The sequence below is a fragment of the Notechis scutatus genome, chromosome Z, assembly GCF_049901735.1.
Source record: "Notechis scutatus isolate UNSWTSFEM ecotype Mainland chromosome Z, rNotScu1.2, whole genome shotgun sequence".
Lineage (NCBI taxonomy): Eukaryota > Metazoa > Chordata > Lepidosauria > Squamata > Elapidae > Notechis > Notechis scutatus.
The window spans coordinates 43,539,363-43,611,451 of NC_142025.1; the positions used below are offsets into that span (position 1 = coordinate 43,539,363).

A 72,089-nucleotide genomic window follows, 5' to 3' on the forward strand; every position below is an offset into this window, starting at 1 on the left:
GCCATCCTTTTATGGCATTCTAGCTCATGGTGAATGAAGATACTGTAGTAGCCACTTACTGTTTTTCCCCGCCTGTTTAAATGGCAAGGGCAGCACTTCGCGGGAGAAATGCGGCGCTGGCTTGACGCACAAGGAGGCGGTCAGGGAGCAGCTACTTATTAACCCCACTAGGTATCCAGGAAAAAAGCGCACCCTTGAGTACTCCCCTTATCTTTATATGAGGTTAGTTCAACAGTATCTTGCAAATGTGAAAGTATCCCTTCTAACTTTTACTCCCCCGAAAACTAGGAAGGGTCCGTTCTGAGACCCTTTCTGTATCTGCCCTGCCTCGGATTCAAATTTACTCTCTCTCTCTCTCTCCCCCTGAGAACAGAGCTGGAGACGATATTCCGCGATCTCAAATAAAGAATGAATGATCAGTAGGAAAACGGAGTGGGGAATTTTCCTGCAGACATTTTTGGAGGTTTTCCCAGGGTCTCTCGTCCACGGGATTTAAAATTATGAATTTGGTGGTCCCTGAAGTCCAAAAGATTGGCGACCCTTGAGTATTCCAGGCATTCCTGCAATCGAATTTGGTGCGGTTCACCTTGAGTTTGTATCTATTACGTGCTCGTGTATTGTTGTGGTTGAAGTAGGCATTGACGGGTAGGACATAGCAATGGATAATTTTGTGTACTGCAACAGAGAAGTCATTACTGTTTTTATTGTTTTATGGTACTCTGAAATATAAAATGGTATAGTGATATAATGGTACAATGGAAAGGGAGAAAAACAAAAATTCAGCATAAAGTCAGAATTGCAAAATTTTTCTAGATGGAGGTCGACATTTCTGAACCATGTACAAGAAACATTCCAAAACAATAAGTGAAGGCAGGAGAAAAACTAAACTATATCTACTTTATCTAAATTTACTATAATTAATAAAGTTAGCCTGCATTCATCAATTAAATGTTTTTCTCCTAAAGTTACTTCAAAAATTACAGGAAGTATTAATTTTATAGAAAGCCACTTTGGTAGCGGTTAAGGCATCAGGCTAGAAACTGGTAGATTGTAAACTCTAATCCCACAGTAGGCACAAACCAACTGAGTAATCTTGAGCCACTCACTTTCTCTTATTCCTAGGAAGGAAGAAACTGCTAACCACTTTATTTATTTGTTTGTTTGTTTGTTTATTTATTTATTTGTCAATCGCTTACAAGATAATAGGTATAAGTATAAACATAGTTATGAATACATGAAATGGATACATATAAGAAAAATAAAAAGAAACAATAGGATAGGGATGGTAAGCACATTGGTGCGCTTATGCAGGCCCCCTACAGACCTCTTAGGAAAGGGGTGAGGTCAATAGTAGACAGTCTAAGGTTAAAGTTTTTGGGGTTTGGGGAAGAAACTACAGAGCGAGGTAGAGTATTCCAGACATTGACCACTCTGTTGCTGAAGTCATATTTTCTGCAATCAAGTTTGGTGCAGTTAACTTTGAGTTTGTATCTATTGTGTGCTTTTGTATTGTTATAGTTGAAGTATTCATTGATAGGTAGGACATTGCAATGTATGGTTTTATATACTATATTTATATCAGACCGAAGGCGGCGTAGTTCTAGATTTTCTAGGTCTAGAATTTCGAGTCTGGTGGCATAAGGTATTCTGCAATGAGTAGAAGAGTGGAGAACTCTTCTTGTGAAATATTTCTGGACTTTCTCAACTGTGTTAATATCAGATATGTAATGTGGGTTCCAGACTAATGAGCTGTATTCAAGTATTGATCTAGCAAATGTTTTATATGCTCTAGTTAGTAGTGTGATATTACCAGAGAAAAGGCTACATAGGATTAGGTTAACAACTCTGCCTTTTTGGCTATGTAGTTGCAGTGGGCTCTAACACTTAGATCATTAGAGATGAATACTCTAAGGTCCTTGACAGAGTTTGGATCCTCAACAAGGTCTTGACTATTTAGCTTGTATTTTATTTTCTGATTTTTTTCTGCCAATATGTAAGGCAGAGCATTTATTTGTTGAGATTTGAAGTTGCCATTTGTTTGACCATTCTGATACATAGTCAAGATGTTTTTGAAGGGTAGCAGAATTATCTGTGGTATTGAATAGCTTTACATCATCAGCGAAGAGAACGCAGTTGCTCTTAATATGATCACAGAGGTCATTTATGTAGAGTATGAAAAGAATTGGTGCTAGAACACTGCCTTGGGGGACACCACTGTTGACAGGTACAGAACTTGATAGGATGCTCCCAATTTTGACCATTTGTTGTCTGTTTGCCAGGAATGCTTCTACCCAGTTATGCAGTTGTCCAGAGATACCATAAGATTTTAGTTTTAGTAGTAGTTTGTCGTGTACCACTGAATCAAAGCCTTTACAGAAGTCTATATAGATTGTGTCTATTACTTTACCCTGATCGAGTTGTGTAGTCCATGGCTTGTGACCATAGTTTTGGCAAGGAGCTGGTCCTGAAAGATTTTTCAAAGATTCAAAGATTTTTCAAAGACTTAGAGGTTCTGCTATGGCAGTGGATAGCTTTTTTAAGAAGTAGGCACATATTCTGTCTGGTCCAATAGATAGAGATCGTTTTAGATTATGTAGTGCTTTTTCAACATTGTCTTCTGTAAAATCGATATGTATTAGATCATTGTAGTTTTCTGTGGTTTGGTTAGGAAATACTGGGCATGATCCATTGCTGTTTACAAATACTGAGCCAAAGAATGTATTAAAGAGGTTGGCTTTAATAATGTCGTCATTGCAGTCTTTACCATTAGGTCCTTTCAGGGGTGGGATGGACCTTGATTCTTTTAGTTTGTTGTTTACAAAATTGTGGAAAGCGCGGGTGGAATTGATGCATAGAAGGTTTTCCTCTTTTTTAATGTGATAATTAGTGTAGTCAGTCTTTATCTGGTGGCACTTCTGAAAAATCTTCCCAATAGAATTACAGGGTATTGTCTAGGCCAGGGGTCTCCAATCTTTTGGACCTTAGGGACCACCAAACTCACAATTTTAAATCCTGCGGACCATTAATATGAATCTGGCATGCAGCTAGCTGAAGGGCCTGGACACCCACTGACAGGATGGAGTCCTTCAGGCATTTAGCTTGGCTGCCTGTTTCTGCAACCTTAAATACTCAAAGAGTCATTTAGACCCATTTCCCACAGAAAACAAAACAACGGGATCTCTCATTTCTCTTTCTCTCTCTTTCCCTCCCCCCTCTTTTTCCCTTTCTCCCTCTTTCTCTTTCTCTTTCCATCCATCCATCCATCCCTCTCTCTCTCCCTCTCCCTTTCTCCCTCTTTCTCTCTCTCTTTCCCTCCCACCCATCTCTCTTTCTCCCTTTCTCTCTCTTTCTCTGTCTCACTTTCCCTCCCTCCCCCTCTATCTCATCTCTCTCTCCCCCTCTTTCTCCCTCTTTCTCTCTCTTTCCCTCCCTCCACCCTCTCTCTCACTTTTTCCCTTTCTCTTTCTCTCTCTCTCTCTTCCACCCCCTCTTTTTCTCTTTCTCTCTCCCTCTCCCTGGTGCTGCGTGGTGAGAATCTGATGTCTGTAGGCCGATGAGCCATGTGCTGAAGACCAGATGGTTGGCAGGGAGGTGGAACAACAGAGATGATATGGGTGGCGGATGGACTCATAAGCTTGGGAGATAGCGGCATCGGAGCCCTTCCCGGGTATACACTGGCCTGTGAGGGGGTGGAGGTGGGGGGAAAGGAACCTCGAAACTGGTGTTACCTCCTGCCTCCACATATCGAGGAGGTCGAGTGGCTGCCAGCCGTGCCCTCAGGTGAAGATGTTGTGAGGGGGAGGCTCAACCCCTTCCTCTCCAGAGCTGCTCTTCCTCCTCACAAGGGGGAGGCTCAACCCCTCCCCTCCAGAGCTTCTCTTCCTCCTCACCAGAAGTGCTCACACACACAGTGCTCACTGCCCCTCTGGCACCTGACAAGGCTTCTCCTTCCTGCTGGGCGTGTGAGCGGGAGTCGAGCCTCCCCCTCGCAACATCTTCACCCTAGGGCAGGGGTGGGCAAACTACGGCCCGCGGGCCACATCCGGCCCGTTGGTCTGTCCAATGCGGCCCGCTCCTGAAAAAAATCGCTGCCATTGGTCTGTCCAATCCAGCCCGCCCCTGAAAAAAAATCGCTGGGCGTGGCGTAATTGCCCTGTGCCGCGTGGCCCCCAAAGCTGCAAAACAGTGCGGAGCGATCTAGGGATAGAAAAGAAAAGAAATTTGCAAAGGCCTCGGCTGGGAATTGAAATCACCTTCGAGTGCGACCTCTCCGAAGGTGAGTCCCGCCGATCCCCCTTTTTTTCCGGGGCTTCCAGGCTTAAACTTTGCAAAGGCAAAGCTTGCAGGCTGGAACGTCTTCCCGCCGAGGAGCGGGAAGGGTTCCACCCGGCGGGCGGGGTGGGCTGCTTGGAGCCACCTAAAGCTAAGCCGCTGCTGGTGGAGCTTTGCCCTGCCTTGGTGCCCCATTTCCCGGCTTGGCGGTCCTGCTCGGGCGGCACTTTAAAAGCCTGCTCCCAGCACCCGAGCAACTTCCCAGCAACTTTCGGCCGTTTTAACTCGCGGGCGCTCGTGCCTGGCCCCGAGCCGTGCGGCAGAGGGGAAGCCGGTGGACAGGCAGGCTGCTTGGAGGAGCGACCGGCGGTGCTCCAGCAGCAGCAAGAGGCAGTTTCGCCCGGGCTCCACTCAGGTGTCCGGCTGGGGCTGTCAGGAGTTACTACCGCCGGCGCAGCTCCGTGAGGCTCAGTCCCACGTTGCCTTGGGAAGGAAAAGGCAAAACCAGGAGCCGCTGAGCCTGAGCCTCGGTGCTGCTGCTCCCGTTGCAAAGCACCGCCGCGGCTCTTCCTTTTTGCCTTTCCCTTCCCAAGGCAACGCGGGACTGGAGCAGCGAGCCGTGCACGGCGGTAGCAACTCCTGACTCAGAGGGCCTCCGGGGGGGGGAGCCTCCGAGGGAGGGGAAGGAGGAGAAGAGGGGGGGAAGGGGGGGCATTCCCAAAAAATCTTGTGCTGACCCGGCCCGTCTGTCAAATTTTAAAAGTCAATGCGGCCCCCGAGCCAAAAAGTTTGCCCACCCCTGCCCTAGGGCATCACAGGCAGCCGTGTCCTGAAGCTCAGGAGGTCTGCGCTCTTCCCGCTGCTGCTCAGCCTCCTCGATGGGCTGAGGCAGGAGGCAGCAGCCATGACACGGGTTTGCTAGGGAGGCTGCAGGATTGCCCCACCTCCCCGCCAGCCATCTGGTTTTCAGCACGCTGCAGCCCACCAAAATTTTCTCACGCCCACCAGTGGGCTGCGGCCCACCAGCTGGCGACCATTGATCTAGGCAGTCTCTGAGAATTGGAACAATTGAATTTAAAAAACAACAACAACCTTCTGGATCTTATTCGAAGGCTTTTATGAACTGCATTTAACATTGGATTGTAATATATCCAATTGTAAAAATCAGAAATCCCAAGCAGAACTCCAATCCTTTCTTATTTTATGTTACTTGTATTTATTTTTAGACATTTATAACTAAAACCTATCTTTAGTATAAAATGTGGAGCATACAAATCACTCAATACTTTAGTTCCTGGTTCGGATTACCACCAGGAAATCTTACGTAAAATTATTAACAAATAATAATGTGTTTAGCTCCAAAAGTGATATAAGACGATTAGCACTCACACAATTTAGTCAGTTGTGTGAGCACAGCCAGCATGACTTGTAAGCCATAATTAATAGGTTAGTGCAGCATCTCTGTGCGGTAAAGCAACTAACAGGTGTTTTGCCTGCATTTGACACAGACCTGCAATTTTTTGGTCTCTCTTTTCTCTCTTTTGGATTGCGAGCATTAAAACACAGACTACTCCCATTCTCATCATTATCTCTGATCCACTGAATGATTTAAAATCAGTTGATACACCATGATAAAGTGGTGCAATTTCAATGACACAATTTTGTTGCAAGGGTAGGCGAATTCACTCTTATTCTAACCTAATATATCCAACCTCTCTCAAACAGTTAAAAACAACCAGGCAAAAAAAACAACCCATCCAATACTGCCTCTTCTGCTAATGCCATCTCACCATTGGACAACTGTCTTCTGCAGTCCTCTAGTTATTTGGAATACAGAAGTTACAGCCTGTGATCTGTAGAAGTGGTGTTCCTTGGATTGGGGGTTTGCATATGTAGAACAACTTTGTATAGGAAACCTTTTTCTTCTATTTTATTTGTCATTCCCTTGGAATCCTGATTTATACATGAGAGAACATTGTGTATGAATTACTGAATTACTGAAAATAAAGTTATTGCTCATGTAGTGACTTGATACCCAGATAATTTTTTAGAATTTTTTAACCAATGAAGTCCAAAATGAGTGTACAAACATTTAGAGTTATATGTATAGTACTGTATATAAAGGTATAATCCCGAAATTTCTATAGTTCTGCAATTTCTTTCTGAGACAACAGGTGGCACTCTGGATCCATGCATTAGGTCTAAGGATGTTTAGTTTCTCCCTCCCCCTTCCCTCTTTTAATAGTTTGTTTGATTCATGCCATTTCCCTAACATTGGAACTGTGCAGAGGAATTAAACACATACCATGCTATAGTCATGTAGTTTACTTAGTTGAACTGCAAAGGAGTATTTATAAATATTCTTGCAAGGTTAAAAGATAGTTATCTTCAGGCTGAGCAAACAGCTTGTCCTAAATCAAACTTGACAGCTTTAAGACTTGTGGACTTCAACTCCCAGAATTCCTCTTCCAGTCATGTTAGCTCAGGAATTCTGGGAATTGAAGTCCACAAATCTTAAACTTTCCAGGTTTGAAGACTCTTGTTCTAAATGTAACATGGAAATGGATTTCCATTATTTTTGTTATATTATTCCCCCACCCCTCTAGTTTATAGCCCTGGAATTTCCTGACAATCTCTTTTATCCGACTACTAATTGAGCCTAGGTTTTGAACCTAGCAAGATCAGCCAGATGCTGCAGGCAGGCAGGCAGGCAGGCAGAAGATAAGATAGATAGACAGACAGATAGGTGAGAGACAGACTCTTCAGTTACCAATTTCCCAATTTTTTTTAAAAAAAATGTTATTAGAATCATAGTATTGATGGGTTAATGTCCCTGGAGGGAGGTGGCTTTATAATTTTTCTCCTTTTTTTCAATTTCTAAGAATATTTTTGAAGGATAAAAAAGAAGCACTTAGCTTATTGAAGGCTCAATAGATTTTTTTTATCTTTTATCTTTTACACGTAAAAAAAATCATGTTGTTCCATGGCATGCATTTAGGAAGAACTCTGGGATTGCAAAAAGGAGATCGCAATTACATGCCATTTGTGTGTTGTCGTCAGGCCCTCAATGATTTCTAAAACTGCACTGTTGAAAATTGAGAATAGAGTTAATTTTTTTGTGGAGACTATTTCTAGAACTCCATGCAGATCTATTCCATTCATCTTCCCTTTTTCTCCCCACCCCCAACCCAGTTGCTATTATACTCAATGCCTTCCTGGGCAGTCTTTTAGGGATTCAATTTCTTTTTTCTCTCCCTGCCTTCTCTTTTTGTATGCCTGCAAGTTTGGGAATTTTGTTAACCTGATCTTTATCGGGTAATTCTATTTTATTCTCCCTTTGTTTCTGGATTAAGTGTTTGGCTAAATAAATAATGTTTTGGTCTGAAAACCAGAAATGGAAAGATATATCCTATCTGTTCATAAGTATCTTATTTAAAGTCAATATCTAATTATCAAAATAATGTATTTGTTTTTTTTTCAGATGTCAGTATCTTTAACATTGTATTATAATAGTTAAAGGATCTAAAGCAGGGGTGTCAAACTCAATGCCTGGGGGCCAGATCTGATTTGCAGGATGCTTAGATCTGGCCCACAGGGTTGCCTTGGAAACAGCGAAGGATTGGCCTGCAGTGCCTCTGTCAGCAAAAATGGAGCTCTGGAGGGCCGCAGGTGGCTCTCCTGACTTCCGTTTTTACTGGCAGAGGGTTGCAAGAGGCCATCACAGCTGAAAACAGAACATGCAAGTGCCTGAGTTCCATTTTCACTGGCAGATCGCTCAGGCCGCCACAGGTTATTATTATTACCTTTATTGTCAGAGTACAACATGTGTACAATGAGATTGGCTGAGCATCCCTTCATGCACCCCCCCCCAACACAACTCACAGTGAGGACAGAAGTCCCTAACCCAGTCCCAATCTTATTACACTATGTGACCTTGTTGCACAACGCACCGGCTCCACAAGTCTATCATACTATGTTGACATGAAGTTATTTTCCATTCAGAAGTCTGACAGCCCATGGGTGGAAACTCTTCTTCAGCCTGTTGGTGCAGCTGGCTATGCTTCTATATCTCCTACCCGATGGAAGGAGAGTGAAGAAGTGCTGACCAGGATGTGAGTCGTCCCTGAGAATTTTCCTCATTCTTCTAAGGCTGCGAGCCCTAGCGATGTCATCTAGTGGTATCAGGGAACAGCCCACGATGTTTTGTGCTGTGCTCACTACCTTCTGTAATGTCTTTCTATCCATGGCTATCAAGCCAGCATACCACACCGTATGTGAGGACGCTTTCTATTGTGGACTGGTAAAAGGAGGTCATCAGTCATTGTTCCACTTTATTCTTTCACAAGACCCTAAGGAAATGGAGTCTCTGTTGGGCCTTTCTGGCCACCTGGGTTGTGTTGATTTTCCAGGTAAGATCTTCACTGAGGTAGACTCCCAGGAATTTAAAGTAGGAAAAACTCTACACACAGCCCCGCTCGATGTAAAGTGGGATGGGTTCCTCTCTCTTCTGGAAGTCTAACACCATCTGCTTTGTCTTGCTGATGATCAGGTGCAGGTTGTTTTCTAGGCACCATGCAGCTAATTTTTGAACCTCCCCCCTGTACGCTGTTTCATCTCCACTTGCAATGAGACCCAATATGGTAGTATCATCTGCAAACTTTAATGAACACAGTGGATGGGTCAGACGATACACAATCATGTGTGTACAATGAGTACAGTGAGATGTCCCTGACATGAGTGATGTTGAGTTGGCCATGCCCCCCCGACCATGCCTCCCCCAGGTCAAACACAACCCTGATGCTGCCTTCAATGAAATAGTGTTTGACACACCTGATCTAAAGTCTTGATGAAAAAGTAAACTGCTCTTTATTTTTTTCTAAATGTATTATTTCTCTGCTACTTTTCCAACCAGAAAACAATGGTTTGGGAGAGATTTGTTCTCCATCCATTGATTGCATGCTGTGTTTTCCATAGAGATTGTGCATTTTCCACAATGTAATATGCAGTCAAGCCATTATGATAATGTACTTAATGACATCTCTTCTAGGCACATGGATTACTTCAAGATGGTTGTTTTTAAAAAGTGTATGTATTTTAATGTTTTAAAAAAAGTGTATGTATTTTAATTGAATCTGCTCAAGAGCTGATAGTATGTTGCATGCCAAACTATTTTTCTTCAATTTCATTTATTTTGTTTCAGTTTCATTTATTTGTAGGTATATGAGAATTAAGAAACATGGTGAACCCAGTGGTTACAATGCAGCAGTGCAAGTTAACTCTGTCCACTGCCAGGAATTTGATCCTGACTGGTTCAAGGTTAACTCAACCTTCAATCCTTCTGAGGTTGGTAAAATGAGGACCAGATTGTTGGAGGCAATATGCTGACATTGTAAACCACTCAGAGAATGCTGTAAAGAACTATGGAGTGATATATAATCTAAGTGCTATTGCTAATCTATATGAAATTAGATAAAATTGACAGCTTGCTGATGTGCATGAACTTTTGAATGCAACATAAACTTATTTAATATCAGTATGCTGACCCTGCATTCCAAACATTGAGTTTGACTCCTGGGGACTATAAGGATATTATTTTCTTCTGGGACTATGGAAATGGATGTACATTACAGTCTACTTTCAGAATAGTCCCTTGGTCTCCTATCCAGTCTGTCTTTGCTTAGCTTTGTTAGGATTAGTAAAGGTGTGATTGTGTTATAATGTTCCAAGATTGATTCATTTGCCAGATGAATGAGTTTAACTCCTGGGGACTAGAAGAATACTGTTTTCTTCTGGGACTATGGAAATGGATGCCCATTATGCCAGCAAAGATTTTGCTTTTATTTTTCAGTCTAATATATAGTCTAGTTTCGGAATAGTCTCTTGGTCTCCTACCCAGTCTATCCTTGCTTAGCTTTGTCAGGATTAGTAAAGGTATGATTGTGTTATAATGTTCCAAGATTGATTCATTTGCAAGATAGTTCTCTGGTTAAACCTAATAATGAAATAATGCATCTGAGAATTAATCTACTCTTATTTTGAAATTAGGTTGAGACCAACTGAGAATTAATACATGCATTGATACATGAAAAATGATATGGTATAAATGTCCTTAGACTATGTCACTTCAGTGTTATGGGTGCTTTTAACAGTTCTTTTTACCTAGGAAGTTAACATATTAAGGTTATAATATTACAAACATATTACTATGTTAGCTTTCCATGGGCAGGAAACTTTTAATGCAAGGAACTTTATGGTTTTTACATTGGATTTTAATATGGTAAGCTAGCTAGAATAACCCAACTTAGTTGGGTGGTCATATAAATCAGTTTAATAAGTAAATAAATAAATAAATAATGTTTACAGCATGTGTGTTCTAAAATGTATTCCAATGTTGTGGATCTCTGATAAAAAAAATTTAAAATCCTTTGTTAAAGTAAAAATATTTTGTTTCATTCATCTATGTTTGGATGGATTTAAATAGGAAAGATTTATTTTCCTGTAGTTTTTGCTACACAGGAAGCTGAAAATATAGTGGGAAATACACTCATACACACTGGGAACATAGGCAAATCTTACTACCTTTTAAAGTTTTAATAGGCAACAAGAAGAGTTAAAAAGTAAATATTAAGTGCAGAATATCAATAGATATACTAAAGCAAGGAACTTTACTCATCAGTGATTTCTTTTGGAACACTGGACATGCTTTATTTCAATTTTTTCACAATTTATTTAAACATCTCACATATACAAAATAGGTACATTTATTTTTGTTGTTGAGAAATGATGATTCCTTTTTGGCCCATTGTAGAGAAAGAAATGAGAGTTAAAAACATGGACATTTGATGTTGAAGAAGAAGAAGATGAAGATGGGGTGTGGGAAGATATGATCCACATGCTTAATCTGATGGTGAGATGGGGCATTCTGAATTTATTCTCAGACAGATTGCAAATAAACAATACAACTTAATACAGAAAGGCAGGGATTGGTTGTTTTGTTTTGTTTTATTTTCCCCAAATGACTAGCACCATTAAATTTCAAGTATTGTAATATACTCTGTAATATTGAATCAGCACCTTTCTACTATGAATGGGTTCAAAAGCACCTCAGAACATATGTATAAGGATGTGGATCACACTTGGCTTAAAAGTGTATGAGGTAGTTCAAACCTTTGGAAGTTGTGGTTTTAAACTTCCTCTGTGGAAGATATTCAAAGGCCACAAATGGTGCAAACTTTCAGGAATTTTTTTATTTGGTTTTTTTTTATATTTTTGGTTTTTTTTTTTTTTACACAAAGGCTGACATTTTCCACAAAAATCTTGGTGACAAAAATCTTGTAAAACTTCTGATTCCTTTTGGGGCTGTATTAAATTGCATTGTATAACGTTCCCAAAAAAATCCTTTTCCTTCGTTTTCGCCAAAAGTTTAAGCAAGTAGATGAACAGAAGAATGGAAGGAGTCAGCTTTCAGTATAAAAAAGAAATGGCAAAGAGAGAATTTTTTTGTTTTGTTTTTAAGTTAGTTTTAGTTCATTCATTTGAAACAGACGGGGCCAACGTCCAAACGGAATTCTTGGTCAGCACCACCAATGTCCAAAGGTGCAATGTCAAGGAAGGGCAAACGAGAAGGCTTGTTTGTTCTGTATTCAATCACTGTTTTGCCCCATTCATTGGTCTTTCTCTGCAAGATAATGATAGTGAATCATTAAAAACATTATTAAGGCACCCATCAATCTGCTGTTATTAGAAATCAGTAAAGGCTTCTATGACATAATCCCTTGCACTGAATTGTGTTTCTATAAACTCACTCTTCTGGAGACCTCAACCTCTAGCCCAATCATGTCCCTTCTCACTGTTCCCCTCATAGTCCTGGGCTTTTGTCACTCCTTGATGACCTTCCCATTTCCAGTGGTTTGAGGGCCAAACCAGTCATTCTTGACGTTCTGGAGCTGCGTTCTCAAAAGGAGTGGCAGAACCAAAGTGGTCTGCAGTGATTAAAAGTTGAATTTAAGGCCTACTTTTCTATCAAGTCCCTGAATAAAATTATAATCAAAGACATTTACAAGCAGGAAGTAACATAGAACTTACAGAGCAGCCATCTTCGATAACAGTGAAAGTAAACCGGCCATTGCCTTCAGCTCGGAATTCAACATCATTGGAGCCCTGTAGCACCACAGCCTTCTTAAGATTGCCTGTTTCCTCATCCATATAAGCAATGCTGTTCTTGCAATGGTAAGTAATGTTCTGGGAAGCATGGTTAGCCAGTAGCCTCAGGAAAGCAAGTTGGGTAGCCATGTCCTTGGTAGACATACCTTCTGCATTATATTCAAACTGGAAAAAAATAAAATCAAATAAACTTATCACATACTCTGTGCTTAAATGGAATGCATGGTCATGTGAAGGTTAATTGCGGGAGAGGGGAAAGAATTAATTTTCATTGTAGAACCAGAAATAATCACAACTGATAGTTAGTCCAGGAAGTAATTAACTGCTTCCTAGAGAGAAACTGCATTCCAATTAACTCAATTTTTTCATATCCAGAAATAGGTTATTTGTTATAACTTTACTAGTCATTCCAAAGAGATAATCCATGCATTTATGAGTAATATGAATGGCACATGAAGAGAAACTATCTCCTTCCAGAATTTAGTGATCTTTCCTGAATCTATTTTTTTATTGATGTAAAAGCAATACCTCATCACAAAACATGTAACTGAGTTTAATGGATTCAATCGGGACATACAGTTCTGATAACTAGTTTGGACAACTTTAAACAAGATTTGAGAGGCAGATGTGTTTTCCTTAATCTGGCACTTTATACTTGTTAGATTATGACTCAAAATTCCCCAACAGCATGCTATTGGCATAAAGTCTGGCACAGGGAAGATACGGGTCTGCTTAAGGTAATTATAATAATTTATTTTGGGTAATTTATTTTCTGTATGTACATGTGTGTGTATTTGATTATGAAAGTTTTGTTGCTTATGTAGCCAGTATGACAGTAACCTTCATGAGAAAGCAATATCAACAGAAACATGCTGTTTGTAAACTACAGGTTTTTAATGGGGGGAAATTGAGCTGCAAGACAACAAACTAGAGTAGATGAGTTACATAGTATATGTAGATTAAGCTATTATAAAGACTATAAAGTATAGGTTAAAAATTTCCTCCAATATATGATTTCATATATATTAGAAGACATACAGAATGAACCCTACCTGAGTACCACCATTGATAGTTTCTCCAAACCAAACAAGTTTCCTCTCATCAGGTTGCTTGCCAATGTACCAGTTCTTGGCTGGGAAGTTTCCAGGATTAGCAGAGATACAACTCTCACCAGTGGAGAAATCGCAATATGCATTAATAGCATCCATTGTGCAGCCTTGATTAGGATCAATCCAGTAGAAACCTATTACAAAAACAGAAAAGGATTTAGGCACCTATCAGAGATCCATATATGCTTCAACTATTGGAATACCATGGATACAAATAAAGCAAAAAAAAAATCCTACTGTAAGGTAATATTCACTTAGTTATCTGTCTCTGATTACAACTTTACATTTAATTAATACCAATGTCTAAAAATAAGGAGGGAACTTGAAAATATAGATCTGTTGATTAGCATTTTCTTGAATATAATGTGTTGTTCAATTTTGTAATACGGTATTTTGATCTTTTTTTCTAATATAATAATCTGAAAGGTTTATAAAGTGCCATTTGAGATACTATGGAGATCCAGGTTAACTACATAGATAGACTATGGAGAAACAACTACTTTATAAATTTTAGTAGAAAGCCATTATTTTAAAAATAACAAATATGAAAACACTGCATTAAAAAACCTTATTCTGGGTGAATTAAATAAATGTGTTTACCGATGAAATCCCTGGAAGCCAGACACAAGTTGACATTGGAAAGCACCATGTTCATGAGAGACATTTGAATATACAGATGGAAAAACTCAATTGTCCAAATGTCTACTTTTTATGCACATTCAGTGAGTGAATTGATGGTTGTTTTGTTCTTGTTATGAAATGGGAAACTGCCATCCATAACATAACATGCTATTCATACCAGAGATGGTATGGTTAAATGGCACAAACAGATTTCCATTGAAAATATTATATGCAGAGGTTTATTGCTTTGAATGAATGTCCAGTTGCATTATTGATTCCAGTGGTATCTATACTAAGCTATGATCATGTGACCCAGTGGTGGGATTCAAATTATTTTATCACCGATTCAGTGGGCATGGCTTGGTGGGTGTGGCTTGGTGGGTGTGCTTTGCCTAAAGCTGGCCCGCAGCTTTCTCCACACCAGCTGAGACTTGCAGTGCCAATCAGCTTGAGAGGCTAAAGAAGAGAAAAGCGCAGGGGCGGCTGGGAGGGGCAATACTGCGCTTTTCTCTTAGTTTTCCTCTCAGTTGATTGTCAGGATTTTTTCCTCCTCTCAGCTAATCTTTGACTTTTTTTACTATCGGTTCAGCTGAACCGGGCCAAACCGGTAGCATACCACCAGTGATAATGTCTGAATAACATGCATCATTACATCATGATTCAAATAGTGTGATAACTAAAGACTATCATGATGTCTTTTGTGAGTATGCAAGTTACATCATTTGTGTGATGACTGTAAACATTAAGAATGCAACCAGTTATTTTTATATTGATTATTTGGCACTGACATACCATTGTTCCAATCAGGATGACTGAGTTTTAAGTCACGGCAAGTGCGAGCTGGATTCTTCTTAGAGCCTTCTGGAGTCAAGAGGGTCTCAATCTGATTGTTCAGGGTTTTCAGAGTGGCATCAACTTCGTAGTCCTTGGGTCTCAGAGATGGCTGATCTGCACGATAATATTCCATGTCGTAGCCAATTTCATAACCACCACCATTGGGGCCAGGTGGGCCAGGAAGACCAGGTGGTCCTGGTGGACCCTAAAACATAACAGTTGGAAGAAATAAAATCAGCTTGTTTAAACTTAATTCATCATGGTCATGCATAAGGTCCTATCCCAAGACTATCTAACCAGCTTAAATATAATCAGAACTGTAAGCTTTGGATAGAAAGATATATACATTGAATGAGTAATAATTATAATAATACATTTATACATGCCTAGGTTCAGAAATGGTCAGTGTTAACTAAACTGGAGAATAGTCCGATGAATGTACAAAATTCTTTATTTGGCAACTTGAAGAAACTGGAAGAATGTCTACAGTGGAAGCTGCATTATGTGACTTAATTTAAAATTCTGATTTAAATACTTGGAATGCCAGCTATCTATCTATCTATTTATATCATTGCATTGTTGTCATGCTTCAATTAAGCATATTTAGAAATCAACCTTTATGACAATGGAATAAAGCAATCTTCCCTTTCTTGGTATTCTCCATATGTTTTGGGGTCACAGTTCTTAAAATTCTCTCTTAATTCTCTCTCTTCTGGGAGCTGAAGCATACTAAGATGCTAGTCACCTATATATTAAGGAATCCAGCACAGCCAAAGGAACCTAGTCCCAGTGACATATATAGAGGAATGAGATTGCAAATTTATATACATTTATCTGGGAGTCAAGTTTAATTAATGAAGTAAACTTTAGAGTAACCATGCAGGTTATTCCAAAGTTATTCTGCTGTTCATTTTTTAAAAAATATTTTTTGTTACACTAACAATCCTTCAGACTTAGACTTACAGATGGTCCTTGGCTACCATGAGATCCTCGCACACCAGCAGGGCCAACAGCTCCAGGCAGACCATTGCGACCATCTTTCCCAGCAGGGCCAGAAGGACCGGAAGGACCCTAAAACAGGAACAAAGAACAAACCCAGCACTCAGTATGCTTCTGATGCAAGTAAACAACAAAACTGTGAGATAACATACCTGGTCATCTAAATGGACATTTCAACGCCCCACACAAAGAACATTTCATATGAACTTACCCTTGGGCCAGCGGGACCAGTAACACCAGAGGAACCTTGTTCTCCGTGATGACCCTGTTAATAGGAGACAAGATGCAAAATTATTGAAATTATAATTTCCTGCTATCTTCTTGTCCCTTCCATAACTGATAGATTCCAGAAATTGGGGGAAAATTACAATGGAGGAATCATTTTGACCAAGAATTGCTTTGACTGGGAAATTTGGCAGTGAGATACGAATACCACTGAACATATACAGCTTCTCCCTTCCTCATCATGAAAAGATGGCAGGAGCAGGATTTCTAATAGACTGGTTTGTTTCTTAGTTGGCTTGACTGAATTGAAAGCACCTATGACTCTATACATCACTAAAATCCTAGGAAATCAAAGAATCTTAGATAAATCTGTTGATCTTTATGGATCCAATGATCTGGAGCTTAAGATGCTTATTTTAAGTCACTATACTGAGCCATGAGTCACCTTGACATTCCTGATATATCCTGATATACAATATTCTTGTATGTGGTTGTAAATACGTGAACACAAACCTGTGTTTCATTCTCATAATGAAATGGCAAGCTCGAACAGGAAAGTTTATGTTGGCTTAGGAAGAGGAAAAAATGTGCAGAAATGAACTAAAGCTCTCACACAGAGCAAAAAAGAAGAAACAACAAAATTACTAAGCATTTCAGTGGACATTTAAAATGGTGACCATTTGCCTGAAGGATCCAGGATGGGAAAATGGAAGCTGAGAAGGAGAATGCATATTCTCCTTATCAGAGCACCTATACCTCCTTTAAAGAGTGGATCTGTTTCTGTTTAGGCCATAGTTCACATAGGTGTACTTACAGAGATACCAGGCAGTCCCTGAAGTCCATTATGTCCTTTGAAACCTGGCAAGCCTCTGGCACCCTTGTCACCAGCAACACCTTTCTCACCACGTGCACCTTGTGGGCCCTAATAAATAGAGTAATAAAGAGAGAAAAGTTACAAATGGAATTTTTCTGCTCTGGAAAGCTTGGAAGAAGTTTCAGAAATACCACCTTTATTCAAGTACAATCCCATTAACCAAGAACTAAAATGCATGTAGGTTCTTTCAATTTGCAAATTTCTGCAGACATTAGTTTGCACCAGTTTTGATTTTCCTTTTTTCTTGTTTTATTTATATCTTGGTTCAAACTACTATTAATAATTCCATTACTCTTCCTCAATTTGGTGTGATCTACAAGTATTGGACTACATTTCCAGATGGAGGATACAAATTGGGACCCAACCTACCCTGGAAATAGGAGCTTGGTGAAAGATGTTCTACGCCAACAAAGAAATCAAGTTCTTGGCTTGGGAATTATTTTTCTATACATTTATTTTGCATAGATGCTGTTCTATTTTGAGTTGCATCCCTGGTTATCTGCATTTGGACTTGCATTTAAAAAAAATTAAGCTTGATCTTTGCTTCTGTCTTTATCTTAGCATCCGCCTAAGCATCAGCAAAGTCTCATTGCTGCATGAATCTGCAGTATGATAAAGGAGTATTATGTTAAGTCTCCAAGGATACTCTTATGCCTTTATAATCCTAACTCTTTTCACCTATAGGGAGTAACCACTATTCTTCCCTCTTCTGGGTTTTCTCTACACCTTAATCCAAGTGAGGTAACCACAGTAAGAGATTCTAAAAAGGAGCTGTGGCAGCCTACCAGCTATTCTTCTTGCTGTCACATCTCTTTTTTTGTTGGAAAGATGTGATGTATAATCTCTAAACTACCTGAGGACACTGTCATATTGCAACTACCAGCCCAAATGACTTCTGCCATTACAATTGAGTTTCCTGACCTAGACAGTGAAATGGCTTGGACTATCCCTGCCTAGATATATCCACATTTCCTAGTCACTCAGTCATTTCTCGATCAGTCAGGCATCCCTCTGAATTATTTTTAAAACCTATGCCTTCATTCCTAGTCCAAAACAGAGTGTCTTCTTAAAAATACTTGACATGCATACAGTTTTTTTTAAAAAAAGACAACAACTATCCAATAATTATACTCACAGCAGGACCTCTTGAACCAGCAGGACCGCTAGGGCCAGTAACTCCAGCAGGACCCTGAAATTATAACACAGTGGAGATGTTGCTTATGGGCCATAGCAAATATCATATAACTACCTTAAAAGTGAATGTAATAATTTTGTATATTTCAGTTAAGTAAGGCAACAAATGATAACATGCCTTTCATTGGAAGTATGATGAGAAGATATGACTATAGGATAGAAAATGGATGAAATCCAAGTATCGTCATCATCATTTTTACCAATTTATCTCTTTTATCTCTCTTTTTACAGGACATAATAAGCCAAAGATGAATGTTAGGAATGATAGTCACCTAACAGTTGGGTTGGCAATATATAAACCAGGATAGTCATTTAATACTGTTGTATCTTTAAGAGAATGCTGTAATTGTGATTGGCTGAGGTTCCTCCAACGGCCATAAGATGGAGCCAGAAACCTGGTTTGCTCTCTTCTTGCATTTCCCTTTTGCCTTTTGCCTGAACGTAGTTCTGCTTGGATTACTGTGAGTCTTGCAAACTGTTAGCAAACTCCATTTACTGAACTTTGTTTATGATACTGGACTTCATTTTTGGATGATCCCTGGACTGATTGTATTGAATAGTACCTGCTTTAACCATGTATGCTTTGGACTGTTTGCTGGACTTTGTTTACCCGTTTACTGGAAGTAAAACCTACATTTTACTATTCAGTGTATCTGTGTGTTGGTTGTGTGTTATTCAATACCACTCTCACTATGTTTCCCTGATGGGGAATACCTCAACAATGAATAGGATAAGAAAATCCAGCTGATGATGTTACTTAGTCTGGTAACAAAATGTTCAGAAACTAAATTGCTTGGAGAACAAACCACTGCCAAAATTTATCTCTTTCCCTATAAATTGATGGAACTTCAGGAGTTCCTCATGAATTGGGGCATCAAGATTCAAAAAGAGTATTAATCCTTCTAGTAACAAACCCAACTCGAGAAAGTTCTAACAGGGTTGTAGCCAAGCAAGAGACAGGGACCACTATGTTCAGGGGAACTATATACTAAAGTGCAAAGAAACTTCAAGGCAGGATTCTCTAACGTGGCAACTTTAAGACTTGTGAACTTCAACTCATAGAATTCTGGGAGTTGGAAGTCCACAAGTCTTTAAATTGCCAAGGTTGGAACCTCCTGCTTTAGAACAATTGTTCCTTATTTACTGAGCAGGAGAATAGCTTCAACAGGTGTTTGAGATTTTGTTACACTATCTTTCTACCAATAAAACATATTTTTGGGGAATCCAAGTGGCTCTTGTTCCTTGAGTTTGCTAGTTTTTCTGGCTTGGCAAAATCTTAAAAGGTGTGCCGTCTTCTAGGGTTTAGCACAGGGTCATGATATATCTGACACAATTAAAAGCATTTTGATGTTTTAATAGTGGTTTAAAGTTACATACACGTTCACCACGATTTCCAGATTTGCCAACAGGACCAACAGAGCCATGAGGACCAGGAGCACCAAGACTACCAGCAGGACCGGTGTTGCCAGGAGCACCACGTTCACCCTAACAAGAACAAACAAGAAAATGGCTGGATTTAGATGTACAAGCTAAAGTTGGCTTGCAAGAAGCATCTTTTGCTTACAGAGGAAAGTCACAATTACCTTGTAACCAGGGGAACCATCACGGCCAGGAGGACCATCGTTACCTGGATTTCCCTAGGAAAGAAAAATGTCTTCTTAGTGACACATTTTAAAAATTATATTAATGATTGTACTGATAGTCTCTGCTTCCAGTAAAACAGTTTTCCCTTTTTGTTCCAAATTCCTAAGTAGAATGTTGGCCATAAAGGATTGAAATCGTACAAGAATCTTCTGAATCCTGTAACTATGTTTCAGCAGTATGATATTTTAGAAAAAGAAACTTGCATAGTCTTCAACCATTATACAGGTAGTTCTTGGCTTACAACCACAATTGAGCCCCAGATTTCTGTTGCTAAGTGAGACATTAATTGTGAATTTTATCCCATTTTATGACCGTTCCTGCCACATTTGTTAAGTGAATCACTACAACTGTTAAGTTAGTAATATGGCTGTTAAGTGAATCTGGTTTTCCCATTGGCTTTGCTTGTCAGAAGGTCACAAATTCTTTGTGTGTCTAATCACACTTGGCTAATAAAGCATTCATTCATTCATTCATTCATTCATTCATTCAAAAGGGGATCACATGATCCCAAGGACACTGCAACGATCATAAATATAAGTCAACTGCCAAGTGTATGAGTTTTAATTGTATGACCATGGAGATACCACAATGGTCATAAGTGTAGGAAACAATCATAAGTCACTTTCTCCAGTGAGGTTGTAACTTTGAATGGTTACTAAATGAATTGTTGTAAATCGAGGACTACCTGTATTAAGGGATTATAAATTTTGGTTCAACCAACATGAAGGGTACCATGTTAGAAAACCTTTATATAACAGAAGGTATGTGCTTCAATCCTTCATGTGTTTTCTTAATAGTCACTTCTTTTAAGGGTTGCAGAAGTGTTAAGAAGGATCATAGTTAAGGTAATTAGAATTTTTGAATCTTAATGGTTTCATTTGAAAAGCACTGGTATGTGTCTGGAATTTTCTGCTGCTTTGATTTAAAATACATTATTTTGTTAAAGCAATTCCATGTCTGTCAATCATTTTTTTAATACAAAATCTAAAAATGCTTTACAACCTCAATCTCATTTGTTTACCCCAATTCATATAACTGAACTGAAAATAAATCTTTTAAAAACTGACAATATGGGAGAACGAGCTGTATCACACAAAAACTGGCTGCTACATTACATGCTGCCTGCATATTTAGATATTTTACTTTAATTTTCCTCCAAAGTTATGATCAAAAAGAATTTCTTACATCACGTCCAGCTTCACCAGGAGCACCATTTACACCAGAGGAACCAATGGGACCAGATGGGCCACGGGCACCTGAGGGACCAGAAATGCCAACAGGTCCATGTTCACCCTAGGAAAACAATTATATTTGGAATATATTTTAATTTTAGTTATTATACATGAACTTTCAAAATGTTATGTACATTTTATATCTGTTGGTTATTGGATTAATTGGTATTAAATATTTAGTTAATGGTACTAATCCTTGTGAGATACTTCACTGTACTCAATATATCACAATAGTACAAAAAGTAACATGAAGAACAAAATCTACAAGAGCAGCTCTTTATTGATTCTAACTATAGCAGCATAAACAAGAACTTGCACCATCAACATCAAAGCATAATGGCCTTCAGACAAGACAGAATCTTTTAATTTGCTGAGCATTTCCCAAATCTTATTTCCCCTTCACAATCAACGAGAAGCTATTACTAGAACCTTATCCTGGCACTGAAATCTTATATCACAAAACATGTGCTTCCGATACATATCAGTCCTCCCAGTGGACAGACAGGAAACATAACAAGATGGTTTCTACTCGGGAAAAAATACCAGAAGGCAAATATAGAACCAGGGACAATTTAAAATCCTCCATAACAGTAACTGTTTAAAAAGTTACATAACATTTGCTCTTTCAACTCCAGCACTGTTTTTATAATTCTGCTCCATTACCTCATAGTTATGCTTTATCCATCTATTTAATTGCCTCATTGGTTCATTAGATTAATGATATGCTGTGTCCAATCAAATGCACTGCTTTCATTTATACCCAAATACCTTGCTGCTCTTCCCAATCACTTGTATATGCTAATTTGTATAAATCTATAACAACTCCTTCTCTTGCCTAGGTCTGTCTTTGCCACTAATGCTGTCCATAAACCAATTCGTGCTTCAGTGGACTTGCTAGGGTTGCCATGTCAGCTGTCAATATGACACGCAGTTGATTTTAGCCATTGCTCTTTAATCCAATCAAATTTGCAGAGTGTTGGATAAGAAGACCTCTAAGGTCCCTTCCAACACTGTTACTATCAACTTTGGGAGCCATATTAGCACCAGAAGCTTCCACGCTGCCACATTCATGAGCTTGGGAAGTTGGGAGGGGGGGATTTCATGGAGTGTATGTGGTTAGACATAATAGTATTCTTCTTTAGAGTCAAGGTCATGTTATTCCTGCACCTGGTTGAGGAGTGGTTGAAGGGATGTCTCCAGTTAGAACGGATAGTGATTGGGACATGTGATGGAATGATGGGTGCAGGGGGTGGATTTGTAATTTTTACTTATTGGAGGAAAACCTGGAACTTTCAGATTTGGGTTTTCCCAGATGTGCCAGTATACCTACTCTAATAAAAGGAAACTTTGAGAAAATGCCTGTCTTGGAGTTTTTAATGGGATTTGGGATTTTCTGGAATCCGGACAGTTATTTTTTTATGTCTCCTATTTGCAAATTTGGTAAAGATGGTACTCACAAGTGCTCCAGACAAGCCTGGAAGACCACGTTCTCCTCTTGAGCCAGGAAGACCAAGGATACCAGGTGCTCCAAGGATACCTTGGGGACCTGAGGAGCCAGGAGCACCCTGAAGAAAAGAAGAACAGGAAAGAAAGAAAAAAAGCATTTTCAGAATGTATAACAGATTATCACATTTTGTTTGGGCAAAAAAAATATTTTTTCTCTTTGGTCTCAATACTAGAGTCCGTTTTAGCATCCAGCCATCATGAAAAACAAACAAACTTTCTGTATTGCCTTAAAAACCATTTTCTATGTGAACTTATGGAAGTATGTGCATGAAGAAATAGGACAGATTGATTTATTAATATGTGCATTCATAATTGTTCTTCTTTTACAAGACAAATACAATATTGTGCCCAGTTTTATGAAAAATAAAACTATTTGGCTGACAGACCACCTTCAGCAGAATAAGGCACAAATTACGATTAGCAGCCCTTATTTTGTGCTATGGTTAGTATGTCAATCCAGATCATGACTATCGTATATTAGAAGGAAAATTATGCATTGAGGCAGAACCTGCTATTTTAAACATCCTCACTTCCTTTTAAATGTATTTTGCAAGCTTCACTGGGAGAAATATTATAAAATGATATGGTCCGCATTTCCTAAATCAATTATTTTCTGCAATTCCAGTGGAATAAGGTGGCACTGCAAGAAACATTACTTGCTGAGTGGCGAAGCCTGCCTGTGGATGATGCAATTGGCAACCATTGTGGATTAAGGAAAAATTCTTATATTCTCACTCTTGAGATCATTGACCTTATTTACAGTGTTCAGAAAAGAAATTGCTACCATTATTAAAACTAAGTTCATAATTTGGAACTCTGGAAACAGGTTGTTTGAAGAAGCGTGGAAAACACTAGCAGCATTCCTAAATGATAATGGCCAACTAGTTTTTTTAAATCCATGCTCCATGGATTTAAATAAACATATTTAAATAAACATATAGACATATTCAAATAAATGATGGAATGACAAAATATCATGGTTTAGTGGCTTCCTCCCTTGAGGGAGATCCCTTGGTTTAGAAATATTAAATATAGATAAATAAAAATATTACATACAAAGAGAAATATTTACGCAGGTAAAGCAGTAGAAAACAGAACCACAGAAACTTTTGCATTATTTTACTAATAACATAACATCTGAGAGCTTAACAGAAAAGGTGGACTGTATGTCTGACACCTTTTACATATGCCTTCTTTCAGCAGCTGAGTGATAATCTGAATTATTCCTAAGGCTAATGTTCTGGCTAGTTAAAGCCAGTTGAATTACCTCAGGCCTGTCACTCTCTCTCAGCCCAGCCCACCTTATAGGATTATTGTTGTGGAAAAAAATAGGAGGAGGAAGTATATTGTATATGTTTGCTGCCTTGAGTTATTTTAAAAATAATAAAGGCAGCTTACAAATAAATATATATTGCTATACTATATAAGAATGGGGGAGGGGAGTCTTATCTTAGGCATGAAAGCTAGGTAACTTTGAGAAAATAGAAGGCAAAAGGAGAATTTGGTATGTTCACTACTTTGTTTGTGAATATGTTAGTTATTTTTTAAGATAATAAAGGGTTTTTAAAAAAATATAAAAGTAAAATAGATTAAAAAAAAAAATATGGCCATTTAAACTGGGACAGTCTGGGAGTTCAATTTCCAGAACAGCATTTGAATACTATATAATGACTTCTGGTTCCCACATCTGATAAGTCCCAATAGGATGACATTGGTTAGTATGATGCCTTCCAGTGGTCAAATTCATTACATGGGATGCCAAGTCAGAAGACACTCAGGTGTTTATATTTGCTCATAGGGAGAAAAAGGTTCTATAATGCAAACATGTCTATTTGTTTAGAATGAGCAGTTGTATGTTCTCATGAAACACAAGAATATAACTGAAGAACAAATTATCAGGAAAGAGGAAAAAGGCTCAAAGCAGAAGGATATAAATCTAACAAATATTGAAAAGTGTTCTGGAGAACTTACAGCAGCACCAGCTTCTCCTGATGGGCCTTTCTCTCCACTGAAACCAGGGGGTCCAGCAATGCCAGTTTCACCAGTACGACCTAATGGGCCAGTATCACCACGTGGGCCTCGAATTCCCTCTTTGCCAGCAGGACCAGGGGGACCAGATGGACCAGTGATACCCTAGGAATAAAATCATAATGTTAATTACATAGCTGCATCTCAGCTTTACCAGTCAAAAAATAGTAAATTATTAATCCATATAAAGAATGAACGAAGACACCAATGGGGTCTCAACAAACATACTGCTTTAAGAAACTGCACAGAATCAAACGAGTATATAAAGCAAGGGTGTCAAACTCGCGGTGTCACATTGTTGTCATGTGATGTATTGTGACTTTTTTTCCTTTGCTAAACCAGGGTGGGCGTGGTCAGCCTGCGATGCATCTGGTGGGCTGCAAATTTGACACCACTGATCAAAAGGAAACTTGACATCACTGTAAAATAGGATTTGCTGTTTTCCAGGGTAGAATTTTAGTCATCTAGATTGACAGTTATGTGACCTGTTATATTTCATAGATATCCTATCCATCTGTCTGTCTAAACTACAACTCCAAGCATTCCTCATTATGGACCACTCCTGCTGGACTTAATGGGAAATGGGAAATAAGAGAAAAAATATTATATGTAAGGTTGTCAAGTCTCAAGCAAATCAACATAAATGCCAGGTGTTCATGATTATTTGAGGGAATCTGCCTTGTGTTATAACACTACATCATAGCGACATTTCAAAGGACTTTAGTGTTTGAGCCTGGACAGTAGTGCACACAGGCTATATGAACACTTTGCTCATTACAATTATTTGAATGATTAGGGTTGTGATTTGTCCAACTTTAGGTATTTCTGATTTTGAAAAAATAGGGCAAAACATACTTTACATCAGGCATAGGCAATCTACATCCCTAGGGTTATAAGCAATTCACGCCCTCCCCTTTTTTTTTTTTTTTGACTCTTTAATAGTTTTATCAATTGTGATGGGTGAAAACTGATAGCAGTTTCCTGTGATTTTGGGACTGAAACTATTAAATCAGCATAACAGTAAAATGGCAAATAAATCCTCCAGATTTAGATCTTTTTTTCATTCTGCTTTTGTGGTTTCCTCACAAGCAATACTGAGACTTTAATTTCAGTATGGTTCTGCTCTGCCTGTTGATATATATAAATGGCCCCAACCTATTTAGGTACAATAACTGCTAGTAATGGATCAAAAATAATGGATAATCTCCTCATATTATAAAGGCTTGATAAAAGTTCTAAGGAACCTCAATGAAATAAAGTGACATCTGGACAGTGTTGGCTGGGGATTTCTGGGTGTTTAAGCTCACTCAAAGATTTTAAGGCTGAGAAACACTGGTCAGGACAGAGCAAGCAAAAGCTTACTTTGTATGAAATTACAAAGGGATTTTTGTAGGAATTACTTACAGCAGGGCCAGGAGGTCCAGGTCTGCCAGCATTCCCAGGAAAACCATTGGGTCCCTATGTAAAAAAGCAAGAGAAAAATTAGGTTTCATAGTAATCAATAACTACATGAATAAAATGGATACATAAGATACATTTCCAGACTTACAGGTGGACCACCATCACCACGGGCTCCAGCTTGACCAGCTTGACCAACAGGGCCCTGTATGTAGGAAGAAAGCAATGTACTATAAGACTCATGAAGTACTCCAAATTAGGAGTCTCCAACCGTGGCAACTTTAAGACTTGTGGACTTCAACTCCCAGAATTCCTCAGCCAGCAAATTCTGGGAGTTGAAGTTCATATGTCTTAAAGTTGCCAAGGTTGGAGACCCCTGCTCCAGATGACCCTGTTTTCTTTTGAAATCAATGGTAGCTATGTGACTGACTTATTTGGACCTATTTCACAAAGGTCTTCAGGCTTAAGAAAATACAACAATTTTGTTGAGAAAGACAATAGGAACAATGAGAGAGATAGAGGAAGAGAGAGAGAGGGAAGAGGGGGGGAGGGAGGGAAGGACAGAGAGAGAGGGAGAGAGAGGGAATTCTAATCAGATTGTTAATACTATCACAAGATTCAAATATATACACACAAACACACACATATATACACACACAAACAGAAAGAGAGGGAGAGGGAGGGAGAGGGAAAGAGGGAGAGAGGGGGAGGGAGGGAGAGAGAGAGAATATGAATATGAATGTCCTCCATGGTAGGAAATCTCTATTTTTAGTCACTAATATATAGATATTCTTTGGGAGAAATTCTTGATATCCCACAAATAAATTAATTTCGATTTGTGGATTGGAGACTACTTAACAACTGTGCTATTTGGCATCTTAGCAGTGGATTTAAGAACATGAACATGAAATATCAAGATTACGTCATATAGCCAAAAAGTAAATATTTCATTTACTTACAGCAGGACCAGCGCTACCGACAGCACCAATAGCACCTTGGGGACCTGAATCACCCTTAGGACCTCTCTGTCCTCTTTCTCCTTTAACACCTGTCTGACCAGCTGCACCCTGACGGAAACAAACAAACAAATATTAAAATTCAAAGTTGAGATATTTAAAGTTCATATTTTTAATCAAACAGTTGAAGGTAGAAAACTGGAGAAAAGCAAACTTTATACTTACAGAAGGACCAGCAAATCCAGGAGGACCAGCAGGCCCGGCTTCACCACGCTCACCCTACAATAAGGAGCAAAATAAAGGAAGTTAAGGACACCTTTCTTTAGCTGCTCTTCTACTTCAAAGATTCCAAAAAATGTTAACATCATTTTAAATATATAATTTTACTACTTACAGGGGATCCACGAGCTCCAGCAGGTCCGGCGGGTCCAGCAGAACCACCTTCGCCCTAGTAGAAACAGAAGATCATCTGTCGCTAGGCTGCAGAATAATGTCTGTCAGCTTCGACCCCTTTAAGGTGGATGGGCTTCAACTCCCAGAATCCTGGGAGAATGCTAAAAGAAGGCTGGCTGGGGCATTCTGGGAGTTGATGCCCAGAGACCTTTAAAGTTGTTGAGGTTGGGAAGTGCGGCTTTGAAGAAAGGATTGTTTCAATACGCTGCACACATAGAAATATATCAGGGGTCCCTGGTGCCAGCACTGGTGTTACCAGTTTGGGTAATGAAATGTCTTCAAGAAAACAACCAGGAACACCAAGGAACCTCTTGCTTCAACCCTCAGCTACAAATATTGTACTTTAGTTTATTAGTTAGAAATACACCTTCCAAAATATCAGGTTAAATGTTTTTTTTTTCACTTGTGGAATTTCTACTTATCTTTTCTTTTTATTTGGATATGTAATTTTTTTGTGGACTGACCTGAAATTAAATATTAAAATCTGCTAAGTAAAATGAATGAAATCTCCAGGAAATTTCAATGAGGCTTAGCCATGATTAATTCCACCCCCCAACCCTTATCTTGAATGGGCAATTACTTTATTTTTTGTTCCAATTCACCGTTTTAATATGTTAAAACAGTGAGCAGAGACTGAACGGTAGACTGTTTCTGAATGGTAATTAAGGATGACTTCTTTAGCTGTATGTTCCACATTTCTATTCTGCCTATTTTCTGGGAACATGCCTAGGAAATATCAAAAAAGTATCTGGACTAGATGGGTGGCACATAAATTTAATAATAAATAAATAAAGACTTACTCTTTCGCCAGTAGCACCAGCAGGTCCTGGGGCACCAATAGCGCCAGGGGCTCCCTGAAAACCAAACAGAATAATTTGATCTCAGTGTACTTTGTGTCGAGTTTAGTGTACGAGTAGTCCTTGAATTATGACCATAATTCAGACCAGATTTCCAACACTAAGCAAGGCGGTTGTTAAGTGAATCATGTCCAATCATTTTTGCCATAGTATTAAGTGAATCGCTGCAGTTGCTAAGTTAATCATGTAGTTGTTAAATGAATCCGATTCCCCCCACTGATTTTGCTTGTCAGCTGGGAAGATCAGAAATGGCAATTACATGATCCCAGGAAGTTGCAACAGTTGTATACACAGCATGCTGGTGGCCAAGCACCTGAATTTTGATCCTGTGACTGTGGGGATGCTATAATGGTCATAAATATGAGGGCTGGTCATAAGTCACTTTTTTAGTGTCGTTGTAACTTTGAACAGTCACTAAACTGATAAGTCCTCAATAAGGACTTAAAGAGTAGTTTAATATAAAACACTACAAAAAAAAAAGAATTTAATTTTTTTCAATTCTACTAACACCCCCCCAAAATATTCCTAACTTTCCAGGTAATTTTAAATAAGTTTAATTTCATAGTTTCTGTAAATAAAATATAATCATACTGTATTAAAGTAAGTGCAATCTAATGTAAATTCTAAACAATTTTTATGTTTTTTGCTACTGATTTTAGGGTAAGATCCCTTAAGGATAAGGCCAATCTTATGCAATTTTAAAATGCTAGCTGGCTTTCATGTTGTAGTTGCTAGAAGAATTGCACAGTTCCTCAGAAATAAATTAAAGACGCACGCTTACCCGTCCACCATCTCTTCCTGATGCTCCAGGATCTCCTCTGAAGCCAGATGGACCCTGAAATAAAGCACAGATTGTGATTATGCCTAGGTAATGTCAGATGCTTTATAATATGATAATGATTTCCAAAGAAATGCTGAGGAACAGTTTCACCCCAAATCCTACATAATGACAATGATAAATGTAGATACTGATTGAAATTGTCACTATATCTTTTGTCTTTCAATTATGATGATTTCTACTTTTTAAATTTTGTCTTGATTAGCTATTTCAGCCAATTCATTGAATTACTGATGGAACAATTGCTCTCATTTGGGTGTCAGAAATGTAGTTTCAAAATAACTGTAAACCTTTTAAAGACACTATTTCAAATATTCTCAAAAACACAATGGACAGGGGGTTTTTAAAGGTTTTTTTTATCATTTTGAAATTCCCAATTATTAAGATATTAAGGGGTTTAACCCTACCAATGATGCGTTCTCTGACAAGCATATGGAAACAAAGAGTTGGAAATAATAATTTAAATTAATGTTTCTCAACCTCGCAACTTTAGTTTGTGTGGATTTCAACTTTCAAAATGCTCTGGCCAAGTTGCTGGGAGTTTAAGACACATCTTAAAAATTGCTAAAGTTCAGAAACACTGGTTTAAACCATGTACTCTATCCCCTGTTTAATGTAAAAGTTAAATTAAAACATTTCTGATAAATGGTTACCTAGCCTTAATTTGAATATATGCACTAAAAGATGGACTTAGTTTCATTGCTGAACTGCTATTATTGTTAGGTATTGTTTTGCATCAGTCATTCGGAATCTGCTTTCCTCAGGGGTGGGATACGACAGGGTTAACTACCGCTTCTGGATTTACGAGCTTCCCTGCATGCTGGGAGCCATGCCTGTAAATTGTCATCAGCAGGCTGCATGCAGAGAAGCAGCCTTTGAAACAGTCCTCTTTTCCTGCTTTTTAAACTGCAGCTGTGCCTCGTTTGACAGCTGAAGTTGAAAAATCAGGAAATAAAGATCAGGTAAGAGCCCGGGTGGGCAGTTGGGCAAAAACATCAGCAGACATAGAACTGGTTCTATGTCTGCTGCTCTTCAGAGCTACCGGTTCTACAAAGGTGGACAGAACCGGTAGAAACCCACCCCTAGCTTTCCCTTAACTTCAATCTTGACTAATAGGCTTTTTTCTGTGTGAGATCCTTCCTGATATTTTAAGATCGTATAATATTTTCTCTACCTCATTTGCCTCCTCTCAATGCTAACTATGCCCCAAATCCTCTTCCTAGGTCCTAGAAGGTATTTTTAATGTTCTTCCTCTCAACTTTTTCTCAACATTTGTCTGAAACCTTTCTTAATTTAATTAACCAATTAATCTTTCTTAATATAACATATTGACTGCATAGTTTCACATGTGAGCCAACCCTCAGAACTATAAAAAAAACAAACCAGGTATTTTCTAAACACATTGCTCACGCTGGTAGAGCATTATAGAAGTTGAAAGTTTCTTCAGAAATTGAGCAAAAATGTCTTTGGAGCCCAGATTCTGGAGACACCCCCAATTCAGCTTCCCCCACTTCTCATTCTCCTGGCATTACAAAGTGCTTTGGAGCAAGATTATTAGTGCTTTTTGATCAAGTCTCTCCCCCCACCCCTCCAATATAACAATAGACTAGAACGCAGTACTGCAGGCTAATTCTGCTGACTGCCAACTGATGGCAGTTTGATCCTCATCGACTCAAAGTTGATTCAACCTTCCATCCTTCTGAGCTCAGTAAAATGAGGAGGCAGATTGTTTGGGGCAATATTCTGACTCTGTAAACCACTTAGAGAGGGCTGTAAAGCACTGTCAAGCAGTATATAAGTCTAAGTGCCATTGCCATTTCTGGTCATGTTGGGGATATTCTGATAGCAAGTATGTGCACTACTGTTGCCTTTTCCCTGTGGAAAACTGATGGTAAATTATGTATTCTTAATCATGGGATAGCTTTCTTTTACCTTTTCACCTTTGCCACCTGGGCTACCAGCAGCACCTCTCTCACCATGAACTCCACTGGGACCAGATGGGCCTGCACTACCAAGTGCACCGACAGATCCAGGTTCACCCTAGCGAAACAAGAAAGGAAAAGGTTTAAGGATTCAAAAGAAAACCAGGCAAGGTTTCTCCTGCTACTCTCATTTGTTACTTTTGCAAGAAAATCAGTGTTAAGGCATTTAAAGAGAGATGCAATGGTTAAGATGCTAGACCAGGAGCCAGAAGCTAGCTGAAGACTCTAGTCCAATCAATGTCTCATCCTAGACTGGAAAGTTTAAAAAAAAACCAATATGTTTTACAAACTTATATTGGACTGACATAATAGATTATGGTCCATAACCTGTAATGAATTTATTGGGCATCATCATCATCTTGAAGGACATTTTTATCCAGCATTCTTCAAGCAATTAGAATTGGATGAAAATATCTTAACTATGTATTTATGCTAAACATATATAAGTAGATCTCTGATAAATTGGATTTGTTTCAGATTGTTACACATTCCGGAGGGGTTTAATCCAGAATAGATGAAAAAAATAGATTACAGAAAAATGCAATATTATTTCCTTTCATAGTAGGGGCAAGTAGGGTCTTGTTTTCCCTGCTCAAATTCAGCAAAGCAGCAATGTTTAGAACAAAGTGTAGTAGACTGTCAGTTAAAATGTCCTCTTCCTGCAAAGCTAGTGATATGTTTTGTTTCCCTTTTCTTCCTCAATACCCCACAGAGGAAACTGTCATTCCACCTTTTTGTATAGATAAGCTGGTGCAAATGACTTCCAAGTGCCTTTTTATCAAAGGACAGCTATCACCGTTACATAACAAGATGTTATTTAAACAAAAATGAAGTGAATTTTTGAAAGCATGTGCCCAAAGTTTTTATCACGAAAGGAAGTTTCAATGTTACACATATAACATTTTAAAGTTCTGTTTTTAAGTGAAAGTAATAAAGCCCATGCTAAAAAAGAGTTGAAAGCCATATTGTTTCACTATCTAATTGTTTGATGTTTCCCAGCTGCATATTCTACACATTGCAAAATTTTACAGAAGATATACTAAAATCTCATTTTCACAATGAAGATTTGGTGCTTTAGAAATAATATAGATGTTCTCGCTCTCTGCATCCCACTGGATTCTTCCCACAAGACCTTCACACTGCCCTCTCCTGGATTTAAGAAAAATAGCAACCCTTCCTTCTGCCTTACCTTATTACCATCAGCACCTGGTGAACCTGATGGGCCACGGCTTCCCAGAGGGCCTGCAGGACCAGCAGCACCGCTTTCACCTGGTGCACCACGTTCACCCTGAAGGAAGCAGATTAGTATAAAGTAAATGGCAATCCGGGAGCCTCAATCTCATTAATGCAGAAACTGGAAAGGTGTGGAAAGTTGTACACTTGTTGGTTCATACAGATGTCACAGCAACTTAAGATAGTTTAGATCAGGGGTCTCCAAGCTTGGTAACTTTAAGCCTGGTGGACTTCAACTCCCAGAATTCCCCAGCCAGTTTTGCTGGGAGTTGAAGTCCACCAGACTTTAAAGTTGCCACGGTTGGAGACCCCTAGTTTAGGTTTAACTGTGTCCATCTTTGGTCTATTGAGCTTAACCTAGAGATTGGCAGGGGGCACTTTAATAAGTCTTGACTATTTATTTATTCAGATTAAGATATATAACAGTTTCCAGAAGTTCTTCCAAATATTTTTTCAGAATTCTTGAGAGACTTCAATTAAAAATAAAATTCCATTAGATTCACTACCAGTTTTGCTTATAGATCAGAAGGTATCTAGATTTATCTCCTAGTCAATTCACACTTTGATTTTTCCAATGTGACCTTTCAAATTTTAGTATAATAGTACTACCTAATACTATATTCTACTGTATTTCAAATACAGCAGGGAAAAAAATACTAAGATGCAGAAAAGTATATACTTACTCTTGAGCCAGCAGGACCAGGAAGACCAAAGTCACCATGAGCGCCCTAGGCACAAAAGAAAGTTTTGTTTACATATTCTTTAAAAGGATTTTTTACCACAGCCTCAGAATTCATATGACATTCTGAGATCTAAATATAGTTTCATCCAGAAAGATAAAAGGCAATAGATATTCTGAACAAAAGAAAGACAATCAGCTCACTAAAAGGAGTAAAACCAGATGATACCTTTCTGCCAGATTGTTTGTTATAATTCACTAAAATGCACTGTACCGTTCAGAATAACTTGTGAATAATTTAAATCCATCCCTTGGCCACTAAAATGCTGCTTAGTACTGCAGGAAGAGAACAATATTCTTTTTTTTTTCTCAAATGCTGTTAGACTTTATGGCAGAATATGACATTTGTGGCAGAATATGACATTTATTTATGGCATATAGAGCAGTATTCTCTAATCTGGTGTCCTCTAGGTGAATTAGGCTCACGGTCACCAGGATCGTCACTTAGTATGGCCAAATGCCATGTTAATTGGGAATTTTGGGAATCTTAATTCTCCTATAGCTGGAAGTTATGGAAGATGTGATAGTTTGAGGGCTGTCAAGTGAATGGGTACTTGAGATTCAAATTTTCTTTAAGGTTTTGAATGATGCTAGGTTAGACTGACTGCTCAGGGTTGCTGTGAGCTTCACTCAAGGATATTGCAACACTTAAGTAAATCTTGGATGATCTCAACAATTAAATAGTGCTGGTTGTGATTATTACTTGGATTTTCTGGCAGGAAATCCCCACATTAAGAAATGGGAAAAGATTCTAAGACGCTGCAATGTGGCAAACCAGTTTTGTATTGTTGTCATGAAAATTACATCGACAAATCAGTAAAGTCACCAGGTTCAAGCTGGTTTCAAGGAATAAAAGGAGACTTTACTCTTAATTGTGAGATTAAAAGAAAGGGAAACTCTGGAGGTAAAGAAAGACTTGTGTCCAATGCATATGTCACTTGTTGAAGGCTGTCTAAAAATACAAAATAACTAACACCCCCTCCCTTTTTTAAATGCCAGTATTTTGTTTTTTGTTTCACAAGACAAAAAGAATCAGTAAGTTTGCTCCTCCAATTTGCCAGAAGATGGGTAGGCAGGTGTATGAAATCTGCTTCTTATGGAAAAAAGGGAATTTCAAATAATGCTGAAGAAATATTTATCTGCTAAACATTCTATTTTCACTGGTTTTAGTGTAATTTGATTATAGCAGAGAAATAGAAAACTCACTGCTAGGAGTCAGACACTTTAAGAAGTATGTCTTCCCAAGAAACATAACCACTCCCTCAATCTCAATACTTTTTTATAAAAATAATGGCTCCAAGATCTAAAGATGGCTCCAAGATCTGGAGATGATGGAAGACCCTTAGAAGGATGACGACTTGGGAAGACCAAATTACTGAACACAATCTGCAGTTTATCCACTGCATGTTAAAAAAAAAAAACTTTGTTAAATCGAAGTAGAATGTTCTTAATTGAACCATGAGGAATAATCTGAATTATTTTACTCCTTACCCTTTCACCTGGTTTGCCAGCTTCACCAACTGAACCAGAGGGACCAGGAAGACCCTAAAGAAAATAAATGAACAGATGAAGGAAAAACAATCCCCAGTAATTTGTTTATGTGCTGTAAATAAGAGAAAGCGCAAGTCATGCTATAAAATAAATATCTTCATCTGTCCCTATTACTGTACTGTATTCCAGAGTTCCCCAAACCTTGGTCCATGGATCGGCACTGGTCCGCAACATAACCGCAACATACCAGAAACCAGGCCATGCAACAAGCAAGCCCCATCTGTAGGATTCAGGAAGCATCAGTGGTGTATTAACCATTAAGCAGACTAAGCACGTGCTTATAGCGCCAGGTCCAAAGGGCACCACAAAGTTGAGAATATGGCTTTGTTTGTAGAGTATGTACAAAGGAGAGGGGCACCAAGATTTGTCAGTGCTTAGGGCACCAGTGAGCCTTAATCTGCCCCTGGGTAGAATGCTAAACCACACCATCTCCGGTCCACAGAAAAACCACTCTCCATGGAACCAGTCCCTGGTGCCCAAATCTTAATTCTCCTATAGCTGGAAGCTATGGAAAATGTGATAATTTGAGGAATGTCAGGTAAATGGGTATTCAAGATTCAATGGTTGGGTCGCCACTGCTCTATTCAATCTTATTATTGAGTTTTGAATTGGAAACCAAAAGTTCCCTTGTAAAACCACTTTCTACATGAAAGTAACCACTATATGTGAATCTCAGTTTCTCTGCAACTGATTTCCCTTTCCAAGTCCTTCCACGTCTTGGCCCCATCCACTAAGCCTGCATACGGTGAATATAGCAATATAATACTTCAGATCTGATTTGAAAGAGATGCTTCAAAATGCCTAGTGATGTGAACATAGCGACTCTCTGCGACTGTCCAAGCAAATCTAATTTCTTTAATGAACTGGGGTTGACTTCACATTCCTGTTTATTGCAAAATACCTCTTCTGAAATGGAGTACTACACAGCAAACATGTGTATCTATTATCAATCAAAAACAGTGTCTTCAATTCTTATAATCTGGATTATTTTTGAGCCACTGAAGCTTAGTGTTTTGAATTCTATGCATGCCTATTTTTAGTAAGTGCACTTTGCAAGATATCATCTAACTAGCAACATAGGTTCAGTAAAGCATTTGAATTTACTTGGTAGAATAAAATGATTTGACTCTATTTCAGTCATTAAGGTTTGTTGGGATATTGAACAGCATTCAAAGAGCCTTTATTCCATTCAAGAAAAGGCAAGACTGGATAAAAGATAACCTTACTTACTTGGAAGCCAGGAGCACCAGCTGGACCAGTGTCACCTTTTGGACCTGCATTGCCCTAAAATAAATAATTAAAATTGAAACAATGGGAAATAAACCATTGGCAAAGAAGCATCAAAGGTTAACTTGGATTAATCTTGTACTTACACTGAGACCAGGTGCACCTTGAGCTCCATTGTTTCCATCAGGACCAGGAGCACCCTAGAACCACAAAACCTCAGTTGTTCATAGTGTGGACAATCATATTCTAAAATATACACTGTGTTTGTTTATTTATTTAATTATTTCCATGATTTTTGTTGAAATTACCGGGAACTGATTTCAACATGAGGAAAACATTATTTTTAATGAATATGGAACTCTCACTAGTAGATATGATATAGAAACGTTCAGTATTGTACAATTAAACAGGGGTCCCCAACCCCTGGTTAGGGGACCAGCACTGGGCCAGGACATGCCAGATGTGCCATGCAAACAAGCAAAGTCCCATCCACAGGATGCAGGCAGCACATGAAATGACATACCCCTTGGGTCCACAGAAAAATCTTTTTCCATGGAATCGATCCCTGGTACCCAAAAGGTTGGGGGCCACTGCTATAAAATGTTAGTGTGGCTTAAAATATAATCTGTTTGTGTAGATTTCTCCCTTAAAAATATTGTCTTGTAGGCAGAAGATAAGGCAGGGGAAATGTTTAATTTCTTACAATAAGCTAAAACTGATTATCCAGATACCTGAATGATGTCTTGGAGCATCAGTACAGTATCTTTTTCCATTTCATGTAACCATCATTCAAAATGATACCTTATGACTACTGCCAGAGAACTTTTAAATGCAGCAGTCTTTTTCTGTTTTATAAATTATTCAATTATTGCAGACTCTTAACTATTGACAATAGTTAAAGATAAGGTATAAAGTAGAGTATAAATTATTCTCACTTACCTGTGGACCAGTCAGACCTACACTGCCTCTGTCACCAGGTTTGCCAGGTTCACCCTGATAAAATGAAACACATTTAAATAAGTTACTGCATTAAAATGAATAACAGCCACCCTGCCATAATACTTTCAGTGGCTCCAGTTTTCTATATTTCTGTACAGCGTCTATAGTTGGCACAGCTGAGCATTTCTTGAGATGCCTGCACTAGCAGAACATGTATCATGATGGACATCTTGAATTTGCTGCTTCTGCTGTTTACGATTGCTATCTATTGGCTCATCCTTTCTCAGACTAAGAAGGAATGAGTAAATTAGGAATTCTGATAAAAGAACAAGCAGCAATCCAGGCTGAAGCCTGCATATACTTTCACTGGCAAGAAAACAATTGCCAAAGTGATGAGTTCTTCACATCCACTTGAATAAAACATCCTGAGCTACACTTACAGACATATTGCCTGGGGAACTTCCCCCCAATTAAAAAATAGATAAAATGAAAATTACATAAGTGTAGACTTGAAATCACATAAGTGTAGATTTGAAAGAGAAATGACAAATCATTACTTCTCTAACCAGCTCTTATATTTATCCAAGGGAGAAGTTGCCTCAAACACATCAAAAAGTAACAATTCCATAGTTTTCCTAAGCAATTTATTCTGTGGTTTTGACTAGATATCTTATCATTAGATTCAGGATGCATTTAACTAAACATATTTGTCATTTTCTTCCAGTTCAATAACATTATTCACACCCAAGCAAGATTTAGGTGACATTTGCTACAACCATGGAAGAAATGAATACAAATAAATGTTACACCCACACCATTCCTTATTCAAGCATTGGTAAAAAATTAAACCATCACACACACACACATACATACACTCCAAAATGAAAAAAAGAAAATATAATTGAAATCCACCAACAGTTAAAACAATAAGTGGTTTACAATTAAGCACTAAGCCAAAAATAAATTTCTCATAGTGAGGCAAAGCCTTTTCCTTGGTAGAGAATTAAAATGACAAAGGAAAGTAGAGGATTCCATAAATGGGTCTGCTAGTTAAATCCAAAGTATTCTTGGATCAGCAAAGTGGTGTTAAGTAAGACAAAAGTGTTAGTGCTAGAGTAGTATACTTCTGGTGTGCACAGATGAGGTGTCATTCAGTGGAGTGCCATAAAATTGGTTCTATGGATAGCAATGTAAACTGATGTTGTGTTATTTGTCAACATCATAATATTCTATTGAATAGTACTTACATTTGGACCTTTTGGTCCTGGGAATCCGATATTTCCAGGTTCACCTCGTGGACCAGCTGGGCCGGTTGGGCCAGGGCGACCATCAGGTCCAGCTGGACCCTGCAGGAAGAAAAGTTCATACCTTGCATTGTAGTATACAGTATCACTGTTTGAATATTGTGTAACCATTGAGAGCAAGACACTTTCAATTGGCCACGATGACATTTCAGAGTTCATTATTTTTCTACATGGCTGTCTTTATAGCACTGTTTGGTACCCCCCTCAAAAAAAAAAAATCAAATAACTCTCTCCCTTCATGATTATGTGGATCTACATAACTAGAAAAAATATATTAAATTAATAGCTTTGGCTATACAGCTATTGGTTAGATACATTATACATAAAAATGAAATTCCAGTCCATAGCTTAGTTATTAATCTTTGAACAGTCCATATTTTTTAAAAATTATCTCAGAAAAATAGGATTCAAATATTAAAGCTTAGTATAAAAACGTCAATATAAAATAAAAATGCTATCCAGAAAATGCATTTAAAATATCTACTGCTGTATCTACTGCTCAATCCTTGCAGAACAAAAGGGAGGGGAATACTTACAGAAGGACCTTCTTTCCCAGCTGGGCCTGGGCTTCCAGACTGTCCCGGGAGGCCCTAAATATACAGAGATACAGTATTTAGCTTTAATGTGTCTTTTGAGTTACTTAAAACTGGAATAGGAAACCTAACATCACTCTGCACGCATATTTAAATAGGGGCATAAATATAATATAATGCAGTGTACTCTGTTTATCAAAAACTAGAGAATCTAGAGATGCCCTACTGAATTTACTTAGATTTGTTTGCCAAAATTGGGCAAATATATTTAAAAGTGACACCACTACCCATTATTCAGTTCGGCATATGACTTTCTGCTGTGGGAAAGAGCATAGGAGGGCAACATACTAAATAGGAGCCTGCAATGTCTAAAACATGAAGAGGAACAACCTGCTTACAGCACTGGTAGGGGAGGCAGATAAAGTCATGAATGTATAGAATATCCCTTTACTAGATCTGATAAACGTTTTCTTTAAAATGCTATGTTTTTAAAACTTGTCATTGGGAAAACAAAAACGTCCATATAAATTCGGAATGCGGCTGAATTTACTATTCATTGATTTCACAAGGTTCTTTACTTACTCTTGCACCCATGAGTCCAGGCTCACCAGGACGACCTGAGTCTCCACTGGGACCTTTAGCACCAGCAGGACCAGTAGCACCACGACTGCCAGCTGGGCCCTACAAAGGAAGAGGGTTGCATTAGGACATAATGGCAGCAGTCCACTGGCTGGTTTTATGGGATAGGGTAGAGGGGAATTTATTTGTCTAAATTATAAAACTGATTGTAAAAAAAACTTACTAAACCACCAGCTCTGCCATCAGATCCTGGGAGACCACGAGATCCAGGAACACCCTATGAAAGAAATCACAACTTGTGATCAGAACTGGAAAAGGGTTTCGGTAAACACATAAGGCATTAGCATGTACATTGGAATGTACAAAGGACTGTCTCTTTGTGCAGAGGAAAGAGACATTATGAAAAATCCAAAATGCTAGTTCTCCTGCACTTTATCATTTAATTTTAACTTAGCAAACAGGACTGAAACTAAAAAGTGAGTCTTTTGAAGACTCAGCTTTTAGTAGCTTTATGGATTATATAACACAACAAAATTTAAAGAACCAGAACTTTCCCGTGGTATGAAATATATGATTTCAGCATTAGCACAAATAGGTTGCATTAGGCATGAATGTATATCTATTACTTCTTTTCACTCATTAGGTGTGCATAGAAATTGCTTCTTTTCTCAGAATCAGTTCAGGAGACCAACAAATTATATGTTGGGAAAGAAGCAGATCATATCATAATTCATTTCTAAGCTTGTGAAAGTTTGGAGATTATGCACATCTGTTAAACTGTTAAACTATTAAAAGGTAAAAATAAATATACTATGGCATTCACAAAAGTTTAACACGTAGCATATATTATCCCCAATTCTCTTATTTTATTGTCTGTTTTTCCTCCTTAGTATCTGGGACCTTTCAATTAGAAATCTGGTCCTAAACATATTAAAATCTGTGTCTTGTTAGACCAAATCCAGCAATTACATGAACTTGTAAAAACATATTTTACATATAAAGGAAAAAGCTTTGGTCTGTTGGGTACCTTTAAGTTGGAACCAGCAGTTCAAAGTGGAAGTCTTTCCTCATTTCATTGTTACAATCACAGTAAGATGAAATAGAGGTCATCCTCTGACCTCCATTATCAGATGGGGAAGTGAACTTTCTAGGAATGTCTGACACATTCTCGGAATATCTTACACCGCTATATAATTTTGGGAGGTTTTTCCAATCACCTATTTAGCTTCGTAATTGCAAGGAGAATGAATATGCTTTTGTGAAGGATTTGCACCATAGAATGTTTTCTTGTTGATTTTCCAAATGTTTTTAGAGCATTATTTTTTATGGATGGCATGCAAGAGACTTACTCTTAAACCTGCAGATCCTGGTAGACCAGATGAGCCAGGTTCACCATTGGAGCCTTTTTTGCCTTCCTCACCAGATGGACCAGCTGGGCCAGTAGGGCCAGCAACACCCTGTGGGTGGTAAAGAGAGCAGGAAAGTCACTAGCTTATTAACTCAGTTCCCTTGGATGAAAAGCCATTCTGAAAATTAAATGCATTTCATATTGGTATATTACTCACAGGCTCACCCTTGCTACCAGTCTCTCCCTTGGATCCAGGGGGACCAGGTTCACCCTAGAATCAAACAAAAGATATCAGAGAAGAGTATTTTAGTTTCTTCTCTTAAGTACATATTTTTTCAAGAAGAACTGTAACAGAAAAAGCTGAGTTTAAAAACCATGCACTAAGATGCTCGTCCATACCAATCAAGTTGATTCTAGTTTGGATTACTGCTTGACTTTTAAGGTGGCAGGGGTGGGGGCAAAGCAGGCATCTTTAAACAAATATTCTCTGCTTTTTCCTAATCATTTTAGCAAACTTCTATTTCATTATACTTTGATTTAGAGTAATTTCAGTCCTGGCTTAGAAAATGTACTCATTCAGAGATCAAAAGAAAGAGATGAGTTGGGGGAAAAAAAAAAAGAAATGTTGTTTATATAGCATGACAGATAATTTAGTGAGGATGCGCTGAATATGACTTCAGCTGGGAGTGAACAACATGACTGGGATTCCTTTTAACTCTCACAATTTAATGATAGCTATATAAGCTTACAATATGGACTTAAAATGTTAAATGGTGGAGAAATCTTGGTGGAAAATAGAATGCTTATACATTATGGATTTAGGACGGGATTAAGCCACAATAACTTGGAGGCGGTTTTCACTAAATATCTGTGATGGCAAACTTATGGCACGCATGCCGGAAGTGGCACACAGAGCCATCTCTACCGGCATGCGAGCCGTCGCCCTGGATCAGGTCCACTGTGCATGCGCACGCACCTCCTGCCAGCCAGCAGAGGCACGGGGTGCATGCGGGGGTCATTGTGCATGCATGCGCAGGGGGGTGGGGTCATGCGTGCTTTTGAAAGAGCAGCAACTACAAAATGATTTAAGTGCATTTAAGAGAACTTACAGCAAGTCCTCTTGCACCAGCTGCGCCAGAGGGACCTGTTGGACCAGGTATACCACGAGGACCAGGCAGGCCGGGAGCACCAGACACACCAGGAAGACCCTGTACAAAAAAAGAAAAGGGGAAAAAAAAAAAGGAAACCACATTACAATGCTAGGAGTGTCTCTGCAACCCCAAAAGCAATCTTCCCTGTGAGGAAATACATTCAACACAAGCATACGTACAGCAGCACCTTTAGCACCAGCAAGCCCATTGGTACCAGGGTTACCCTAAAAAAGAGAGCAAAATATATGTAATTAATTGGTTTTACAAAAGTACATGGTAGTAATTTCGTGATTGTTGGGTGCAATTTATTCAACTAAAGCTCCTCCCAGGATTCATACTGGCTGGGAATTCTGTAATAATATTCTTGAAGCAGAATATCAAGTTGGAAATAGTTGCTCTAAAATAGTGTTTCTCAACCTGAGCAACTTTAAGGCGTGTGGACTTCCCAGAATTCCCCAGCCACATTTATAATATCAATGGCAGAGACTCTGTGTAACTTACAGCAGGGCCAACAGGTCCAGCAGCACCAGGGAGTCCAATATCACCACGGGGACCAGCAGGTCCACTTGGGCCAACATTTCCAGCAGAACCGATTTCACCCTGTCAGGAACAGATTGGGAACAATCAGTTTTCAAAGACAGGATAGCAATATTAGACAGGTGTGGTTAGTTTTAGTGCAAATTTGTGATAACTCAATTTAAAGTTTTGGCCATAGCTCTACTCTTGACTTTAAAATCCAATTCAAGCTGCTCAATTTGATGCAAATGCCCAAATGCTGCATAAATCTATTGCTTCACAGTCTGTCCCATGCTCAGTGTTTTCAACGGGGCACTGTTTGCAGATTTCATCATGAATTTGTTCAACATCAGTAACATTTCCCGATGGAGCTTTCCTATTCTAAAAGCATTTGCTTTTAGCATTCTTGTTATAGTTTAGAAGAAAGATGCATTCTTGTTATAGTTTAGAAGAAAGCTTAAAAGGTATTTATTTCCCAAATCTTTTAATGTGACTATATACACATTTTTTTTCTTTTACATACATTGTTTTATTTTTTTATGAAATTCTTGCAATTTAGTAAAATTGTTAAGGGAGTAGATAAAATGTAAGTGCTTTAAATCTATCAATCTATCAGTGGCAATATCACATTGTACTTATCAATGAGATGAAAAATTAATTACTACAGTCATTTTAATATTTAGTTTAGAAAAAAAATGGCATGCATATGATTGTTGATAAAAATAAGTTCACCAACATGATCGCCAGTGTCCGATAACAAATATGGCACAAGAAGAAGAAGATGCATAGGGCATTACTGTCTCAAGTATAGTATGTTTGAGAAACTAAAAACCAATAAATATTAAAAACATATTGATATCCTTAAATTTATATTTGTATCATAGAAACTATTGCCTTTCAAAAAAGGCCTTTATTAAAATACAGATAATTTTACCACAATGTAATGATGACTGGTAGAAAAGCAAAGATAATTTTGTGCAACTCGTTTTATGAAATGGGAAGAAAATATGGAATTGTGAAAAACAATTACTTCATATCATTCCACCTTATCTGCAATTTTAATTTTGAAGGATACATTACTAGAGTAGTGGGGAATCGCTCTAACAAATCAGTTATCAGATTTGGAGAGTTGATTAACCTAAATGTTTGAAATGGCTACCATGTTGTTACAATGACTGACAAGGTTGCTTTACATACAGAAGCAACCCAGTAGTCGATCATATAATCTCCAAAGAAACTTTTAAAGATCTTTTAAAAATGCAGATACACTCATAAAAACCTTTTTCTTCAAAAAATGTGAGACTAATAGTTGAGAAATAATATAAGTTAGTAGCTGGAAATTCTCAATATTCTTTGAAACTATAAGGCTGTTAGATGTCTTTTGTTTGGAAGTTGTTTGTTTTGATGTTCTACTTAGTATCTGAGGATCTAGAGAACAAGGCTTTTTTATATATTTTCTCATTCTGGAGCATGTCTATACCTTGGCTCCAGGAGCACCAGGGAATCCAGAAGGCCCAGCAGCACCAATAGGACCCTGCAAGATAAAAGACAAAAGCAAATGGTTAGATATCTACAAGAACCTATCTAAAGTACAAAAAAACAGGAATTACATTTAATGGAGTGGCTAAAATACACTTTATGCCACTCTATATTTTTTTACTGAAGTAATAATTTACTAGCAATGACATAGGAAGGAAAAATATGACTGGCAAAAATTGTAAGAGAAGAAATGTCTTCTAAAATCATTTGAAAATATTTGTTAAGCAGGTGCAGCAGTGATGGGATGGCACTGCCAGCCAGGAGAAGCTGAAGTTGTCAGCCCCTTGAGGGTTTTGGAAGAATTTGTGGCTTAGAAAACTAGAGCTTTCTGCCTGGTGAAATATCATGGATTACAATATCATGGAATATCAAGAAACCAGATTCTCTCTCAAGATTCACTACAATATATTGTGAATTCCTAACAGAACCTGCTTTTAGCTGAGGTTTGTTTTTGGGGACTGTATAACAACTTAGATGGGTTGTCTGGTTACGGATGACAGATTAAATATACTAAACTAAAAACCATGTTGGGAAAGTTATGCAAAACTAGTAGTGTGTTAGGAGTTTGCTTTAAAATATAATGCACCTGTTTAAAAATTAAGATATTCTTTATAAATATGAAGGTATGGTTGGAATTGTTTCTCAACTTATCCAGGAAGGAAACATGCAATTTTAGCTAAACAGTCTATAGAAATTCCCTAAGAACAAGACTTGATAATATTTCATTTCCAAAATGCCAAGAAGTAATACCTGTCTTTAACTGTGTTAATCATTAATTCAAAATGCCATTTTATCACTTTTTAAATGTGATTTTCATTGTTTTATGCCACAATAAATATTATAAAAATAAAAATCCTTGATACATATTTGGAAATAGTTGAAAATTGCTTTGAAAACTGCCTGTTATGCACTAAATAAAGGAAGGGGGGGAGAAGAGGTGAAATGGATTAGAGATAGACCCAGTGACAGTTCACTAATTGCATCATTCAAAGTAAGAATGTTGGATAGAAGATAATTGGACTTACAGCAGGACCAACAGGGCCAGCGCTTCCATCACTGCCACGAGCACCCTAAAGAAAATAAATATAAATTTTAAATTCCTGGCATAAAATAAAATAATTATGCACACAAAGAAAATAAACACCCTGTTGTGCAAGAAGAAAATAACTTACAACAGGACCAGGACCACCAATTCTTCCTCTTTCACCAGGAAGACCACGAGCTCCCTGAAAACAAAGTACATGCAAATTATTTAATAAGGCATAGTGTATGCATAAGAATAGCATCATGAAGTTTGTTTAATTTTCTTGGGCATCATTACTGGGGGAAATACAATTGAGATTAATAAATGATGCTTAAAAATATTCGATACATTTTATCCTGTGCAAGTTATAAAAGAGAAAGCACTCACAGATTGTCCTGGGGTACCATTTTCGCCAGGGGCACCAGGTTCACCCTGTAAAGAGCAAATACACCTCATGAAAATTTGTATTAGATTACTATGGATATATTTGAAAAAGTGCTAGAAAATTTAGGCTGATCATCATCATCATCAATCAATATCTCAGTTTCTTGGGAATGACCCAATAGGTGGGTAATAATGTCAAATCCACTCTTAATCATCTGGTTGATTGTGCAACCAGCCATACACTTAATAATATTAATATCAAACAAAGCTTTTTATTAAGATAGTTAATTATACATTTTCAAACCCTCTAAAAAGGTCACAATAAATACTGGCTGTTGTCCAGACAAACTAGTCAACCTAGATTCTCCTAGCAATTGGAGTGAACTAAGTTCCAATTCAGTAACATTCATATAAATGGGACATTTGATTTGAATGTTTTACTGGCTGAAAGTTAAATATCACAGCTATATTTAATAGATTAGCTCTTGACACAGTTTAGTTAATATTGTTATCCAGTCTTTCTATTTGGTGGATATTGAACTGATAAAGGTGTATTTTACAAGCATGAGAGCTTGCTAGAACTTCCCTACAACTAGGATTCTCTTATTCATTTCAATGGAAAAACAAAATATATAACTTAAGATGGATCTACACCTAGCCATCGCTAATGTTCCCAAAAATAATATAACATAATACAAATCCTCTAATTTATTAGAGGGGCTTTATTTTGATCTGCTGAACTTTTTAAGCTTTCAGTCAAAAGAATATTTGTTGTAACTTGAAAAAAAGTGTCTTCAAAAAGGCTGTGATATAATTTAGGGAAAAACCAAGATATACTCTAAAAGTAATGTATAGACAAACATGGTATGTTGTATAATTAAGTCTGATATCCCAGGTCAATAGTTAATCCTGGGATCAATACATTCCAAGTTATATTTCTACCCTCACTCTGTTTCCTAAACAAACTGGAGAAGGAACTGAATCAATGAATGAATATGATTACTTGTCATAAAAGAGATCCAAAATATTTTATTCTCTGCCTCTCTCCTTGCAAGATTTTTGCCTCTTAATCTCAAGATCAAGTGGTAACCTGCTTATAATAACTCCCAAAAAGCAGCCTTTTTCTTGCTTTTTTTTAGTTTCTTAGTATCTAATTCTCATTCTGCATTGATTTATTCAGAGAATTCATTTGGCTTTATTCTAAAGAAAGTAAATACATGATTGCAATACTGTGTGTGTGTGTGTGTGTATACATTATATATGTATGTATGTATGTTGTATGTATGTATGTATGTATGTATGTATGTATGTATGTTGTTCATTCTCACTATAATTTTGTATAGATGTGCTTTCTGGAACCATAGAACTTTTGACCACTGTTATTTTTTTTAAAAACAGGATTTGTGCTAAAATTTCTATCTTTTTCTGTGTCTCTTTGTGCATTTACCTTGACCTTACAGGTCTCCAGTACATATTCTCAGAAACAATTTATAGTAATTATATTACCTTGTTACCGGCAGATCCAGGTTCTCCTTTGCGACCATCCAAACCATTGTGTCCCTGTTGTGGAGAAACATTTACTTTTATGTAATATAAATAAAAATTATGGAACAATATTCTTGGGAGGATGGAAGGCTGAGTCAACCTGATACACATTCAAAGAGGGAAGCTTCACACATTCTTTAGATAACACCTCCCTTCAAATTTATAATTTCATATTCCCTCTATTCATCCCTTTCTTCCCTCCCTCCTGGATGCATGAATGGAATTTTATAGAAAGCCTGAGCACTATCATTTCTTGTATTTCTCCCTCTCCAAGGTAGCTGATCAGAATGGATTGCTGATGTCTCACTGAACTCTTTGCTGACATTATTAGGAAACTAGTGCTTTAAACCAGGGGTGTTCAAACTTGACAGCTTTAAGACTTGTGGACTTCAACTCCCAGAATTCTTCCTCCAGTCATGTTAGCTCAGGAATTCTGGGAGCTGAAGTCCACAAGTTTGAAGACCCTTGCCAAGTTTGAAGACCCTTGCTTTAAACATTCTCCTGCTAGTGTAGCTAAGAATGGTACATAACCAATGGTTATGGACAGTTCTGATCTGTTATGGATGCTATTGCATCTGGCACATGCAGGGAATAGGATAAATGCTAATTCTCTTATTAATAACAAAGGCTGTACTTCATGGTTACAGTAAATATATTATTTTCTGTATATTTGATGATTCTCCAATTCTAGTTTCTTAATGGCAGTTCATGAGGATAACATCTTCTATAAATGTGCCCTAAAATTTTAGGAGTTACTTCCACCTCTGAAAAACAGTTGTATATATTATCTTCTAAGGTGCCACCATTTTATTAGGTTCTCTCACATCTCTATAAGACACTCACCCTTATTCCTTTGAATCCAGGCAGACCAGGAGTTCCAGGAAAGCCACGAGCACCCTTGAAAATAACATAGGAGAATAGGCTTAATTTGTATAAATAACACATTTACACAATATGTAAAACAGATATAAAGAGACCAATTAGGAAACTGAACATGTAGCATAAGATCTTAAGTATCCTGGGACAACTTTACAAATCGAGTATCTTATCAAATGAGGTTGAAAAAGGCCTGTGCTTTTATGGGGTTAACAATGCAAATATAAGAGTGTTGGTTAGAATGCTGATTCGGTCTTTCTATTTTCTGTTTCTATAAATTGCGTGAGAGGCTGTGAGTTCAACAAGTCAGCAACTTTCTGAGCGTTTAGAATTTAAATAACTATGCCTGTAATTTAGAAAAATTCTCCAGAAATATTAGTGAGGTCTCCAACTATATTGATTTGCTCTACATGCAATATTACTAGATCCAATGTATGTGCTTTGATCATCATCATTGCAGTAAGAACTGTAATTCTAGCCACACAGAGGAAGTGGCAGATGGACAGCGAGTGGGCCAAGTTTCATCTCCTGCCAACATAATAAATCATTTATCTGTTTTATTGAGATAGTCACTGGCCCATCCAAGTGTGAGTGTCGTGTGTGCAAAACTGCCCAGATCCAAGTGGAACTATTTTTTTATTTCATCCAATACCATCTGAAGAAGGTGGGATTTTATTCCTTTACTTGGAGATTGAAACTTTAATGTGGAAACAACAGGAAAGGAAGCAAGACTTAGTAGATTCAAAGAATGTGCTCTCCCACTGAGCTGTTGCCTCTCTTCTTCGTAAAGAGGCTTTTAGGAGTTAATTATGATTACAGACTTGGAATATTGAGACATTGCTTCCTGATGGACTTTGGCTCTCTTAATGCCCCCCCCCCACACCCAATCAGTGTAGACATTAAGCCATTCTGAATGGGAATTCTGAAAGTTAGAGTTGAGCATAATTGAAAGCCATCAAATAAAACTTCCTTTGGAGAAAATTGTTCTAAAATTTCTGTCATTATATGCAATGATGGATTTAGTTTACTAAAATAATAAAAAATTATTTCACTCCCAAATACAATATTCACCTGAGGTCCAGGAACACCTCTCTCTCCAGATCTTCCAGGTTTTCCAGGATGGCCCTAAGAAGGAGACCAAAATTGACTTTTTAATGTGCAAATTAATTAAACCTGCATTTAAGAACATAAGCAGAACATGGTCCATCTATTCCAGCAGATCATTCCCACAAATCGCCAACCAAATCCCCAAGGTAGTCACTAATCTCCCAGCAGATGGCTTTCAGTGCCATTGATCCCCATGACTTCCATGAATGGGTCCGAACAACTTTTGTTATTTGTTTCTAGGTTTTAAGAGGCACAAATTTTATTTCTTCAAAGTTACTTCCTAGATATATATGCAAAATTTCCATTGATTTTTTTTTGTGTCATGAGATTATTCTGCATATTTTCCATAATAGTATAATTAAGCACATTATAAAATACGGCTAGTGAAAGCCATGGCTTGTGTCTATGAATACTTACATCTTCACCAGATTTTCCAGGAGGACCCATTGGACCACGAGAACCTTGAGGTCCCTAGTGATAAAAAAATAATTTTGAAAAAGATAATGGAAATTAAGAGATGTCACTCCTTTCATTCTGCATTTGAATGGTGACTTAACTAAATCAAAATCATAATTCTGAATCCTTTCTCCCTAAGATGGTTTATAGATTTCAAGAGAGCATAGTTCATTACATAGTTAAATTTTCAATATTCTTCATTTAAAACCATTCTTCAATTAATACAAGACAATACAATGCAATTATCCTAGCTTCCTTTCTAGCAAGATTTCATTTTCCCCAGAACATCTTACACAATTTAATTTGAAAAAAATAAATCTATACATTCCTGCAAAACAATCAGCAGTAGAGTTATGCATACTGTCAAAGGGTGTATGTTGTGGATGAAATGAAATAGTTATTTAATAATTAGAACCACTCTTACAGTAGGACACTATTTTACTTACTGTTTGACCAGGTTCACCCGGTTCACCTGGAGGTCCTTGGAAGCCAGGAGACCCCTAGAATAGAAAGAAGGTATGCTATTCAATATTTGTGAGAAAAAGCAAAGTACACACCTTTTTATAATAAAGGTGCCTGGAGAATAGTTTGAATAGATTCAACCAGTAAACACAGGGTTCAATGATACAATGATGAATTTTGGCAAACCTCTAATGGTCAAGCTGTGACCATGCAGAGTTATTGAAATCAGATGATTACTATTGATTAAATGTATATGCTTAAGGTTTGAAGCAATACTTGAATGGCTGAGATTGCCCTGCTCCCACTTCCCAGAGGAAGAAATATGTGACACAGAAAAACCAATAATAAAGGAGAATGCTACTAATCTGTTTGGACAGAAGGAACATTCCAAATTATCCTTATAATTTAATTGAAATGCCAAGAATGTCATAGTAAAAAAAAACTGTGACTAGGTCTCGCATTGTATTAAGATTTGTTTTAATGATGCTGTTGGTAAGCATAAACACTAGTTTACAAACCCAGTGGCTAAATTTATACCATGATAAGCTACACTATGGCTGAGTAAATAGTGTAAAGCCAGCAATTATTAAATATTAAAGCTTAAATGGGGAAGTAGGCAAAACAGAATAATCAAACAAGGAAGGATAGCTTTTCTACCATGGCAGAAAATTTAAAAAAATCAAAGTCATGTTATATTTGATCATCAGTTGAGGATTATAATATGGAATTTGCCAATGTGGAACACTCTAGTCACCCTCAAGGTAACAGAGTCATTCATATTGGCAACTCATGCTTTTGACAGTCCAAGCTTATGAAACTCCTTTCCTATCAGTTGGAATGATCAGAATATACTCACAGGAGGTCCATTGGTTCCAGGTGGGCCTCTAGGTCCCATTAATCCCTGAAAAAAAGGGGTGTTTCAAAAGGTCAAGTTAATATAAAACACTGGATAATCTCTCATGAAATATACAGTAATAATTTGTCTAGGTTGAAGTATGAAGAAATAGTATTAATGGCATTAAAATAACAATGAAGGTGATATCGGGGGATTATTGGATTTGAGATCCAGCATAACTGAAGGCTTTGTTTATTGTAATCATTGAGCCATTAAAAAAGCAAATATTGTCTTATTCTTTCTATGTAAAAGATTGTTAATACAGTATTGATAAACATATGTTTAATTCCTACATTGGTCTATCTAATTTGAATTTAAGCACTACACTATTTTTGATTGGAGGAGAATTAACATTTACATTTTAGCCTGGCTTTGCTTAAAAGAAAATATTTTTTTTCTATTGTGGTATTTTTGCATGATCCTCTGTTGTTGTTGCTGTGACAGCTGACCTTACTACTTTTGAAGAATGAATATTTTTTAATTGGAGGCACAGTTTTCGATTTCAGAAATTGTACATTTTGAGTTGGATTAGATATGTGTGGATCCCAGTGGATCTCGCTATGCTAGAAATGCAAATGAACAGCAACTGAGTTCTGTTTTCTAATAGTTCTTGTCAAGCATGGTATGAGCTTGTCAAATATGAAAAAAGCGTATAAAAATGAAATGTAACAGCAGCCCCAGGAGATGTCTTGTAATTTCACACATATAATTCAGTAAACTGATGAAAATATTGCATTTTATTCAGAACATTTCATCTCTATCTAGAAGACTTTAATAGTTGTCTGGCTTAAATAACATTTTTGTAACTGGCCCAAGTCTTTTTAAAATTTATTTTACAAAAAATATATATCAATAATACTCCTTTTCCCCTTCCCCTTTTTCTTTTCTGGCTGATCTGCATCCTTTAAGATTTTAGTTGTATAAACAAAAGGACAGAATGGTCTCCTAATCTTACTGCTTGGAGCACCTGGTGATTTTCATCATTGGGGTTTGACAATATTGAGGTTTCACTATAATAGGAGAGGACTCTTCAACTAGACTAACAGATGCTGCTGATAGATCAAAATTCCTTCTTTTCTGCAATGCCCCATGGACTTTTTTAATCTTCTCTACAGTTGAGAATTGGAAAATAAGTTTCTATGGCATGAATAAAATCTGTTCTGCTTATGTAATAAGGGGTGCAGCCTACTCGTTTCTCATTCTGCCCTTTTAGTTTAAGAGAGTAGCCACTTTTATTTATCATATGTATGATGAAGGCTTCCTGAATATTAGTTTCTCTGATCCAGGAACCTTGGTTATATTTCCTAATGACTACAATGTGGCTCGGATCTAAACATGAATTAAAAGAGTAACGTTCTCAGTCCACCTTCCTTCCTTCCTTCCTTCCTTCCTTCCTTCCTTCCTTCCTTCCTTCCTTCCTTCCTTCCTTCCTTCCTTCCTTCCTTTCTTCTTCCTTGTTTTTCTCCCAAAATGTCTCTGTGACATTGGAGTGGGATCTCCAAACAATGTGGAGTGAGATGCCAGGAAACAGAGAAGCTGCTCAGAGATCTCACTCAGCTGTGAGATAACATTAGGATGTTTTTCGCATAGTCCTTGCCATGACAATTTCCAGTGTTTCAGTTCCCTAAAAATGCTAATTTTAGTGCCCACAGATAACTGAAGGGAGGAAAGCATGAATAATTATTTTTTGTTTTTGTGAAATTTCTCAATTTCTGCTTGCAAAAGGGAAGCTTAAGTAAATTGATATTAATATTCCCTTCCTTTTTCCCCAGAGGGCAATACTTCCTACTATGCCTCTTGTTCTACAGATGGAACTGATATTATATTACATCATTTGTGACAATATTTATTTATTTGCGGTTTTTTATTTTGCCTTTATTATTATTGTAATAAATAATTCAAGGTGGTGAACACATCGAATACTTCTTCATTTTATTTTCCTCACCACAACACTGTGAAGAGTGGGTCTGAGAAAAAGTGGCTGCCCCAAAGTCTCCTTAGCTGGCTTTCAGGCATAAAAGAAGACTAAAACTCATATTTTCTGGCCTCTAGTTTGGTGCTTAATTGCTAGATAAAACTGATTCTAAATATATTGGAATAGGTAATAAAAACTTTTAAAAAGCTAAATATATTATCTCTATCTTCACTGACATCCAAGACCAGAGATCATATCTACTGAGACATTTTTACTATATAAAAGGCCATACAATGGAATATATAGTTCAGGCCTGTCCTTTAAATCGAACAAGAGTTGTGGAGTTTTTGGTGTTCTCTAAGCTTGATTATATTACCTAGTTTTGTAATGAAACAGGAAAGCAACCAAATAACCATTAAGTATTTCTTCCATTGGAACAATATGTTAATGCAATAAGAAACAGATATCTTCTGACAATCTCATTCCAAAATATGTAGGATGGCTGAAATTTTTAAACTAATGCAGATTTCCATGTCCTTTGCCTTCTAAATGAGTTGAGACTTTATGTGGGGTTTTTGAGAGTCCTAATGTATATGAAGGCCACTTAGTTGTGGAAATATACTGTGTCTGTGTTTCCAATTCCAACTTATGGTATTACCACAAACTATAGAATATGTCTGCAACAAATGACATCACCACTGAATGTATGCCACATCATATTTTGGTAAGATAACTTGGCTGGCTAATTTAGAAGGTTAATTTGAAGATCCAATTGATTGGGACATTTCTCTAAACACATCTATATGAAAGGAAACAGAAAATACCTATAAATAAACTACCAAGTATGAAAAAAGTTGGAGACAACTGGTAACCATAAGATCATTGCTCAAAAACTTACTTATCACAATCCAATCACTACATATGTCTACTTGGTCAAATAAGCACAGATAGCATTAAGTACAGGACATGATACTAAGCCAAGTCATTGACTTATTCTGAATTGCATATTTTGAAGATAATGCTGACTGGTTTAGGGGGTCCTTTGATATAATACCCTTTCCTAATCTGGAAGAAGCAAAATATGTACATTGAAAAGTCACTTAGGCTGATTCTAGGTGGATATTCTTTGCAAACTGGAACAAACTACCCAATTCCATTGAATTTTGAAGCTATTCCTGCCATGTAATGCTCTGGGAATCTTTTGTCTAGATCCTGTATCTCACAAGCAAGTATTATTTTTCTGAGATTATTAAGGACTGCTGTTTTCTCATAACTTCATGTGTTTGTAACATGTAAGAAGAGAAATGCATTAAAGTATTAGAAATCAGTATCAAAAACACTTCAATATTTGAAACACTTATGAAGGTAGGAATCTCTTAATGAAGGGGTGTAAAGAGCATCTATTACCTGTAAAATTCACTGACTCACATTGAGCGAGCAGAAACATTACACGCATGGTTTCACAGTATTTCTAGATAGATTTCTGTAAATTCTGTAAATTTCTAGATTTCTATAAATTCAGCTGTTGAATACCACAATTATACAAAGTAATATAATTTATGTTGGGTTGCACCACATAGCTGAAATGCAATGTTGAGAAACCTTGTTGCAGATTTCATTTTGCTTTGTTGGAAGTGCCCACTGATACAATTTGGATATGTGTGAAATGAAAAAAATTGCTTACCATAGGTCCAGGGCCCATATCAGCTGATTTGGACATGTCATATTGAGCAGCAAAGTTCTGTAAATGAATAAGAACAGATATCAATATGACTAAGAAGAGCTATGTTGGAAACACTGAACAGGCATTAATTGTACCTCAAGTTGTTTAAACTTACTTTAATGTATATTAAATGTAATTACATGGGGAAAGGGTTGACAACCTCATCCTAACTAAATGGTATTATGTTTCTGATTACTGCGATCATCATCATACATATTCAAAATTACTTTCTGGGATTTTGAAATCCCAGCTTATTAAATGGCTCTTAAATGGGTAGAGTGAAGGAAAACTGAAGACTGAAAATAGAATAGGATGACAGAATTGGAAGCGACCTTGGAGATCTTCTAGTCCAACTACTGCTTAAGTAGGAAATTCTATATCAATTCAGACAAACGGTTGCCCAATCTCTTCTTAAAAACTTCCAGTGTTGGAGTATTTACAACTTCTGAAGGCAAATTGTCCCACTGATTAATTGTTCTAAACTGTCAGGAAATGTCACCTTAGTTCTAGGTTGGAGAAGTTATATTGGTTGTTCTTTAAATTTTTCTAAGTTACCTGAAGCACATATGCATGTGAAAAGATGCATTTCAATGTATACTTTTAAAAGAAATCACAAAAGAAGCATTTTGTGACTTCTTTGATATTATATAAATATTTATTCTTAGACATTAGATGCATTGTCAGTAAAGTAAAAAATTGGAAGCCTTACTCCACCAAGGCCAGGAGGTCCAGGGGGCCCTGGAGGACCTGGTGGACCATCTTCACCATCTATGCCTGGTGGACCTGCTGGACCCTAGGGGGAAAATAAATTACAGTAATCAGTAACAAAGCAAAACTGGAAGAAAAAAAAACCACCTAGGGTTTTCATGCTATATTGCTCAGCACAAAAAGTCTGTCCCTTAGCTTCGTAATTTTTGTAAGTTACAAATATCCAAACTTCATGCTTCAAGGAAACCGGAAGATTAGGGATGCAATCCCAGGCATAACTTTTTAGCAGTGTCATACTGTGATCAATGGTATTGCCTCCCAAGTAAATGGGTGTAACTGTTTGATTGAATCCCTAGAATTTTTAATACATGGATAATTTCATATGGGTATTTGATATGACTTAAAGCTATATATAGATGGGTGTCTCAAACTTAGGGTCGCTTATGGCAGGGCATAACAAAAAGAAATATTCCCACTATCTTGGGAAGGTTTTGACATCAATCTTTTTCAGCTATGTTTTTTTTAACATTTCCCACAATTCTCAGGCAATGGGACAAAAGGCAAACTCTCTAGGAATTCGAACTATGTAATTTGAGCTAATTTGGTGGCTATTATAACTTGAATAATTATGAAGATAACACATGAACATCTCATGATAAACATTCTAGTAATGTTTAACTATCATGATGTAAGTAAATATAGAGCCAACTCTATATATGCTTTTGACCCTGCAGTTTAGGTGCATTCATTCCTAAGTGTCACTTAAGAGGAAGATAATTTACCACTTAAAAATTTGAGCAAATTGGCCTGCTCCCAAAAAATCATAGATATTTCATCTACAACAGCAAAAATAATGGTGATCTTTGACTTATGACCACAAGCGATTCCAAAATTTCTTTTGCTAAGTGAGACATTTGTTAAGTTAATTTTTCCCCATTTTATGACCATTCTTGCCACAGTGGTTAAGAAAATCATTGCAGTTGTTAAGTTAGTAACACAGTTGTTAAGTGAATCAGGCTTCCCCATTGACTTCGCTTTTCAGAAGGTCACAAAAGGAGATCACATGCCATCATCATGAACCAGTCGCCAACCATCTGAATTTTGATCATGTGACCGTGGCAGGCTACAATGGTCATAAGTGTGAAAAAGGGTCATAGGTCACTTTTTTTCAGTGCCATGGAAACATTGAACAGTCACTAAGGGAACTCTTGTAAGTTGAGGACTACTTGTATAAATTGTACTTTCTACTGATAAAGCTCATAGCTAATAAAAATAGGTATGTGTATTCTATTAGCTGATTAATATTACTCAGACTTATTAGTTTAACAAAACTCTATTAAAACATTTAATCAAATATTGAATTCACTTTCATGATGTTAAGCTGTGTCTGTTTGCCACAATAAATGGAGATTATATCTTAACCCATTGAAAATTTGGCTAACTAATAATTACATCATTATTTACTAATAAATGTGTACATTAATATGGAGTCTAAAAATATCACATTTATATAATTTAATAGACTTCTGCATATCTATGAACAATGCCCAACTTTTATTCCAAAAGGAGAGGCTGAATGTATATAAAAGTAGCTTAAAACTAATCATGACTTAAAGTAGAATTTAACAAATATATTTGTATTATCTGATAGTCTAAAAATGACTTACAAAATAATACTATGGTGTTTTCAGATCCTTAGTAATTTATGCTGCAGCTTTGCAGTATCTGCACTGCATGGGGTGGGACTGATTTGAAAGACTTTCCATCAGACTGTTGGTTTTAACCCCGAGATAACTTCCGGCTCAGACAGAATCATGATGTCTGGAAGACTTGCGAAATATGTCTACTTTTATAGTTAGTATTTAAAGAAAGAAACTCATGGGGGGAACCCTGACAGAATGTTAAGCTAAGACACTTCCATAGCCCATGATCATCACTAAATCTATGCTGATGTGACCCATTTAGCTAAGTGCATGTTCCAGCATGAAAAAGTTTGGTAACACCTATTCTTAAACTTGGAGGGAGAAGAGTTATTGTCAAGTTCCTTTGGGGCAATTGTTTAGTAGATTGTATAGCTTGAATACATATATTAGTATATTAAGTGACTCTTAACTAATAGCTAGAATTCTGTGCTAATTAGGAATTATGGGAACTGCACTCTTAATACATATGAAAGGTACTGGATTGAGAGTGATTGGTCTAGAAAGCCTAGACATATTATCTTCCTATGTTGCATCATAGTCATGTTTAACACTGCATGTAGCAAATAATGCACCTATATGGTATTGGATATACACCAGTATCATACCATAGTGGAAAACCATGCACAACACACACACAAACACACACTCACACACCCATACATACAGTGGTATAGATTAAAATATGTGTGATTTAATGTGTGACAAAGAGCTGCTCCCTTAATTTACTGTTTTCCAATATGAAGTTCTATTCTGTACATCAATCATTAGCCAAGTATGTTAGGAATAAAACTCCTATTTTACTGGATGATGGCTATGGAAGTCAAAAACATCAGAAGGTATGTGTGTGGGGGTCAAGCATTAAGATATATATCACCGAGATGAGCTACAATCTAATTTTGGGAAGCAAAATTAGATTGTAGTTTGACAGTGTCTACAAACTACTATGGTATCTATGTTAATGATACTGTAGCTACATTAAAACCACAGAATCTCAAGGAAAAAAGGGCAACTGCTTTAAACTGAATTAGTTGCGAACCACAATTGATAATATTATCATAGTATTATTGACAATGACAAGCAGAAGCTGCTGTTAAAAGTTTTACACATGATTTTTTTCTGTCATAAAGGGGATGCCATTAATTAATCCAGATCATATTTATTTTCTGTTTATAATACATTTTAAACTAAAGCAAGATTTTGTCAGTGTAACATGTGAATTTTATAGCAATAGTTTGAGTAATTTTTGTATTGAAATGTATCTGATTTTTTTGTGTTTTTGTTTTCGTGGGACACCCTCTGAACCTCCATTAATTAATTAAATTACAACAAGCAGAAATCTTCCCCATAGGTAAATATAATCTGCAAGTGCAGTTTTGGTAAAAACTCTTTTGAAAAATCCTGATATTGATGTAGGATTTGTGAATAATAAAGTTGTGTCATTGACTTTTCAAACTATAAAATTAAGACATTTGCTGTTCCCAATGTTGACATAAAATTGAACATTCCTCTCAGGTCTCTATGTGCTTCCTTAAATTATACCTGCTTTCCGAAATAAATTTATTCCATTCTACACAGAACAACTGCATTTAAGTGACTTATATAAGGAAACATACACACAGTCATACAAATACATCCGTGTAACAAAGAGTTAATGGGAAGGGCTTAGCTGAAGCACATAAAAGACAGGTGACCAGGACAGGTGTTTTAGGTAGACCAAGACCTTTATTTTAGTGCCATTAAAAATCCTCATGAAGACAAATGAAGCCTCATTGCATAGCACTGATCCAATTCTGTGATTTCAAACTGGCAAGATATTTAACATGCATGTGTGTATATGTGGTACATATACATATATACATACATACATGATTAAGATTCAGTTTTAGAAAACCGTGAATCAGATGCAGTATTAATACTGTCATTTTAGGGATTTCCATACGGCAGATGATTAAGTTTTTTCATATTTGAATCAAAATGATTCAGACGTCATACAGTCAAAGGAATACAATCTTTACCCTTTCTCCTCGTGGCCCTCTATCTCCTCTTGGACCCTGAAAAAACATAAATAAAGAATCTTAATTAGAAATGAATCTTCAAATAATTATTTACAGAATAATACAGCATTACTTATAACTATCTGATATTAAACATGTAATAGATTAAAAAGCTACTCCCTTAGTATTATTAAATAGTTTTCAATCTGTTAAGAGAACTTTATTCAAGAATCAGATTAACAAACTAATAGATTATTTATAATTTTTTGTAAAAAATGGAGATGTACATATGAGCAAAACTCTACTTTTTTACTAGGAAGTGCTAATCATTAGACATGGTGTTCATTTATTGCATATTTAGTCTTCAAAGCAGTTGAATATATTCTTTAGAAGTATTTTTAAATCATTAAATCAAATTGGTATTTTAAATGATTAATAATACCATTAAATTATAGGCTTGTAATTCTAGCCATGCTCCACTTATTCTTGGACACTAATACATCCCACTCTTCATGCTGGAGCATAGTTTCAATGAAGAGTGTTTTTATTAACAATTGTTTGAAAGAAACCAGATGAGACTAAATATGAATCTCAATAGTAGCCTAATAGAATAACAGAATTGGAAGTGATTAGATGACTTGAAGGTCATCTAATCCAACCCACTGCACGAGCAGGAGTCCCAATACCATTTCAGACAAATGGCTGTCTAATGTCTTCTTGAAAGGTTCCAGTGATGGGGAATTCACAACTTCTGAAAACAAACAATTTTCAAGTATACCCATTTAAATATATCCATTTAAAATTAAACATATTTTCTTCCAAATTCTGATTCTGTGTTTGGATTGATTTTAAATTGCTTCCAGTCTAATGTTGTACTTTAAAAAGGCTTATTTGTACCAATTCTACTTTTCTGCATCAGTTGCCCTTTAATCTAATCTATAATTCTTATATAAGAAGTTCCTAAAATTGCTTACCCTCCGTACTTCCGTTGCCTAGAAAGAAAGAAAAAAATGAATTTTAAGGAAAGTATTAAATGATTAATATTCCATTCTAGATACTAAAATTAATCATTATTATATACAAATAAACCTAACCAATTTCAAATGTGAAAAGACAGAAAAATTAAATTAGTATCACGGTTAGATATTATTAAAAAGCATACCTGAGTTCATTCATGCTTTACAATCTTAGACCAAAACCCAGCAAGGCATATCAGAAACTGCTATGCATGCAATGTGACTCTTGCATTCACCTATGAAAGTACTTTTTTTTTAATTATAAGGACAGCCCACTAGGACATTGGGGGTGGGTGAAACCTAGTAATTAGCTTACTCATGCACATTTTGAAAACAGTACTTAGTAAATGGCCATGCTCCCCCTCCAAAAAGAGATTGTCTGGTGTTTCTATTATATTTTAAAATAATTATACTGACCTCATTTACATCTGAAAAAAAAACCAAGAAGAAACAGATAATTAATATTAATTTGCTAATTGTTTTGCATTTGATGTGCTGCATTTTACACTGTTACCTGTTTGATTGTAGGAAATACAAATATGTCATGTATTGTTTTTTTTTAAAGCTTATTTAGAATTAATTTTTGCAGTTTATTGCTGACAAAGGATTTTGATTCAACTGATATGTTTAATAAAATGTATTATAACACCCAAAATTATGTTTGAAATTCCATAGAAACTCATAAACTCAGGTGTGTTCTGAGTTTTCTTATACTATAAAACTTGGACGTATATAAACCCTATTATAAATAATAAATAAATAAATCTCCAGAGAGATTGAAGTAGAAAGATGCATCTAAACTTTTATAGAAATCCTATCGGAAAACCAATATTTTTTGGTCAATCAGAATTTGATTACATGAACATTTTTTCCTGGGTGCTAGAATTATGTTGATAGAGAAAATTCATTAAGTAATATGTATGTAAAATAATTCAAACTTAAGATCTTTATTTGCATAACATTGAACTAATTTTGTTAAACATGGAAAACTCCTTTTCTGCTCACAGTATTATTTCACACCCTTTCAGATATGAGGACAAATTGAAGATGACTGCAGAATAGTAACTTTTGGAAACCGAGATTTAGCAAACATTCTCAAATTATTTTCTTTCTAAATACTCTTTCTAAAATTGGGAAACAACTTCACACCACATTTTCCAGGCCTATGAAGGCCAGGATTCCCAAAGCCAACTGGTTTTGGCTTTTGTCCAAATTACCTTTCCAGATGTAAATTGTGATGTGGCATCAAGGACATGCCAGTTGTTTCAATAACAAAGTCCATTTAAATTTGCACAAGACTTCTACATAGATCCCATATTGTTAAAACTTCATTGTTATTTGTTTTTGCTCCTTTGTTTGGGCTTTTGTTTTATAATTAAATAGGTAAATATATCGGCTTAGCACAAAAATTGGAACCACAAGAAACTACTTTTGATATACTACATTGTTAACAATTTATTTTTCCATATATTTGTCTCTGGTTACTGGGTGATATAGGTAATTAGAAAAAAGAAAAAATTAGAATTAGAAAAAAAAATGAATGAATTAGAAAAAAAATGAGAAGTTTCTCTGACAGAGATCCCTTGGGATCTTGCAGTGCTATGTATCAAACCTATATCAATACATATGCATTGATGCATCATGAACCTGTAATGTTTACTCAGAGTAATTCTGTTTAGTTACTCAAACAGAATTAATACTAGATAGCTAGTTTCAAAAAATGTTCAGGCATCTTACTTACTCAGAAATAAGCTGAATTATACTCAGTGGGCCTTTTTTGGCAGGTCATTCACTGAAGTAAGTCCACTGAGTTCAGTACTATGTAATTCCAGAGAAATGTTTGTAAAATTACCTTCTAAGTGTATTTAGGATGACAGCCTAATTCTATACTACAGATAACTTCTCGGAAGAAAAACCTATTATTCTTCTCCCTCCTCAAGTGTGTAATTGTTGTTATTATAAAATTTAATAGTGATGCTGGCACATTACTACAGTATTGTGCTTAAAGTTGATGAGTGATTTGAATCAGATTATTGCTTCATAGCGGAAGTAACTAATTTAGCAAATTCTTATTATCTCAAGTATATATATAATTACTTTGGTGAAAGGATAAATTGTAATTAGAGTTTAGGTCTAGTGTCTGAATAAAGTTACATCTTGTTTTTGAAAAGCTGATGCTTGGAAGTGAAACCTGAAGCAGAGGAGAACTAAATGGTGGAAAGACTAATTGGTTGGAAAAAGTCACTTTTTCTCCTTGCCACTAGAGGACATCATACAGACCGTAAAACTGAAGGAAACTGTTAATGTTGCCTTTTCAAAAAAGAAAAAACTACTTCTGAATTCAATCTTGAATAATTTATTCAACACTGTAGAGTTTGCAGAATCTCTTACTGCCAGTTGATTTCACCAGATCTAATTATCTTCTTGAAGACATGGCAGTCTGCTCTTCCAAAATAAACTAAAGCTGCTTGAGTCTGCTTCCATATAAATCTCTTGGCAACAGTATGGAAGTAGTTGGCCGTTTTTTCTCCAAGCTATTTTGTTTTCTAATTTTCTAGTGTCTCTTATAATCCAGATATTCTCAGCTAATCCTTAAGAATTAACTAAATCAACTAAGGCCAGTTACGTGCAGAGAAGCTAGGATCTGCATTATTCAAAATGAAGTTGTTGGGTTTTGTTTTGTTTTTAACAAAAATTGGAGAATGGATGTGTTAGTGAGCATCAGGAACATAACATTTTGCATGAATTTAAAGGCATACCTAAACTGACTGCTCTGACAAGTTTGGAATTATGCAGTAATTCTGATGTTTGTCTACAGTACTAGAAATGGGGCCCATAGAAGACAGAAGTTATACATTGTTAAAATTTCATTTGGATATGGCAACCCCAAATTTAAATCTATTCTAGTTTAGTTGGGGACCTTAGTAAATTAATGTTAATTTTACTGTACCAAAATAAAGAAGTATATATTGACTTGCTGAAATTAATCTGGAAATAATTGCTAGTATCAAATTTTATTGACTTTCCTCAATCAGACACTACTTATTAATATTATTTTCTAGAATTATTTATAAAACATTTAAAATCTTACAATAAAAGCAATCGCTGAGATTAATAAAATGTAATAACTGGAATATCTGTCCAACATATACATTTGATTCCTGATAAAAACATCAGGAAACACTTTTACTTGGTGGCTTTTTATTAAAAGAATTTGCTTTCTTTTCAAGAAAAAAATATATCCTGAAAGAACATTACATCCAACAAAATTTTCTCAATTAAATTCTTTACAAGCTCAGGGATGCTTACACTCTTACCTGCCCTGCCCCCTTTTTCCCCTAGAGGGAGCGCTTAGAACATCTTCAGCAACTTCAGTAAAGATTATGTACAACGCCCTAGAAGGCGAACTGTTCTTAAACGTTTGGTCACCTCTTGTTTTCTAAACTCCTTACATGGCATAATGAAGATGAACAATCAGGTTAATATTTCTCTAAAGATACTCTAGGAGTTCTTGTTTGTCCAAGTTAATCTAAACGCAAGTCGTTTCTTTTTATTCCTACTTCGGATTTGGGCTCCGTTTATGTTCCAACTCTGTTTCCTAAACCAGAGGAGGAGGGGTAGTCTTGGCTTTTGGCCAGGATCTCTTGATCTAAGCCAAGAAAAGCAGGAGGAAAATTTCAATACGTTTTAAACCAATTTAAACTGTTCGTTGCGTCCGTCCGAAGCAAAAAGGCGTTTTGTCAATTTTAATCATGGCAAAGTGACAATTAAGTTATCCCAAAGGTGCTTTTTCAAGAAGCAACTGGACTTTCTAGTTTTTGTTTCAACAAGTTTCCTTCTCATCCAAAAAAAGCTTCTTCTTCAGCTGAAGAAGCTTCTTGGATGAAAAGCGAACGTCTTCAAAGAAAAACCAGAAAGTCCAATTGCCTCTTTTAAAAAAAAGCACCTTTGGGACCACTATGACCTGGATGAGTGAGAATCTCCATAGACATAAGATATCTCAACTACTTATATTAGAGCAGCCTGTTCGAATGGCGCTTTACCAGGGCAAATGGTGTTTTAAAAAAAAACGGTGGGATATGGCCAGAACTATTCGGAATAGTTTTTTCAGTAGTCCAACCCCGTCAGTCTTCTTTTCTTCAATTTCCCCGCTCCCCACCCTATTGCAAATAAGACCCAAAGGCACTTACATTGACTGGTTGCTAGGCATGAAGTTACTGCAAGCAGCAACAAAATCCGTGTATCCACAAAGCTGAGCATGTCTAATTGCTAGACATGCAGACTCCTTGTGTTTCTGAGTCCCTGGGTGTCGATGGTGAGCTTTTACCTAAGGGACGCAGGCATACAGTCGTGGGGCGCGTAACTCCAAACTTAGCAGAAACCTGCTGCCCGGGATGCTAAAATAATAAAGCCCTCGGTGGCCCTATTTATATGGCAGGAGTTTCTGTGCTCCGGCAAAGCTGTGGAACGCGTCTCAGCCAATGGGAGATTAGCAAAACTGGCTAGTGGATGAGGGTGGGCTACGAGGAGCCGTGGTCGTCACGTGACATTCCCCCCCCCCCCACCCATCCTTACTTTGGGATCTAGAGACGGAGATGGGAGGAGGACGCGCGAGGAGAGTGAGCACGCCTCTCTGATGGGCGGGGGAGGCAGAGGGGGGGAAGGGGAGGTCGGCTGCTTGGAGGAAAGGGGCTGGGTAGGAGGTGGGAATGTTAAATTGGTTCCATTCTTTTTGAGGACGTGGACATTTTGAAGCTTCACAAAAGAGAATGTGGCTGTCTGGATTTTGGATCTCTCTCTCTCTCTCTCTCTTTCTCTTTCTCTCCCTCCTCCTTCCCCTCCCTGCACTTATCGTCTCTGGCCCTTTGGGGAAATTGAAGGTTGCGGGGCAGGCTGTGGAGCTCTCTGCCGCGTTCAAAAGGGGAGCTGTCCAGGTTCTACCATCAACTGAGGTAACCAGGAGGAAGCTCGATGGTTTTGACAAGGCAAAAAGTGCTTATTTCCCTTTGTTCCCCTTTTCTTCCCTCCTTACTATCCCCCCCTCTGCTTCTTGTAGGGCGATTCCCTTAGCCAATCCGAGCCTTTCTCTGGAATCCCTCACCAACCCAGTCCCATCCTCCAGGGTCGTTAGAAGGGAGCTACTTTGAGACAAGCCAGTTTGGGATTTCAGCCCAAAGGAAGGCAGGCAAGGAAAGTTGGATATTTGGCACTTTCTGGACGCCCACATGGCTATATGTTCCAGCTATGAAGTGGTGCTTGCTGTTGTTGCCGCAATATTTTGTATCACCATTATTTTGTGCAGCTAACCTTCTCTTGCCTCTTGCAGTGTTTTCATATCAGGGTGTTTGTTCATGACTCATATAAACAATATATCCTCGTCCTCATCAGGCTTTCTTCTTTGAAACAGATTTTTTTTCCTTTTTTATGTTTAACAACAAACATCAAACAACCCATGGCATCCATAGCCCAAGTTGAGGACACCAGTTTTCAAATAATCTAGTCTAGGGATTTATATATAGGTATCCATATCCATATACACATAATACTTCATTTCTTGACCTTCTCTGCTTTCTATGGTTGTAGTTATTTTAGCAGAGCCCCTCTGCCTCCTCCTCCCTTTTCTGAGAGTATTTTTATTGGTTTCTCATCCCCACAATCAAATTCTAATCTTCTCACTAGAAAGTATATAAGACTTTGAAACAGAGTTGTGATCTCCTTTAACTTCACAAACCATCTACTCAAGTTGACTGATAATTTTAAAATTTCACAAGTAGTTAAATGTGACATCTAGAAATAACCCTCTTGCAGTTCAGGTTAAGGGAGATTTTTGTTTTCTTAGTCTGGTTTCATTTCATAGCTGTGCTATGTCCTGCTATACTTTTGTCTTTACAAGACTTGTGTCTGTTCCCTCTCCCCCACTCCCATAGAGAGGGCTTCAACTAACTTTCCACTAACTTCTGAACTCATTTGATTCCAAGGGATCTTGCCTTCAAGATGGCATTTTAAACATTACATGTAAATCAACCGTCTTATATCTCCGCAGCTTCCTAACATTGTCTTGCTGTCATTACAATCTCTGATACCCCAATTTTCCCATTGCCCTCCCCCTCCCATGCCTTGTGCGGTGGCTGACGTGGTCTCACCTCCTTGCCAAGTTTGCTTCCATTTGATGGGGCGTGTCTTCCTATTTACCCCTTCTTGGAAAGTCAGTTGCATTGGCATGTGTCAGGATGGAAGCTTGGGTTGGCTGATCTACTTCTAACACAATGTCTCCCTCTCTTGACTAACCTTCTTTCTTAAAATCTTTCATAAGGTCTTCTTACGCTACTTTTCCCCTTCACTCTCGCCCCCCCAGACACACACACCAAAGTAGGAGATGGAAGGAATAAAGGAGTTTGCAGACTGAAATTCCTTTACTTTTTATTGAGAGGGAGAGAAGTAAACAAGAGAATGTGGATGAAACCTTGCTTAGTGAACAGCAACAATTTATAATCTGAGTTAAGTATCAATAAAGAATAGAGTGCCTTATGGAGAGGTCTTCTTGTCATTATAGACAGATGAAGGTATTTAGCAATATTATAAACTAGCCCTATCTAACAAAATAAAATTCAGTGGTGAGAAAAGTAAAGTTCCACATTTAGGCAAGAAAAACCAAATGCACAATTATAGAATTCTGTAGGTGGTACCCGGCTCAAAAGTACAGTAGTAACTGCAAAAAGGATCTTGGAGTCCTAGTGGACAATCATATAAATATGAGACAGCAGTATACTGCAGCTGCCAAAAAAGCCAACACAGTACTAGGCTGCATTAATAGAAAGCTAGAAACAAGATCACGTGAAGTGTTAATGCCACTTTATAATGCCTTGGTAAACTACACCTGAAATATTGCATCCAGTTTTGGCCATCACAACATAAAAAAGATGTTGAGATTCTAGAAAGAGTGCAGAAAAGAGCAACAAAGATGTTTAGGTGACTGGAGGCTAAAACATATGAAGAACAGTTATGGGAATTGAGTATGTCTAGTTTAATGAAAAGAAGGGTATGTCCAGTTTAATAGAGGAGGGAAACACTAGGGGGTGACATGATGACAGTGTTCCAATACCTAACAGGTTGCCAGAAAGAAGGGGGAATCAATCTATTCTCCAAAGCAGGCAAGACAAGAAGCAATGGATGGAAATTATCCAAGCAGAAAACCAACCTAGAACTAAGAAGAAATTTTCTGACAGTTAGAAGAATTAATCAATGGAACCACTTGCCTCCAGAAATTGTGGGTGCTGCATCACTGGAGGTTTTTAAGAAGAGATTGGACAACCAGTTGTATGAAATGGTATAGTGTTTCCTGCTTAAGTAGGGAGTTGGACTAGAAGACCTCCAAGGTCCCTTCCGACTCTTATTCTGTTATATCATATTTACAGGAATTTAGTGATAGTATGTCGTGTTATTGTGTGTATATATATATATAGCCTCTATATAAAATGTATTTTCTGGATGTGTTTAAACATTGAAAATAATAAATATTTAAATTGTTTATAAAAATCCCCATTGTCCTTAATTCCATTATGAAGCTGTATTCACAGAGCAATAATAAAAATATTATTAAGACAGTTCCAGAATGCAGTAATTTATGAGCTTGTAGGAAGGAACCCTCAGGGGCTTCTGAGATTAAATTACATTTAATTTGCTTCCTAGACAGTCATATGATGCTCTGTTATGTGCACTCAGTAATCTCCTAATTCTTGCACTACTGTTTAAGAGGAATATATTTCCAAAGACTTGAAACTGTTATCTCTTGAAAAAAAATCATCTTGCAGATATGATATGACATTTCAATAAATCAATTAATGTCATTGCACTTAGGAATAATGTCTTCACTTAAAAAACAAACTTTTTTGTTAATTTATTAGTTTTGGAAGGAAAATCTTGAAAAGCAAAGGAACACTGCACATTGGTTCTCTTCAGATGATGAATTACATTAGCAGACCCAGAGGAATGGTTGCATTCTGTTTAGATCTTCCCTTGAAGGTTTAATGATAGAGTAATGAATGTTGGCTTTGGGGTTTCTGCTATAATTACTCTGTATTTTTTGCAAATAAATGTAAACAAACCATCCAAAAAAGCAAAATACAAGTAATACTTATATTGTGATACTTGGTCTTATCATTGAATAAGTAAAATTTAAATAAACTTCCTGGTGTTTTCTGCCCCTTGAAAAAGTTTGACAATTAATTTAAGTCAGAGAAAGAACCATCCTGAAATAATTTTATGGATAATTAGAAAGAGAAAAGCATAAATTAGACTTGTTGATGAATAGATCTAAAGAAAATGAGTACATGTCATTTGGAATTAACCAAGTCAGTATCTCTAATAAGGTACTATCTCAACAACCTCTCTTCATTTGCCATTTAAGTACATCTCAATATAATTAATAAATAACTCAATATAATTAATAAATAAACTTGCAGAATGCAGATTATTATCTTTTACTGACTACAGTCCCTACACAAATTACTCTTCACACTATGTGGATTTGAAACAATCATGTTTAAGAAGCCTATGAATAAGGACTAACAGAAAAAAACGAACAGGAAGGAGCTGGAAGGTTTACTTTGGTACGATGGCTTTATCACAGGCACATTTTGAAGTAACAAATAGCTTTCATCTTGATAGTTTCAGATATGAAAGACTGAAAGATATTAAATTGAGGGAAAAGAGATTAGTTCTGTTCATAAGCAATGATGAAATGAATTCAGAAGATACAAAAACAGGACAGGTATTGAACTGATGTTTTGATAGTTGATAACCTGCCACGGTTTCACATTAGTTGTGTTATGGTATAGCTTCACTGCTCTTCCTCTTTACTTTTGGTAGGTTGGTAGGTTTCAGATTTTGCATTTACAGTACATTTAATAGCTATTACTAAGTTTGTGAAGGAATACTCATTGCATTATTTAGGATCCCATCTGCAAATGATGGTGGTGTTAACGAGATAGGGTATAGAGCAGGGGTGGGCAAACTACGGCCTGGGGGCCACATCCGGCCCGTTGGTCTGTCCAATGCGGCCCGCCCCTGAAAAAAAATCACTGCCATTGGTCTGTCCAATCCGGCCCGCCCCTGAAAAAAAATCGCTAGGTGTGGCGTATTGCCCTGTGCCGCGTGGCCCCAAAAGCTGCAAAACAGTGCGGAGCGATCTAGGGGTAGGAAAGAAAAGAAATTTGCAAAGGCCTCAGCTGGGAGTTCGAAATCACCTTCGAGTGCGACCTCTCCGAAGGTGAGTCCCCGCCGATCCCCTTTTTCCGGGGCTTCCAGGCTTAAACTTTGCAAAGGCAAAGCTTGCAGGCTGGAGCGTCTTCCCACCGAGGAGGGGAAGGGTTCCACCCGGCGGGCGGGCGGGCTGCTTGGAGCCACCTAAAGCTAGGCCGCTGCTGGTGGAGCCTTGCCCTGCCTTGGTGCCCCGTTTCCCGGCTCGGCGGCCCTGCTCGGGCGGCACTTTAAAAGCCTGCTCCCATCACCCGAGCAACTTCCCAGCAACTTTCGGGTTCGTTTTAACTCGCGGGCGCCAGGCATGATATTCCGCTCTGAAAAAAAATCAGGGCCGGCCAAAAGAGACCCCCTGCCGCGCGCCCGGGAGTGCCCGCTGCTTTCCTCGCCGGGGCCGGGCGACGGCGTGTTGCACGGAGGCTGGTCTGTGGCTGGCCCAGCTCCCTTTTCCTGCCGCTCAGCGGCCTCCGCTCGCACCGCCCGGGCTCTGCTCAGGTATCCGGCTGGGGCTGTCAGGAGTTGCTACCGCCGGTGCAGCTCCACGCGGCTCCAGTCCCGCATTGCCTCGGGAAGGGAAAGGCAAAACCAGGAGCTGCTGCTGCCATTGCAAAGTGCCACCGCGCTCTTCCTTTTGCCTTTCCTTCCTGAGGCAACGCGGACTGGAGCCGCGCAGAGCCGCGCCAGCAACTCCTGACTCGGGGCCTCCGAGGGGAGGGAAGGAGGAGAAGAAGGAGTGGGGGAAAGGAGGGGCGATTCCAAAAAATCAGAATTCGATTTTAATCGGAAGAATATCATGCCTGGGGCACTCGCGCCTGGCCCCGAGCCGCGCGGCAGAGGGAAGCCCGGCGGGCAGGCGGGCAGGCGGGCAGGCGGGCTGCTTGGAGGAGGCGACCAGCGGCGCTCCGGGCTTCCCCTCCGCCGTACGGCTCAGGGCGAGGCGCGAGCGCCCGGAGTTAAAACGAAGCCGAAAGTTGCTGGGAAGTTGCTCGGGTTTCCGGGGCTTCCAGGGCTTTGCAAAGGCAAACTTTGCAGGCTGGAGCGTCTTCCCGCCGAGGAGCGGGAAGGGTTCCGCCCGGCGGGCGGGGCGGGCTGCTTGGATCGGGCTGCTGTGCGGCTCGGGGCGAGGCGCGAGCGCCCGCGAGTTAAAACGAAGCTGAAAGTTGCTGGGAAGTTGCTCGGATTTCCGGGGCTTCCAGGCTTAAACTTTGCTCGGGCGGCACTTTAAAAGCCTGCTCCCAGCACCCGAGCAACTTCCCAGCAACTTTCGGCTTCCTTTTAACTCGCAGTCGCTCGCGCATGGCCCCGAGCCGGGCGGCAGAAGGGAAGCCCGGCGGGCGGGCGTGCAGGCTGCTTGGAGGAGGTTCCGGGCTTCCTCTCCACCAGGCGCGAGCGCCCGTGAGTTAAAAGGAAGCCGAAAGTTGCTGGGAAGTTGCTTGGGTTTCCGGGGCTTCCAGGGCTTTGGAAAGGCAAAGTTTGCAGACTGGAGCGTCTTCCCGCCGAGGAGCGGGAAGGGTTCTGCCCGGTGGGCGGGCGGGCTGCTTAAACTTTGCTCGGGCGGCACTTTAAAAGCCTGCTCCCAGCACCCGAGCAACTTCCCAGCAACTTTTAACTCGCGGGCGCTCGCGCCTCGCCCCGAGCCGCACAGCAGCCCGCTCCAAGCAGCCCGCCCCACCCGCCGGGCGGAACCCTTCCCGCTCCTCGGCGGGAAGACGCTCCCGCCTGCAAACTTTGCCTTTGCAAAGCCCTGGAAGCCCCGGAAACCCGAGCAACTTCCCAGCAACTTTTGGCTTCCTTTTAACTCACGGGCGCTCGCGCCTGGCCCCAAGCCACGCGGCGGAGGGGAAGCCCAGCGGGCGGGTGGGCAGACTGCTTGGAGGAGGCTCCGGGCTTCCCCTCCGCCAGGCATGAGCGCCTGTGAGTTAAAAGGAAGCCGAAAGTTGCTGGGAAGTTGCTTGGGTTTCCGGGCTTCAGGCTTAAACTTTGCAAAGGCAAAGTTTGCAGGCTGGAGCGTCTTCCCGCCGAGGAACAGGAAGGGTTCCGCCCGGCGGGCAGGCGGGCTGCTTAAACTTTGCTCGGGCGGCACTTTAAAAGCCTGCTCCCAGCACCTGAGCAACTTCCCAGCAACTTTCGGCTTCCTTTTAACTCGTGGGCGCTCGCGCCTGGCCCCCGAGCCGTGCGGCAGAGGGGAAGCCCGGCGGGCGGGCGAGCTGCTTGGAGGAGGCGACCCGGCGGTGCTCCGGCAGCAGCAACAGGCAGTTCCGCCCGGGCTCCGCTCAGGTGTCTGGCTGGGGCTGTGAGGAGTTGCTACCGCCGGTGCAGCTCCGTGCGGCTCCAGTCCCGTGTTGCCTTGGGAAGGAAAAGGCAAAACCAGGAGCCGCTGAGCCTGAGCCTCCGGTGCCGCTGCTCCCATTGCAAAGCACCGCCGCGGCTCTTCCTTTTGCCTTTCCCTTTCCGAGGCAACGCGGGACTGGAGCCGCGCGGAGCCGCGCTGGCGGTAGCAACTCCTGACTCAGGGGCCTCCGAGGGGAGGGGAAGGAGGAGAAGGGGGAAGGGTGGGGGGCGATTCCCAAAAAATCTTGTGCTGACCCGGCCCATCTGTCAAATTTTAAAAGTCAATGCGGCCCCCGAGCCAAAAAGTTTGCCCACCCCTGGTATAGAGGGATGAATGCAACATGATTAAAGTGAATGCAACATGACTAATCACTGGAGTGCCATGTGATTGGCATATGCCAATTTGCCTAAAATTGAAAGTTATAAAATAATGTCTGCCCACTAGTACTGTATGGAACAGAATGCTGGCCAACCATCAAAAGTGCCAAGGCCCTTTACATGTATAGAGATGGGCATACATCATTAGTCATTAAGTATTTCCCTTTTTGACCATATCAGCAAACGATATAGTTTGACAACAGATGGGTGTTGCATTATTAACAGAGAAAATGCAAGAAAAACCTCTACAGTGATGTGACCATGTTCTACATCCCACACTCTTGCTTGCACAATCTACCATTTTATCATTGAAGAAATGCCTGTGTGGAAGTTGAAAGGTGGCAGGATACCATTAATGCAGACATGAAAGTCATCCAGCTGGTTGCTGCATTTGATCAGGCAAAAATATGTTCTTTGATCTGAAAGGTGGACCCTGCTCCTGTGGGAAAACACTGGGACACGGGTGTCAA

The 72,089-nt window shown here is 38.3% G+C and overlaps 1 protein-coding gene across 1 annotated transcript; it reads right to left on the reverse strand.

Moving 5' to 3' along the window:
* Positions 1-11,499: 11,499 nt before the first annotated feature.
* COL1A2 (collagen type I alpha 2 chain) lies at positions 11,500-59,669 on the reverse strand. The gene is made up of 50 exons (XM_026675677.2): positions 59,611-59,669; positions 58,658-58,693; positions 54,941-55,024; positions 54,193-54,249; positions 50,555-50,599; positions 49,683-49,736; positions 49,198-49,251; positions 48,745-48,798; positions 47,641-47,694; positions 46,759-46,812; positions 45,256-45,300; positions 45,017-45,070; positions 44,870-44,914; positions 43,786-43,839; positions 42,291-42,389; positions 41,969-42,013; positions 41,748-41,846; positions 40,856-40,909; positions 40,640-40,747; positions 39,514-39,567; positions 39,294-39,392; positions 38,715-38,768; positions 38,122-38,220; positions 36,875-36,928; positions 36,082-36,135; positions 35,939-35,992; positions 34,649-34,702; positions 33,102-33,146; positions 32,375-32,473; positions 31,136-31,243; positions 29,147-29,200; positions 28,309-28,362; positions 27,450-27,503; positions 27,281-27,334; positions 27,059-27,166; positions 26,251-26,304; positions 26,106-26,159; positions 24,645-24,806; positions 22,625-22,732; positions 21,121-21,228; positions 19,875-19,928; positions 19,669-19,776; positions 18,233-18,286; positions 17,038-17,145; positions 16,210-16,263; positions 15,963-16,070; positions 14,958-15,204; positions 13,488-13,678; positions 12,358-12,600; positions 11,500-11,950 (listed from the first exon to the last, which is right to left on the reverse strand). Exons 4-50 carry the CDS (start codon positions 54,226-54,228, stop codon positions 11,804-11,806), a joined length of 3,852 nt encoding a protein of 1,283 aa, XP_026531462.2. The 5' UTR covers positions 54,229-54,249; positions 54,941-55,024; positions 58,658-58,693; positions 59,611-59,669; the 3' UTR covers positions 11,500-11,803.
* Between the last annotated feature and the right edge of the window lie 12,420 nt (positions 59,670-72,089).

Coding starts and splice junctions, on each gene's coding strand:
- COL1A2 (XM_026675677.2), bottom strand. CDS start 54,228: ATGTCCAAATCAGCTGATATGGGCCCTGGACCTATG. Junction 49,737..50,554: donor CTGGAACCAATGGACCTCCT/GTGAGTATATTC, acceptor TTTCTATTCTAG/GGGTCTCCTGGCTTCCAAGG. Junction 18,287..19,668: donor CTGGAAATCGTGGTGAACGT/GTATGTAACTTT, acceptor TTATAATTTCAG/GGTCCTGCTGGAGTTACTGG.